The following is a 72,089-nucleotide window of genomic DNA, read 5'->3' on the forward strand; positions in this document are numbered from 1 at the left end:
ATTCCTCTTTCCAACAGCTACATTTTTTTTTCCATTCAATTTCATTTGCCTGACTTTATTATTATTTGCTACCATGCGGCCAACATATACACCTGAATTGTGCAGGGGAATTATGCTTCCTGGTTGTATAATATTGGGCCAAGGAATCCTTTAAACAACTTTTAAACATCATGAAGGACTTTCCATGAGTTCCCAGGAGATTTGCTGCCTGGATGCTCTGATGCTGAGGGCACCTCTCAGGCAAAACATTGTGAATCAGAGCTTGGAGCTTGTCTTCAGAACATGAAGAACAGTCCTTGTACAATGAAACAATTGTTTATCTGTACTGCTGAGAGTCTAAAGGAAGCCCAAACTCACATGGTTCATTGGTCTGGAATCCGAGGCAAATGCCGTTTTAAATAGGCTTCTAACCATTCTCTCCAACAGCCCTCACCATTGTATGAGTAGCTGCAGGATGGACAATCATGATTGAGCCAATTGGGAAGAAGGTGTAGAAGAATAACAACTGCAACGTCCAGGTTCAGAGACAGCTTCTTCCCAACAACCATCAGGCTATTGAACACGAGAACTCCGAACTATAAACTGCCGTCATTGCAGTAGGGGCTTGTGCAACAGGGTGGCAGAAGGCTCCTGGGCTATGCCACGGAACCAGAAGACCAGAGGGCTGAGACCAACCAGTTGGGAAGGCCGCCGAGAACGGAGGGATCCAGTGGGCTGCGGCAACAAGAGTAAAGAGGGACCCGGTAGGGGGCTGCCAAGAACGAAGCGGGATGTGCGGCGGCAGACCAGGTTCGCCGCTACGTGAAGATAACGCTGTACAAAGAACTTTTGAAACTTTATCAGCGGCGGTAACTGGTACAGCATAGATGAAGTCTGCTGTATGATTTTACAGGATTGTATGCAAAAACAAAGAATTTCACTGCACGTGTGACAATAAAGTAGTACTGAATCTTTAAACTACTTTTTATTATTTATTATTGTGTCTACTGAATACTATGTTTACACATGTGTTGTGCTGCTGCAAGTTAGTAATTCATTGTTCTGTTTTGGGATATCTATCTCTATATAACTAAAAGTCTTCATCTTCTTTGTGCCCACGATGTGTCTCTGTCTGTGTCAATCTGCTTAATTCCTATCTTCTTCCAAATGTTAGGCCACAGCCTTACCTATTTCACACATCCTACTTACATTTTTCCTGTGGTGGTGATAAACATCTTCCCATCGCATTTCCACGTATATTTCCGAAGTTATCGATGATTCAAGTTTTAAAAAAAGGAAAAAAACGGTTCTCGCGCACAGCCACATTGCCCTCACCTCTTCCTCCCTCTCCTTTACCCTACCCCCAGTCACTCCCTCCCTCCCTTCCTCCATAACACCTGTCCCCTCACTACCTCCCTCTATTCCCTCTATCCCCCACTCCTCACCTCGCCCTATCCCCCCCACTATTCCTCCTGATCTCCCCACTGCCCTCCTCTCCCCCTATTCCCTCCTCCCTTACCTACCCTCCTCCTCTCCCGCTATTCCCCCTCCTCCCCCACTCTCCTCACCTCCCCCACTTTCCCTCCCTACCCCTTCCTCTCCCTCAATCCCCCACTCTCCCTCCTCATCTCCCCAGGATCTTTTCCCTCTCCTCCCCTCCCCCAATCCCTCCCTCACCTCTCCCTCCCTCTCCTTTCCCCTACCCTACCCTCCCTCCCTCCCTCCCTCCCTCCCTCCCTCCCTCCCTCCCTCCCTCCCTCCATCCATAAAAAGCAGCATCCACAGTTCCTTCCCCCACAGGTCATTCATTGTTAGCTGTGGTGTAGATCCCGTTGACTTGATGATTGGACAAGTTTGCATTGTGTGTGTGTGTGTGTGTGTGTGTGTGTGTGTGGGGGTGTGTGTGTGTGTGTGTGTTACTCAAACTCTGCGCAAACTGTTCGGCCACCCTGCAACCCGACTCTCCCTCCCTCCCTCTGCCCACTCCGGCTCAGCCACTGTTCGGCTCGTCCCTGTTCCTGTCCGACCACCCGCTGCCGCTTGGCCTGTCCCGCACTACCCACCCACCTACCTGCCTGCCTGCTCGCTGCTGCCGTCGGGCTACGGGGGGGGTGGGGTGGGGTCGGTGCTCATCATGGTGGAGACTGACAGTGAAGGAGATGGACCCGGGGGGACGGGTAGACAGGACCGCCATTGCCGCAGATGGCAGGCGGGGGAGAGGGATGAGGGAGAGAGAGACGGGACCCGGACCTCCACTGGGCCTCCACTGAAACCCCTCCACAACCGCCGCCGGTGGTGGGGGAGATGATAGACAACTTACTGTGAGGAGGGGAGAGAGGAGTTTGTGAGTAAGTCGGGACAGGCCACCACTGGTGGGGCAGAAAAGGGCTTCGCCATCCCAGCTGTGGCATTGACTGACAGGAGAAGAGACCAATCTGTGTGGCGCTGACTGAAGGAATCAGCACACGCGCGGTTTTTACGATTTTTAAATCTCAATAACTTTTACAATGTACCACCGATCTGAACAAAACTTGTTGCACTCGCAGCACAGGGGAACGGAGAGTAACCTGGCAAAGAATCGTAGTGCTATCGCGCACCGTTTTTGTGCAAATGGAGAAACCCCGCAAACCGGAAGAGCACAAGATCAGAGATTTAGGTATGTATAGATAGATTTGGATAACAAAGGGGAAGAATCTGCCAGCCGAACCCAGCACAGTAAAGTTTAATGATTAGATTTGGATAACAAAAGATGGCCTTGTCGGTGGCACCTACATCACATTATATCTTAGTGCAATTGCATTTTTTTTTAAAGTTTAAAATGACCTGCACAGTTGGGGCTATGGGTGAGTGGTGGAATATTGCATTGGAGGAATGGGTTGCGTTGGGGGAATGGGTGAGTGGTGGAATCTTACGTTGGGGAATGGGCTGGGGGACCAGGCCTCCTGTGTGACAGGGACCCAATGGGTGAGTGGTGGAATTTTATGTTGGGGAACGGGTTGTGTTGGGGGACCAGGCCTCCCGTGGGGGCTATGGGTGAGTAATGAATTATTACATTGGGGGAACGGATTACGTTGGGGGAATGGGTGAGTGGTAGAAACAGGTTGCGTTGGGGTAACGGGTGGGTGGTGGATTATTGCATTGGGGACGGTGCCCAACAGGACCCACTTAGTATGACAATGAAACACTTGAACCCTGAAACTCAACTTTTATTTTTGCCATCCCCCAATGATTCAATATGTGTGTGGGATTTGTTGTCTGACATCTGGCATGTGGGGCCTTGTGCTAGAGAAATTCACTATCTGATGGGTTTGAATAAACTTCAACCACAGAGTAACTTTAATGCACCTTTTCATGTATTGTAGAATTTGTACAGAGAGTAGAATGACCTATATTCTTTGTGTTTTTGAAGATTGTGGAATGTGTTCCTATTAAAATATGTCGCATTCTTACCTTGATCAAGTGTAGTTGAGATTTGATTTGCCAAGCTGAAGTTTCAGGAACAAGACACCATCGCCTCGGTAGTGGAGTCAGCCATCTAACACTGAAGTGGAAAGACATTTCTTTGTGAATCTACCTTGAAGGGCTGTGGGTTGCAGTGATTGAACGTAACTGAGTGATAGATTTTCAGATAAGAATGCAATTGAGGGTTATGAATGTGTTGAGAAAGGGAAGTTGATGTAGAAGATCAGATAGATCTTGGTCTTATTGAGGGGTGGATGAGACAAATACATGTTTTGTCTTTTTACTTGTTAGCGTGAAAAAATAGCAATGTGAGCCAGTGATATATGAGTACACCCACCTCTTCAATAAAAGCACAGACTCAGAGCCCAGTAACTGCAAGAACAGGAATACATTCATTATGCTGAATTCTGTCATCCATCTTATAAAATGTGATATTGACATACAAGGTTATGCTGTGACATTTCATTACAGTGTATAAACTGTTGATGCTTCAAATGCCCTTGTTCTGCAGTTGTCAGTGAATGGCAGAATGGTGAGAAAGGAAAGAAGGCAAATGACAATCAGTTATAATCAATATATGGCACATGAAATCAGGCGATTTAAATAACTGGAATGTATTACAGTAAATTAAACTGGGCTTTCATTGGCAGACAAGGATCGAGTAAAACAAAGGAAGATTTGGTCAATGAAAACTCCATTGAAATGCACCGTTTGCCCCATGGTGAACTCTGCATAACTTATTCGATCACCTGAAGAAATTGAAAACTACAGGAAAGTCCCCAAGGAGATAGCATACCGTGAAACTTCATTTTAACCTTACAGGCAATTGAGTGAAAACTCTGAGTATCAATTTATCAAAAATTATGTATCCCTAGCTGGTTGCACCTGAATATTATTTTTCACCTTTCTGGATGCAATATGATTTGTCTTTGTCATCAGCAGATAAATCACTTTTCTTGGGACTGTTGGCCCAAAACAGTGATTGAACGTAACTGTTAGCAATGGCAGGAATTTCTGGGCATAATCCAGAAGATGCAGGATCATTGCATTCCAAAGAGGAAATTAGATTCTAAGAGGAGTAAGAGGCAACCATGGCCGACAAGGGAAGTTAGGGATGGAATAAAACTAAAAGGAAAGGTGTACAACATAGCAAAGAGTAGCGGGAAGCAAGAGGATTGGGAAACTTTCAAAGGACAACAGAAGGTAACAAAAAGGGCAATATCGGGTGAAAAGATGCTGTGCGAGGGGAAGCTGGCCAAAAATATAAAGAAGGATAGTAAAAGCTTCTTCAGGTATGTTAAGAGAAAATGATTAGTAAAGATAAATGTGGGTCCCTCGAAGGCAGAAACAGGTGAAATTATTATGGGGAACAAGGAAATGACAGAAGAGTTGAACAGGTTCTGTCTTCACTAAGGAAGACACAAGCAATCTCCCAGATGTACTAGAGGACAGAGGATTGAGGGAGACAGAGGAACTGAAAGAAATTTGCATTGGGCAAGAAATAGCATTGGGTTGACTGATGGGACTGAAGGCTCATAAATGCCCAGCGCCTGATGGTCTGCATCCCAGGGTACTCAAGGAGGTGGCTCTATAAATCGGGGACGCATTGGTGATTATTTTCCAATGTTCTATAGATTGAGGATCAGTTCCTGTGGATTGGAGAGTAGTTAATGCTATCCCACCTTTCAAGAAGGAAGCGAGAGAGAAAACAGGGAATTATAGACCAGTTAGCCTGATATCGGTGGTGGGGAAGATGCTCGAGTAAATTATTAAAGAAGTAATAATGGGAAATTTGGATAGCAGTAAAAGGATTGGTCCAATTCAGCAGGGATTTATAAAGGGGTCATCCTGCTTGACTAATCTTCTGGAATTTTTTGAGGATGTGACAAGTAAAATGGATGAAGGAGAGGCAGTGGATGTAGTGTATCTGGACTTTCAGAAAGCCTTTGATAAGGTCCCACACAGGAGATTAGTGGGAAAAATTAGAGCACATGGAATTAGGGGTAGGGTATTGACATGGATAGAGAATTGGTTGGCAGACAGGAAACAAAGAGTAGGAATAAACGGGTTGCTGTCAGAATGGCAGGCAGTGGCGAGTGGAGTGACGCAAGGCTCGGTGCTGGGGCCACAACTATTTACAATATATATTAATGATTTAGATGATGGGATTAAAAGTAACACTGGCAAATTTGCAGATGACACAAAGCTGGGTGGCAGTGTGAACTGCAAACAAGGTGCTAGGAGGTTGCAAGGTGGCTTGGACAGGTTGAGTGAGTGGGCATATGCATGGCAGATGCAGTATAATGTAGATACATGTGAGCTTATCCTGTTTGGCAGTAAGAACAGGGAGGCAGAAAATTATCTCAATGGTGTCAGATTAGGAAAAAGGGAAGTGCAAACAGACCTGGGTGTCCTTGTACATCAGTCAATGAAAGTAAACATACAGGTACAGCAGGCAGTGAAGAAACCTAATGGCATGTTGGCTTTCATTACAGGAGGATTCGAGAATAGGTGTAAAGAGGTCCTTCTGCGGTTGTACCATGGTGAGACCACATCAGGAGCATTGTTATGCAGTGTTGGTCTCTTAATTTGAGGAATTATATCCTTTCTATTGAGGCAGTGCAGCATAGGTTCACGAGATTAATCCCCAGGATGGCGGGACTGTCATATGAGCAAAGATTACAAAAACTGGACGTACTCACTGGAATTCAGAAGGATGAGAGGGTATGCAGGAAAAATGTTCCCAATGTTGGGCGAGTCCAGACCCAGGGGCCACATTCTAAGAATAAAGGGGAGGCCATTTAAAACTGAGATGGGGAAAAAACCTTTTCACCCAGAGAGTTGTGAATTTGTGGAATTCTCTGCCACGAAGGCAGTAGAGGCCAATTCACTGGATGAATTTAAAAGAGAGTTATGGGCCTGTCCACTTAGGCGATTTTTCAGCAGACTCCCGGCGACTGTTAAGTTGCCGGAAGTCGCCTGAAAAGGCGGCAACTGGAACGGCAACTGTCAGAGTGGAACACACACAAACACATCACTTCCTTCACCAGCTCGTGCAAATTTTTTAGACAGCCCTCCCCCCGCTTGCCGTCTAAAATATTCACATGGTGCAAAGCCAAGGTGATATAGACACACACTGTGATGAGCAGGAAGGTTGGCGCTGTTGTTAAGATGGCCAAAGCACAGTGTATGGTAAGTCCTCTAAAAGAGGGGGGGTGGGGGGAGAAGAGGGAGAAGGGGGGAGAAGGAGTGGAGAAAACTTTTAAGAAGACAGAGAAACACGGCTGTGAAACTCGGCGGACATTTAACGTATCTTTTACTTCTGAAAACTATTGCTTACCTTTTTTTTCCCAATGAGCCAATGAAATTCACTGGTCAGCACCGGCTACAACCTACGAGAACCTCAGAGAACCTTCGACCTCCTGGCAACCCACTAGGACCTCCTGGCGACCCACCTACGGCTCGGGAATTCTCACTAATCTCCATGGCGGCTGCATTCTAGTCACCGCTAATTTTTCAACATGTTGAAAAATTCACCGTGACCATAATGAGGCCGCGACTTGTTCCCAGAATACAGGAACTCCTCACGACCAGGAAGGCAACTCCCCGGCAACCACCCGCGAACATGTGGCGACCATGTGGTGACTGCACAGTCTCCTGCAGATACCTAAAAAGTCGCCCAAGTGGGACAGGCCCATTAGATAGAGCTCCAGGGGCTAGCGGAATCAAGGGATATAGGGAGAAGGCATGCACGGGTTACTGACTGTGGATGATCAGCCATGATCACAATGAATGGTGATGCAAGCTCGAAGGACAAATTGGCCTCCTCCTGCACCTATTTTCTTTGTTTCTATTTTTCTAAACAGGTTCTAAACAGGTTCTAAACATTACTTTCATTAATACTTGGACGATTCTGCATTCTATACTTCCAAGCTCTGAAGGCCAACGTTGGCTGATAATTTGACACATTTTGATTAATCATTAGATTAATCCATAGTACAATTTAGTAATTAAAAAAATCTGCAAAATAGTTTTAATCACCTTGATGAAAACAGTTGCTTTTTTAATCAATTTTTATTTAACCCCGGAGCCCTGATTTAATTAGAAGATGACCCTAATTTAATTATCCAGATTTGAATTAAGCTGATCTTTGGTAGTACACAATGAGCATTAATTTGATGTAGATCTCTTAATACAATGAGTATGAATGCCTAATATAACTTGAAGAATTTCTCTTGCAGTGAAGCCAACTGGTTCAAACTGCCATTGTGACCTGTTTAGGACAGTGCCATTATTTGTCCCCTTACTTAAACAACCAGCTTGGTTCAATATTGTAGATATTTTATATCGGGTAATGAGAATATTATTGAATCCTGCTGTAATATAATAGAATCTACCAAAATATAATATTGGTAACCATGTTAATGTCGAAGCAATGCAAATCTATTTGTAGAACTGATCAAAACTGAAGAAGTATTAATAGTACAAATGCAAATTAATAGTAACAAATACTAACCTGAGGCAGTTATTGACTTAAACATGATTCAGATCTCCTTTTTGGAATTAAATATTAAAATATCTGGATTCAAAAAGTTATTATTAGCACTGGTAAACCTAACGTTACTGGATTGTCGTAAATTTAAATAAGGTTCAACAATGTCCACGAAATCTGATATTATCATCTGGTCCTATCAAACTCAAGTAAACAATATTAACATGCAGGTAATGGAGGGATATGGATCACGTGCAGGTAGAGGAGATTAGTGTACCTTGGCATCATGTTTGGCACAAACATTGTGAGTTGAAGGGCCTGTTCCTGTGCTGTACTATTCTATGTTCTATGACCTGTTCTAGGTACAGAAACTGTTGTTTTTGTTCCGTTTTGCTGGTGCTGGAGAGATGAATGATGACAAATGTGGTATCGTTAATTAAAAATGAAGCTGGGGCAGACTGGTCTATGTCAGTCTAGGTGGACCAGACAATCTGTTCTTGGTAGTGGACAAATTATTGGAAAAACCTCTGAAAAACTGGATAAATCAACATTTAAGAAGACGTGGGTTCATCCAGGATAATCTGTGGAACTTGTTAACAGACAGTTCTGCCTGTCAATTATTTTTTTTGTGTTAAGTCATGAAGAGAGTTGATGTGGGTGGCTCATACTTTACACTGAATATATTTCAGCAAAACATTTGACAATATTGATCAAGAATGTAAAACCTCATGGGATCACTGGGAAAGAATGGCCAAATGGAAGAAAGTAAAGCAGTAAATGGGAACTTTAGTGATGAGAGGACTGTATATCAATGACTTGGACAAATGTTGGGCCACATCTGGTAATGTGGGTGATTGTGAGGTAGCTTGTATATGCTGTTCATTTTTATCATCCAATCCTTCCTGAAATGAGCTACATTAGTGATATAGTTGTAAGGTAAATAACAGTGAGGGCTAATGGATGGGGATGTGGATTGTGTTAATGTGGTGACAGGAAACCACAGACAAGTTCAAGTTCAAGTTCAAGTTTATTGTCATGTGTCCCTGATAGGACAATGAAACTCTTGCTTTGCTTCAGCACACAGAACATAATAGGCATTGACTACAAAACACATGAATAAATCAACTGATAAAGTGCAAAATGACAGATAATGGGTTATTAATGTTCAGAGTTTTATCCGAGCCAGGTTTAATAGCCTGATGGCTGTGGGGAAGTAGCTATTCCTGAACCTGGACGTTGCAGTCTTCAGGCTCCTGTACCTTCTACCTGAAGGTAGCGGGGAGATGAGTGTGTGGCCAGGATGGTGTGGGTCTTTGATGATACTGCCAGCCTTTTTGAGGCAGCGACTTCGATAAATCCCCTCGATGGAAGGGAGGTCAGAGCCGATGATGGACTGGGCAGTGTTTACTACTTTTTGTAGTCTCTTCCTCTCCAGGGCACTCAAGTTGCTGAACCAAATCACGATGCAACCGGTCAGCATGCTCTCTACTGTGCACCTGTAGAAGTTAGAGAGAGTCCTCCTTGACAAACCGACTCTCCGTAATCTTCTCAGGAAGTAGAGGCGCTGATGTGCTTTCTTGATAATTGCATCAGTGTTCTCGGACCAGGAAAGATCTTCAGAGATGGGCACGCCCAGGAATTTGAAGCTCTTGACCCTTTCCACCATCGATCCGTTGATATAAATGGGACTGTGGGTCCCCATCCTACTCCTTCCAAAGTCCACAATCATTTCCTTGGTTTTGCTGGTGTTGAGGGCCAGGTTATTGTTCTGGCACCATATGGACAGTTGCTCAATCTCTCTTCTATACTCGGACTCATCCCCATCAGCCTAACAGGAAGGAATTTCATTGATTATGCATGCACCCATCATTGTATCAGAAATTTGGATCAACTGCTAATGAATTTAGACTTGTGGATAATCATCTCATTTTGTTTGTGACACAATCAAGTCTTTCTGCGTGCCATTCTGTAACTAATGGGCCTGTCCCACTTAGGCCATTTTTCAGCGGACTGCCGGCGACTGTCAAGTTGCTGGCAGTCGCCTGAAAAACCGGGAACTGGAACAGCGACTGTCAGAGTGGAACACGCACGCACGCACACACACCGCAAAGGCGTGAACCGGGGCAAGCGGGGGAGCGCTGTCTGAAATTCACACGGTACAAAGCCAAGATGAAACAAACACACACCGCAATGAACAGGAAGGTTGGCGCTGTAATTAAGACGGCTAGCACAGTGCACGGTAAGTCCTTTAAAATAGGAGAGAATGGGGGGGTGGGGGGAGGGGGTGAGAAGGCGGGGAGAAGGAGTGGAGACAACTTTTAAGAAGTCAGACAGCTTTTAATAAGCCAGAGATACACAGCTGTGAAGTTCGGCGGACATTTAACATTACCGGTCAGTTATCCTTGGTTCTGAAAACTCCTGCTTACGTTTTTTTCCCCCAATGAGCCAATGAAAATGACCGGTCAGCAAAGGCGATTAACTAAAACTACATACGACTACCTCAAATACCATTAACTACATGGCCACTACAATTGTACCTACAACTACAGGATTATCGATTTTCTCCATGGCGACCAATTTTCGGTCGCAGAAAATTTTTCAACATGTTGAAAAATTTGCAGCGACCATACTGAGTCCGAGACTAGTTCCCAGGATGTGGGAACTCCTCGTGACCATGAAGGAGACTCACCAGAGGCCATCAGCGAACATAGAAACATAGAAACATAGAAACATAGAAATTAGGTGCAGGAGTAGGCCATTCGGCCCTTCGAGCCTGCACCGCCATTCAATATGATCATGGCTGATCATCCAACTCAGTATCCCGTACCTGCCTTCTCTCCATACCCTCTGATCCCCTTAGCCACAAGGGCCACATCTTACTCCGTCTTAAATATAGCCAGTGAACTGGCCTCGACTACCCTCTGTGGCAGGGAGTTCCAGAGATTCACCACTCTCTGTGTGAAAAAAGTTATTCTCATCTTGGTTTTAAAGGATTTCCCCCTTATCCTTAAGCTGTGACCCCTTGTCCTGGACTTCCCCAACATCGGGAGCAATCTTCCTGCATCTAGCCTGTCCAACCCCTTAAGAATTTTGTAAGTTTCTATAAGATCCCCTCTCAATCTCCTAAATTCTAGAGAGTATAAACCAAGTCTATCCAGTCTTTCTTCATAAGACAGTCCTGACATCCCAGGAATCAGTCTGGTGAACCTTCTCTGCACTCCCTCTATGGCAATAATGTCCTTCCTCAGATTTGGAGACCAAAACTGTACGCAATACTCCAGGTGTGGTCTCACCAAGACCCTGTACAACTGCAGTAGAACCTCCCTGCTCCTATACTCAAATCCTTTTGCTATGAAAGCTAACATACCATTCGCTTTCTTCACTGCCTGCTGCACCTGCATGCCCACTTTCAATGACTGGTGTACCATGACACCCAGGTCTCGCTGCATCTCCCCTTTTCCTAGTCGGCCACCATTTAGATAATAGTCTGCTTTCCTGTTTTTGCCACCAAAATGGATAACCTCACATTTATCCACATTATACTGCATCTGCCAAACATTTGCCCACTCACCCAGCCTATCCAAGTCACCTTGCAGTCTCCTAGCATCCTCCTCACAGCTAACACTGCCCCCCAGCTTAGTGTCATCCGCAAACTTGGAGATATTGCCTTCAATTCCCTCATCCAGATCATTAATATATATTGTAAATAGCTGGGGTCCCAGCACTGAGCCTTGCGGTACCCCACTAGTCACTGCCCGCCATTGTGAAAAGGACCCGTTTACTCCTACTCTTTGCTTCCTGTTTGCCAGCCAGTTCTCTATCCACATCAATACTGAACCCCCAATGCCATGTGCTTTAAGTTTGTAAACTAATCTCTTATGTGGGACCTTGTCGAAAGCCTTCTGGAAGTCCAGATACACCACATCCACTGGTTCTCCCCTATCCACGCTACAAGTTACATCCTCGAAAAATTCTATAAGATTCGTCAGACATGATTTACCTTTTGTAAATCCATGCTGACTTTGTCCAATGATTTCACCACTTTCCAAATGTGCTGCTATCCCATCTTTAATAACTGACTCTAGCAGTTTCCCCACTACCGATGTTAGACTAACTGGTCTGTAATTCCCCGTTTTCTCTCTCCCTCCCTTCTTAAAAAGTGGGGTTACGTTTGCTACCCGCCAATCCTCAGGAACTACTCCAGAATCTAAAGAGTTTTGAAAGATTATTACTAATGCATCCACTATTTCTGGAGCTACTTCCTTAAGTACTCTGGGATGCAGCCTATCTGGCCCTGGGGATTTATCGGCCTTTAATCCATTTAATTTACCCAACACCACTTCCCGGCTAACCTGGATTTCACTCAATTCCTCCAACTCCTTTGACCCGCGGTCCCCTGCTATTTCCGGCAGATTATTTATGTCTTCCTTAGTGAAGACGGAACCAAAGTAGTTATTCAATTGGTCCGCCATATCCTTGTTCCCCATGATCAACTCACCTGTTTCTGACTGCAAGGGACCTACATGTGGCGACCATGTGGCGAGCGCAGTCTCCTGCACTCGCCTAAAACGTTACCTAAGTGGGACAGGCCCATAAGACTTCATTTATCTTCGTAATCAAGTCTCTGTGCAAAACCTCGTCATCTGAGAATATAAAAACTGTACCAAAGTCACACTTGACAGCTCAGCTTTGACTGGCCTCCTGATGCACAAGCACCAGTTTAATAAATCACCCATTACTTCAAACACCAACTCCACATGCCCTTTCCATTCTGCTCCTACAGATATCAAAAGTAAGATGATTAACTATGTTGAGGGAAGTGCATGGAAACTGCTGTCCTTTCTGGAAAGAATGCATGCAGCTCAGTGCAGTGTTGGTGATGCACCAGCCATGAATGCGTGGAACCTGTAGAGTGGTAACATGAAGTTAGAATAAATCAGGACATGATTCAAAGACAGAACTGTCCCTCCAGAGAACCATGAAAGCGGACAAGAAGTGTCCCTTGTCCTATAATTTGTGGAACCACGCTCCAGCCAACAGAAGTGGCGGATGGCAATCCATTTAATGTGGAGTTTATTGGAATGCACAGATAAAGGTAGATTCAAAGTGCTGAGTGCACAAGGATTGGAAATAGTTTGGAAAGATTAGGCTTTGCCAGCTGTGGTTAAGAGGGAATTTCAAATAAGGCTTTTCACGTCATAATTGACTTTCTAAATGTTTTCCTGGAAGCCTTAAGTTCTTCCATCCTAAGTATACAAGCATATTCAAAACTTTTGCAGTTTCAACTCATAAATTTATTACCAAACTCACTCGCCTAGTTTTCTGCCCCTCAAGAAAGGGCTCCTAACAGCTAAAAAACAACACAATTAAATATGTGTGAAGAGGAATGTGTAGCTTGGTTTAGTTTAGCCTAACAGCATAGAAACAGTCCCTCAGGCCCAGTGCGTCCACACCGACCATTGATCACTTGCTCTATGTTATCCCACTTTCTCATCCACTCCTTACACATTCGGGGCAACTTTACACAAGCCAATTAACCTAAAAAACCCACATGGCTTTGGGATGTGGGAAGAAATAAGAGCGGCAGGAGGCAGCCACAGGGAGAATGTACACACTCCACACAGACAGCACCCGAGGTCAGGATTGAACCTAGGTCTCTGGTGCTGTGAGGCAGCAGTTCAACCAGCTGTGCCACTGTGCCACTGTGCCGCCCCAATGAGGTGGAATTTAAGACGACAAACAACTGAGTGGAAGGCAGATCCTCTCTTGGATGTGCTTCTGGGTATTATTAGTATTCAGTGCACCATTCAGCATTCTTCGGATCGTACAGAATTAGATGACAGCCCGCTAAATTTAACTTGAGGTATCATTTTTTTCATTATTCAATGTCAGGCATGCAACATATTTCCACCTGAAATCTTTAAACTGATGGGAAGAGCTGTTTGGGAGGGATATGTAATGAAACAATTTAATATGAAATGCTTGCACGGTTATAGAAATCTCCTTTTGATTTCACAGAATGAATGAACCAGTGATACTTTACTATCACATGTGACATGTCACAGTGAGATTCTTTGTTTTGCATAGACAAGTATGCAAAGTGTCGCTACACATAGGGCACCGACAAAGTTACAAAGTATTCCTTTTAATCTCCAATGGTTCCTGTTTGTTTTCAGTGTCCCCTCCAAGCTGGGTCCCCTTTGTTTTTGGCGGCCCCCCCTACACGGGTCCCCCTTGGTTCTTGCCGCAACCCTCTCCCCCCCCCCCTCCCCATGCTAGGTCTCTTTTATCTCAGCGTCCCCACACAGGGTCCCTCTGTTCTCGGGCGCTTGTCTTCGTCTGAACTCACCCACCCACCGCGGGCCCATCCTTAACCGCCGCCGGTCCTCTCTTGACAGCTCCGTGGCGATCACCGAGAGCTTCCCACTCCAAGTTTATCATAATGCTTAAATAGAGAAGCAAAGGCTACTCTGACAAATGATTGAATGTTGATTCTTTATTAGCTCATTTAACTGTATATGAAAGCTGGGTAAAGCATTACACATGCCACTAACATGCATCACCGCACCCCGTATCCTTCATCAGATTAACACATCATGCGTTATTTTAGGCCTGTTCCGAAAAATTATAGAGAATATATCTTATCAATCTTATGACACTATGTATAACAACTTCAAAGCAGCCAAAAATCCTATTAACAATGAGAATATATAACCTAAGCCCACTAAAGCAATTGTGACTTACATAAATGTTTTATAATTTGAAATAAATAATCAAAGTCAGTACTATATTAAAATTCACAAGTAATGCAAAATGATTACCTGGTCTTGGAGCTAAGAGCTGTTTCATTATATTACCTGCAATTATATTAATTCTTTGTTACTTTCCCAGGTGTCTAATGATTCATTTTCAAATGCAGCTTCTGAATTCTTCAGCATTTTGCCCTTGACAATACGTATACATTGCCCAGTGACAGACCAGCATGCTAAATGAATATCTTTGTACCCCAGTTGTTACTTTGAGGTTTGGTTCATTGGGATTTTATTTTACTCAACAGAAACAGATATAATGATATGCAATAATTTGTCTGACCTATTAAGCAGTATCTACATAATAACAGAGGACAGCATGTGGTGCATTCAAATTAAAATATGCAACTCTATGTGGGGCATGAACCTGCATTGTCCCTTTGGGAGGAGATGTACCTGTAATATTGCAGTAATGTGTTCGGCTCTTACCGTTTTTAATTAATAATTGCAGATATTCCTAAATGCTGTTGCCTAATGGTTCAGTGCACACATTGCAGCAGGCCTGTTGCCTCATGAGAGCAGTACTGGCTGCAAGATCTTCCTTGGGCCTCTAAACAATCCATTTTACTGTAGCAGCTCCCACACAGGGAAGGTTAATGATGCTCAGAGATAACAAGTTTTGCTAAACTGGCCCATTCCCCAAGGTATCCTGAAAGTTCTCTAAAGATACAAAACCTTCAGAAGCAAATTATAAAAAATGGCATGAAGTGGTTAGGCACAAAGGTCTCTGAGGCATGTAAAAGCCAATATATGAAATCCCATTTATACTAAATCTGTATTAGTCATTGACTTTTGTCATGTACTGTAGTTTTATTCAGAGAATAAATAGATGAGGAAGGGGTGAATGTGTTCTTCTGGAGTCTGAATGCATCAGATATTTTCATTGATTTTTGTATTAATTCACAATTTATTAGTTTTCAAAAATAAAAGCGGAGAACACTAAAAAAATTCAAGTGTTACAAGAGGCACATAAATTTTTTCTGTGCATATTTACGTGTGATCTATGCATATGAAGGCTTAAACCTCTATTCCTAATCTTGTATGGAAACAATAATGAGACGCTAATGGTAGTCAGAGAATAGTTCATCAATGTTGAATTATAAAGCAACAGACCCGTACAAATTATAATTTGTCACAAATAAACATTTGTTTATAAATTCTGCCTGCATTAAAATTAAGTTTGTTCCAATTTCCAGTATTGATGTAAAATGAACAATATTTACTGGATCATCTTAGGTATATTAGTGCAACAATTTCTAGCTTATTGCTATCTTTCTGTATGCCACTGCAGGGGAATGATTGATCCCAAGGTGAGAATTACAGAAGACAATCTCTCTTACAGTCTTTTTCATAAATTGCTTTTTTTTTTTAAACTTGTGCTGTTACAAGACACATGATTTTAAGGCTTCTTTTTTTAATTAAGAACATCTTTAATCTGGGAGTAATTGCTGCTGCTATGCTATGCAAACTATTGTATTGACCAGCAAGATGCAGTTAATTGTTAGTGGTTCATTCCAAAGGGTATCCCTGACTATCAACAGTTCAAGACATGTACGGATAGCCAGGAGGCAGTGCATCTGAACTTTATGCACTCCCGGACTCACCATCGAGTCCAGTGAAGGAGTTGTGAAGTATTGAGGAGAAGACCAGAAGTAAACAAATGAGATGAGGAGGAATTTCTTTAGTCAGAGGGTGGTGAGTCTGTGGAATTCATTGCTGTGGAGGCCAAGTCAATGGTGTAGCGGCAGATTTTTATGTTGTTCAAGACATTACTCCCTCTAGCCGCTAAATGGACTACATGGTTAAGGGGAATGTCTCCGTACGTATGCGAGCTCTCCGTCAGAGACCTTCAGAGCTTATTCCCAGATAAACCTTCAAAACACAGTCTTTTGATTGATAAATTCTTTATTGTTGATGAAAAACAATAAGGCACATCCAAACGTTTTCTGACGTACACTATAATCTTCATCGAACTCCAGCTTATCGCTTTAAAGGTTAGAAAACTCCTCGTGTCTCCATTACGCTTTGCATGGTCGAAGGGTAAACCTTCTTCATGCTGGTCCCAAACTAAACTAAAAACGAAGCTTCTGCACAAGAAAGTTAGCCCCCGAAATGCCCAAAATACGTCATAAATCCCACTCACAATATAACGGGCAGTCTAAAATTTAAAGACACATGCCATCCTTAATGACATGCAAAACAAGCCAAATGGCCACTACATACCGGCCCCTAATTGTTCCAAGTATATAACAAGGCAATTATTAATAAACATCAAAAAAGTAGCCATGAAGGCTTAACATATATCAAAAGCAAAAAGTCAGGAAATTGAACCTTGGTCTCCGCATGACAGGTGGGGATACTAACCAGTATACTAACGAGGATAGTAAAATTGATATTTTTAACGTGGATAATGACAGATTCTTGATTCTTAATTCTGCTCCTGGAACTTATGAATGTATGGACTTTTGAAAGTACATCCAGTCCCTCAATTTTATACCAGGAAGGTTAGGTTTATAGTCAGCAACCCCATTGAATTGAATGGAATTAGTGGCCTTGTGGAAAATACAGATTTGTGCCTGAGATTAGATTTTACTTCATTTATTTTTATAAATCATTTTTTATTATATAATTTTTTAAATTATAGTAATTATCTATTTTATAAAAAGTGTTTTGCTGATTCAACTTAAATGAAATTATTTAAATCTAATTGAATGGTTTGTGAGTGTTTTTTGCATGGAGGCAGCATCTGTCATGGGGTAGGTGTCGGTGTACTATGCTCAGCTGTATGTGCACAGGATTACACGTATTACAATGATGTAAATGGCTGAAACGTGGCCATTCTGGACCTGTCAGCAAGATTTGTCCCTGGTTTTCAATGAAGTTCATGGGTGGGCTGGGGAAACAATCAAGAAAATAAGTCAAGTGTAAAAGACTCCTCTCTGTAAAGGTTGCAGTGGGATAATTAGGAACAACCACTAACGATAGTTCCTAAAACTTCTGGGGAAAAATTGCAAGATCCACAGGATTTGAAATGATGCTTAAACAGAAAGTACTTCAACCTGTATCCTTGCTGTCTGTTCCCTCAGGCTTAGTCAGTGGACTGATAGAAGTAGATTGCCGACTATGCTAGTCCGTGGAACAATGTACAGTTAACATTCATCACTGACTAAATAGAGCAGGTTTGATGGACCTAATCGTCCTTCCTTGCCCTTTTCATATATTTGTGCAACCTAAAGCTAATGGAAATTGTGACCATTGGACCGAATTGCACCCATGATTTCATCTTTTATTCAATGGTATCTGCTGATATTTTTTAAACAAATAGGTCTGGGTTTAGTAGGCATTTATTTGCATAGTTGCCACCAAGTACAGAAACACAGGTGTGCACAACATGCAAATCCTCAACTTCCTGCTGAGTCTTTGCCAGGTTTCACCAAATTTACTATGACATTGGATGTCTTCTGGAGCCCAGCAATTTCCCAGCTCATGATTCAGGATGTACCCAACAAACCCACACAAGTTTGGACCTGGTGCAGGAATATATTACCATTTATGTCTACATGGAGAAACGTTCAGGAGAGACCAAGATAAAGTACAATGGAGCAGCAGTAGAGTTGCTGCCCTACAACACTTGCAGCGCCGGAAACCCGGGTTCAATCCCGACTATGGGTGCTGTCTGTACGGAGTGTGTACGTTCTCCCCGTAACCGCGTTGGTTTTCTTTGAGATCTTCGGTTTCCTTCCACACTCCAAAGACATATAGGTATGTAGGTTAATTGGCTTATGTGTATGTGTATGTGTAGGTGTTTGTGTAAATTGTCCCTTCTGTGTGTAGGATAGTGTTAATGTGCGGGGATCGCTGGTGGGCTCAGCGGGCCGAAGGGCCTGTTTCTGTGCTGTATCTCCAAACTAAAAACTAAATTAAATATTAGACTATTCATATTTTTAATGAATTTAATTTTGATCATTTAAGTACTTTTAACTATGCCTTTTATACTTTAATCACATAAATATGTCAATGTTTTTATTGATCTTTAATGCAAAATTCTGAAATTAATTATTGTTAGCTTTGCCGACTGACTAAGCGAAGCAATTTGATGACACAAGCTGATTTTAGTTTAGAGATCCAGCATGGAAAAAGGTTCTTCGATCCACTGTGTATTCGGACCCTCGATCACCCGTCCACCCTAGTAATATCTCATCCAACTTTCACATCCACTCTCTACACTTCGGTGGCAATTTACAGGTGCTTTTGTCAAATCTTTCATTCATTTGTTCAATGTACCTTCTATATCTCTCGTTTCCCTCTCCCCTGACTCTCAGTCTGAAGAAGGATCTCAAACCGAAGCCTATTCCTTTTTTCCAGAGATGCTGCCTGATGTGCTGAGTTGCTCCAGCTTTTTGTGTCTATCTTCAGTGTAAACCAGCATCTGCAGTTCCTCCCTACACATGCACACAATGATTTCTCCTGCTCTGCACCTGTGCCACCAGCAACCTTCGTGCAGCACAAGTGGTCGGGGTTGAAATGAACTTCCATTAATTTCCCAGCTGTAAACCAGGACATCTGCCCAGAGCATCATTAGCAAGTCTGACAGAGAACAAAAAGCACATCTATTAACATGAATTGGAGACTTTGGCTGTCAAAAATCATGGTATGTATATTTTTAAATTCACTATTCAAATTATCTTTTAATGTTTTTAATTGTTTTTTATTGTTTATTTATTTTCAAAACATTAAGGGTAAAAATATTGTTTAAAGCAAATATTTTATTTCTTTCAGATCCCTAAGTTCTACAAAATACTTCTCAATCTATATATAAGTTACATCTACTGCATAATCTTTCCACTGTTAGTTATAATTCAGAGAATTCAATAAAGCTGGTCTTACAAAGACTTTCCTTTTTGAAATTTATGTTGCCAATTCATTTTTATGTTTCCAGATTTTCAAAATAACACATTGATTGCCAAGATTGTAAAAAAAAAATCAATTTTTATTCTCTTTTCAGTAATTTTCTTTAAAAAAATACTCACCTTTCCAGAACAAGTCAAATATCTGAGAATATGCTCTTAGCCGTTTTCCTGGCTTGAAGCCTTGACCTTTCATTATTGTGGAATCCAATCCAATAGTTTGTTTTAGAGATACAGCACGGAACAGGCCCATTTGCCCACCTCGTCCACGGCGAATGGCGATCTCCGCACACGAACGCTAGTTCTATAAACACGAGGGACAAATTACAATTATGTCAAGCCAATTAACCTGCAAACCTGTATGTCTTTGGAGTGTGAGAGGAAAACGGAGATACCAGAGAAAACCCACACAGGTCACGAGGAAAACGTACAAACTCCGTACAGACCTGCACCTATAGTGAGGATCAAACCCTGGTCTCTAGCAACAACTCTACCACAGCACCACCGTACTGTCCCAGTACTTTAAGATTATTAAGAGACAGGAGCATCATGCAAATATATGACACCTTGAGTGGTCCCTAATGCACCTGACCTCAAATTCCAGAACGTACTTTCTCTTCCATCAAAATAATGCTTTTGATAACCTTTAGCTTCATTTATCTCATGCTGGGGCTTCTCTTGACCACTTCATTCACTTCTGATCAAAACTTTCAACACAATTTCTGCTAAGATCAAGCCAAATCCATATATAACCCTATTATTGCTGCCCTGTTTTGTATTGAATGACCGAGACAATACAATCTGCGGGAGTATTTGTTGTTGATGTGGCCTCCTGACACTAAATTTGATGATGATCCGATTTATCTAGTTATCCAATAAAGAGAGTTAAGGGATCACAAGGTCACCTCCTGTGCACAGAAGAAGAATGATGCAGTACTTAACGTTTTCATTCTTCCTTGTAGGTCGATATGAATGAAATAACTGAAAGTATCACTAACATAGATAATTCTGACAAAAAGAGATGTTATGAATAATTCCCTCTATTTGATGTCACAGCTGCGAAGATAGAAAGGTTCACAATTTGCTCTGGAGCAGTATTTTCCCAATGTTGATTCACACAATATGATGGATTCAATAAGTAGCATTTTGAAACCTGGGGCTGAGATTTGTCATCTAAATGGGAAGTTTTTGCCTGCGGCAGAACTCAGTTTGAACTGGTAAAAAAAATCAATTTCGGTTAAATTCGCTGCTGAGGATATATTACTCAGAGATTAAGAACTGCTACATTGCTCCCCAACATGTAATAAATTGCCACAAAATGGCACGGCTACATTTTTTGAGTTCTTTTCTTTCAACAAAATGCCAAACAACATCTGTTACTGAGCACCAAAAGGATAGTATATGCTTCTTATAACCCCTCAGTCCGGATGCCCAGGAGAATGTGATGAGTTACTCCACTATAAATGGTACAACATATAATAAACTGCAAAACACTTGATCTGTAATTTTCTCTTCCAAATAAATGTCACTTTGTAAAATGATGTGCATCGAGAAAGTTTTAATTCACATTTGCATATGCATTATCTTATTTCCAAAATGTATTTCAGATCTTACCAATTTTACTCATTACAATGTAAATTGGTTTTGGGAATCAGCTGCTAACTGCCTTTGACATACTTCATTTAGAGTCTATAAATGCAATTAATAGGGCTTTATTCACAATAAAGTTAATTGACTGTAGCAAATCTGGATACATTATCATTGTTTAGATACTTCTAAAACTTGCTCAACAATGAATAGTTACAATAACTACAGTAGGTGGGCTTTAAAGATAATATAATACAGAATTATTTCTCCTGCATTTGCAAAATACTAAATCAACTAATTAAGGAGCTTTAGAATGTCGTGCAGAGTGGGCAATGGATACCTTACTGTTCTATTGATGTGGTTAGTCTTTAGCACACACTTAGTCCCAGCACTCCAAACCTTTCATAAACATGCTTTTCAAATTAGAGGCAATTCTAATTTAGATGTTCATACATTTATAAGTGATAGGAGCATAATTAGGCTATTTGGCCCATCAAGTGTACTCTGCCATTTAATTATAGCTCTTTCCCTCTTAACCTCACTCTTCTGGTTTCTCCCCATAACTCCTGACATCTCTACTAATCAAGAATCTGTCAATCGCTGCCTTAAAAATACCCAAAGACTTGGCCTCCAAAGCCTTCAGTGGCAATGAATTCCACAGATTTACTACCTTCTGGATAAAGAAATTCCTCTTCACCTCCTTCCTAAAGTAATGATTACCAATTTATTACATTGACAATATTCCATGCAAACGCTAAATTAACCTGAAATTTAACTCAGAACATGTTCTTTTGAATGCATACGTAGACATGGAGTTATATTAAGTATTGCGAATTCCAATTTTAGATGCAATGGGAACGTAGTTGAGGAATGTAGTTGAGGCAGCGGACAGAACATTAGAGAATGGGAGATTAACACAAAAAGCTGGAGTAACTCAATGGATCAGATATGCTGTGGAGAAAAGGAATATGTGACCTTTCTTCAGACCAGATTCATAATGGGAGGGCTTGCTGCACTGGTTGATGCATCCATCTGGTTATGGTAATTAGGTAAGTGGATTGTTTTCTTCAATAACATAAACCGAATACCAGATCCATCCTAAATCAACCTTATCTGCATTGAAAATCTACCAAAGGTAGACACAAACTGTGACTCAGCGGGTCAGGCAGCATCACTGGAGAAAAGGAATAGGTGAGGTTTTCGGTCGGGACCCTTCCTCAGACTCAAAATCTGCCAAACAGTTCACAGGTTACAACACAGTTCCCATCCTGATAACAGTTGATAAACCCTAATTGTATGTCAAAATCAACAGAAGCGTTCTGTGGGAGAGGGTCACAGAGGCAGCTGTGACAGAGGAGTGAGCAGCCATGGGAAGAATGGCTGCCATATGCTTTTAATTGTTGTTGACAACCTCAGAACAAACTGTGAGGATGAACCTTGTGATCTCTTGTGGCATTGCTCATTTCAAAAATAAAAGAAGTGTCTCACTTTTTGCCCACAATTACAGTAATTTTCTTTATTACCCCTTCGTTTTCTGTTCAACTTGGGTAATTTGCTGATCACACAGATTTTATCAATGTCCCACTGATGACCTGGAATGGTAGCTAACCCTTTCCATCTCTCATTTTGTGGGAATGTTTAGCTTGGCTTTTTTTGTTAAGTGCATGAAAACAATGGCCCTGAAGTGATACCCTAAAAACAAGCAAAGTGAATGCTTCTCACTGTGTTTGATAAGTTTACGATATGTCTTGTTTCTTTGTCAATCCTGGTCATTCTCGATGAGGTCCGATGCTCTGATTCACTGCCAAAGATGCCCACCTGCCTGTACTTGCTGCTCTGGGATGTGCAGCCACACAGGCTCATTGATCTTGGCGTGAAACTGGTTTATTCTTCAAGTTCAATTACATCATTATTTATGAGGAGGTTCATCTAAACTTGTGGGGAAGAAGGTAGTCAGGAGACTGATACTATTTTTCTGACCATACCTTGCAGCTCTGCAGAAAATGATTCCTGCAAAAGTGATTGTGTGTGAGGTGTAGGACTGATCATTCAAAAACAGTATCTAGCACTGAGCTTGCCCTTCTGAAAGCACCTATCAGTAATTACAACCCTACCCTCCCCTGTATTTTCTCAATCAAATAAAACGAGTGCCGAACAAGTGAAGCTGTGCACTAAGGGTGGATATTCTGAAATTGTTTCAATTATGTCTATTGAGGTCTCTGCATTGTTTAGATGTGGTGTTGTATTGGAGTTGCTTTTGGTGACTAATTGCAGTCAAATTTAAATTAGGAACAAATATTTCAGAACAGGGAAGAATCGAGACACTGAGGAACCAAACAGTGAGGTCTCGAGCTCCGTTAAGTGATTTATAATGTTGAGCTTTTTGAGTGAAGAAATTTGATATGGCTGATGGAGAGAATGGTTTGATATATTTTTCATTTATCAAATGCATTTTTTGTCATTTTCTCTTCTGCCAGTGTTCAGCGTGAGTGGAACAAAATCTGGAGGAGTGCGAGGCAGAAATAAGTAATCTTTGGTTTCAATAATATTCAATCCATTGTCCAGTGCATTGCTTAACGTAAGCACTGTGCCTTTTCGCAGACACATTGCTACCGCTCTGACCCTCTCATTCTCAATCATAGTCTTTTGTCTCAAACCGCCTTCAGCCCACCGGGGAATCTACATATTTTCCATCCCTCCACCCCACCTCACAGCGAAAGTCCTAGGTTTCAAGTGTGCCAAAACCCGCTCCTGTACTTTGCTAACAACAGCAATTCCTTACCTATAATCAGACAAGGAACTTGCTGCCTGCAGAGCTGAGTCCACTCCCAAAGCAAAGAAGCAGTCTCAGTGGGGAACCAGGGCAAACTGCGAGATTATCTTTGTAATTTCTCTGGCCAGCCACTCGAGATGGCCATTGCTTCAGGGCAACCATTTTTCTCATTTAAAGGCTAAACAAATGTACGCAAAATACCTTGCCCAACCATGAAGGGCATCACAGTTGAACTCATTTTTTTTTCATCACCATTTAGCCAAGTTTAAATTTAGTCAGTGATTATCAATCAGCACAGGGGCGTCTGTTCACCTTCTCAGCGCAGCGATTCAGAGGTCCAATGCCAAATATCATCTCCACTGAATTTTATGATTAAACCATGCAGACTGACATTAAAACCCATGAGCATCCATAACAAAAATTGTAACATTAAACATAGGGACATTGAACATTGGACAATGTAGCATAGGAGCAGGCTCTTCAGCACATAATTTAACATGGATAAAAGTGGGAATTTATACTCTGAAGGTGGATGGAGCTGAGGTACTTTGCATCTACATTCACCAAGGAGAAGAACATGAAGGACAGTGAGATCATTGTGGGGTATACTAATATGTTACAGCAGTTTTAGATCAAGAAGGAGGTGGCGTGGGTCTTTTGAAAAGCACTAATGTAGATAAATACTGCTGGCTTGATGGGATATATTACAGGTTGTTGAGAGAGGTGGCCAGAGAGGAGATTGCAAAGGACTTCACAGAGATCTTTATATCCTCTCTCGCCTCAGACATGGTAATGGAGGACTGGAAAGTAACCGGTGATAGGGAAGTTAATCGAGAGGAATCTTTGGGATAGTGTTTATTCACATTTGGAAAATAATGGGTTAATTAGAGACTGTCGGTAAGGCTTTGCCCAAGGCAGGTCATGTATTGCAAAGTTGATTGAGATTTTTGAGGAGATGATGAACGTGATTGATAGGGGTTCCTTATGGTATGCTAATCTTGAAGATTAAGAAGCATGGGATCCATAGTGACTTGTTAGTTTGGATTATCCATGTCCTATCCATAGAAGACAGAGGATAGTGGTGGAAGAATGTTATTTTGGCTGGACATCTGTGACCAATGGTGTTCAGCAGGGATCTGTGCATGGACCTCTGTAGTTTTTGATATATATTATTTACTTGGACGTAAATGTAGATGAGTTGGTTAGTAGATTTGCATACTTAACTAAAATTGGTAGAGTTGCGAACTGTGAGGAAGTCTGTCAAAGGATGCAGTGGGATATAGAGCAGCTAAGATATGGATAGAGAAATGCAGATGGAATGTAATCAGAGAAAGAGTGAGGTGCTGTACCTTGGGAGACTGAATGTGTTGGGAAAGTATTCAGTTAATGGCCAGATCTTTAACAGCATTGATGCACAGAGGGATCTTGGGGTCCATATATATAGCTCCCTGAAAGTTGCAACACATAGATAGAGTCGTAAAGAAGGCCTGTGGTATGTTTGCTTTCATCGGTTGGGGCATTGAGTATATGTCAGGTAGTCATGCTGCAGCCTTATAAAACAATGATTTGGCCCTATTTGAAGTACTATGTGCATATTTGATCACCACTTTATAGGCAGGATATGAAGGCTTTGGAGAGGGTGCAGAAGAGATTTACCAGAATGTGGCTTGGATTGGTGGGTATCAGCTACAAGGAGAGGTTGGGCAAACTTGGATTGTTTTCTTTGGAGCAACAGAGTATAGTTTAGAGATACAGCGTAGAAACAGTCCTTTTGGCCCACTGAGACCATGCTGACTAACCATCATCCATATACTAGTTCTATCCTACACATTAGGGACAATTTATAGAAGGCAATTAACACAAAAATCTGCACATCTTTAGAAAGTAAATGGGGACCGGAGCACACGGAGAAAACCCACGTGGTCACAGGGAGAGCTTACAAACTCCATACAGACAGCACTCGTAGTCATGAACAAACTCAGGTCTCCGATGCTTTAAGGCAGCGACAGACGCTAGGGGAAGAACTGATAAATAGATGGACTGATTGGTTGATTGAAAGATACAGCATGGATACAGGTTCTTCAGCCTATCGAGTCCATGCCGACAATCGATCACTTGTTCATACTTAGTTCTATGCTATCACATTTTCACGTCCACTTCCTAAACACCTGGAGCAATTTACAGAGGCCAAATGACCTACAAACCCATGTGTCGTTTGTAAGAAGAAACCAGTGCGCCCAAAAGAAACCCATGCGGTCACAGGGCAAGTTCTACACAGACAGCACCTGAGGTCAGGATCAAACCCAGGTCTCTGGCACAATCCCCATTGGGAATGTCGCAAGGTCTCTGCATCTTACTGCAACATAGATCCAACCTGCAACAAACTTTTCCTCCACCATCATATTCATCTGCCGGCTCAACTTGTTCTCACCCTGAACAACTTATTTTTTGACTCCTCTCATTTCTTGCAAATCGAAGGTAGAGTCATGGGCACTCACAGGGCTCCAGCCCTGCTTGGTCATTTTGTTGGCTACATGGACCAGTCCGTGTTCCAAACCTTCCCTGGTAAAATTCCCGAACTTTCCTTCTCCATTACATCCACAATTGCATTGGTGTTGCTTCCTGTCTCCATGCAAACTGGTCAATTTTATCACCTTTCCGACTAACTTCGAGCTCACCCTCAAATTCACTCTGACCATTTCTGCAACTTCTCTCCATTTTCTGGGCCTCTCTGCATTTATCTCATAAGACAAAGTATCCACTGACACTTACTATAAACCCACTAATTCCCACAGCCTCACCTCTTCCTACCTGGTCTCTTATAAGGATGTCAACCCTTTCTCCTAGTTTCTCTGCTGCATTTGCTCTCATGTAAGGCTTTCCAATCCAGGATATCTGGATAATCTTCCTTTTTCAGGAAACAGGGCTTCCCTTTAACTGTTTTATGGAACCATCTCTCAAATTTCCCTCATTTCTTGGATTTTTGCTGTCACCCCCGTCCTCTCTGTTCCCCACCAATAAGAACAATGACAGAGTTCACGTTCATGCAGCTGGATTCCACTGCAAGCCCCTTCTTCTCCACCAAATCCCCATTCTGCCTTCCACAGGGACCACTCTCTCCAGGACTTTCTGCTCCACACGCAATCACCCTTGATCCATGGCACATTCCCCTGCAATTACAGGAGAAGCCACACTTGTTCTTGCACCTCCTCCATCACCACCGTCCAGAGAACTAAACAGCTCTTCCAGGTGAGAAAAGATTCATGGGCATCTCGTCCAGCCTCGTCTACAGCTATCGGTGTTCCCGGTGTGGCCGTCCCAACATTGGCAATACCAAGCATAGACTAGGTGGCAGATATGCTGAGCATCTGTGCTCTATCTGCAATGGCCATTCCAAGCTCCCATTACATGCGGGATACTGAGTTGGATGATCAGCCATGATCATATTGAATGGCGGTGCAGGCTCGAAGGGCCGAATGGCCTACTCCTGTACCTAATTTCTATGTTTCTATGTTTCTATGCCATTGCCATTCCCATTCCCACTCCTATCTGAGGCTCAATGCAAACTATAGCAACAGCACCGCATAGTCCACTAGAGGTCTGCAAGATATGAATACTGAATATTCCAATTTTAGGTAACCCGTACCTCAGGTGTTCCCCTGTCTCTCTTTCTCTTTTCTTCCATCTGATCCACCCTAGATCTCCCCCAATTGTTTCCTTTCCCATACCCACTCTCCCCCTCAGTGATGCTGCTGTACTTCTATCTCATTACATTATTCCATTATCGTACTCCAACAATGTTTGCACTACTTTAGATTGCGCTGCAATCTTGTGCTACTCTGCTGTTTCACACTCATTGTACTGTATATTGTTTAATCTGTGAGCTTCATGTGAATAAGGAATTTTGTTGCACCCTGGTGTATATGACACTAAACTAATCTGAATCTAACATCTCTCTATGCAACCTGACGTTATGTTTTGTTTGATAATGGTTTAGTGAGGAGCCTTGTCATGAGTTTTGTTACAATGAAGGTGGTGCCTAAATGCATAGGAAAGCACTGCAGATTCTGGTTTACACCGAAGATAGACACAAAATGCTGGAGTAACTCAGCGGGGCTGGCAGCATCTCTGGAGAGAAGGAATGGGTGACATTTCTGAAGAGGGGTCTCGACCCGAAATATCACCAATTCCTTCTATCCAGATATGCTGTCTATCCCGCTGAGTTACTCCAGCATTTTGTGTCTATCTTTGTACCTAAATGCAAGCTGTTGCTGTTCATGTAGTGATGGCAAATTGCACAGTGCCCTTCACAGTGGTTGAAAACAGGACCATTAAAATGCAAGGTAACATTAGAATGATCAGATTCCTCTTGAGGCTGCACCGCTTGCAAATGTATGATAAATTATTCAGATGACTACTATTAGCGGTGATATTACTCCTGATGGCTTTTTCAATGTTATAATGCAAACGAGTTCATCTGGAAATATTGATACAGACACAATGATCATATTCAATTGTTCTGGCTTTAAGGGATAACAAAATTTGATCATTGAGTTTGGAGTTCCACTGGGCCCTTTAAAACAAACAATAAATATAAAAATTGAATTTCCTTGAGACATCCATGAAAATTGGTTCTTTATCTTTAGATTTTTAAGTCATTGAAAGATGATTAGAATATGACCAGTATAAAGCGAATACATAAAAAATTATTACCTACATTGACAGGAACAAAATAAAGAAATATAAAGCTATAAATGTTTGAAATCAAAAATAAGGACAGGAATTAATGAGAATAATATAAATTGATATTAACACTTTTAAATAAGAATGACAGTTGAATATTTAAGCAGACATCTTTGTTCTTTACAGATAGACTTTTTCTGTTGTAAATGTTCAATTGACGTTACTTTTGATAACTCACGTGGATTTAATAATTTTTCATCATTGCCCGTGCAAAGAGTGTGTAATTCCCCAGGATTTGATAGTGTGCCTGGACTTATGAAAACATCTTTGAAGTTTGCGACCTGATTGCAAAATATGGTATTCTCAAAGGAAAGCTCGAGTTCAATAGGAAGCTGGCAAAAAGAAAGGATGCCATGCAGGTTGGATAAGTGAGGTTGGACTGGGAAGCTGTACTGAGTGGAGTGCTCCAATGCAATGAGAAATTTCCACATGGATACATTTTAGGTCAGATATTAGAGTATGGCATAGAACATCAGATTTAGCTCATTTAGTTTAGACACCGGGTTCCATATTTACCTGTGATGTAGCATTCCTGGAGGTTAATGAGCCAAGGATTTTAAGCTTCCAACATCATCAGAGAATGTTGATTTAGCCCCAGGTTACATTGAACCCAAGTGGAGAGAATCCCGCCTCTCTAGGAGGAGTTTCAGGAGTGATTACTTCACATCAGCCAGAATTTGTTTGGATTACAGCAAACCTGCTTAGGCCCAATCCTGCATAATTCACCAGAGGTTTTACTGACTCCAAAGATGTACAGGTGTGTAGGTTAATTGGCTTGGTAAAATTGTAAATTGTCCTGAGTGTGTGTAGGATAGTGTTAGTGGGTGATTCTTCTGTAACTGTCTACTTTGGTGTCCCGCTACTTTGATGCTGTGCAGTGATCGCTGGTTGGCATGGACTCGGTGGGCTGAAGAGCCTGTTTCCGTGCTGTATCTTTAAACTAAAAACTAAGTTTACTATGACTTTCTTTCACCAGAAGAAAAGCCACCAATGGGTTGTTAGATAACTAACAAGAAACCTTGTAACCCTTTTGGATAAATATCAACCCTTAAATATATATTATTCCCTGTAATAAAAAAATATACAAAGTGCTGGAGTAATTCAGCAGGTCAGGCACCTTGGAGAACATGGATAAATGATGTTTCGGGTCAGGGCCCTTCTTCAGAACCTTCTACTGAAGAAAGGTCCCGAACCGAAATATTGCCTATTCATGATCTCTCGGGATGCTGCCTGACTCACTGAGTAACTCCAGCATTTTGCCTCTTTTAAATTATAAACCAGCATCTGCAGTTACTTGTTTATTCATTTCCTGGATTTAGTTGTAATAATGTACTATTGTTTTTAACATTGAGAATTTCTGTGCAAAACACAGATGCTCTCAGTTGTATTCCCAGGCCAGAGGTGACTAGGATAGAGGCAAAGTGGCACAGCGTAGGACTGTTGCGTCACAGTTTCAGCGACTCTGGATCAATCCTGACTGTAGATTGGCTTTTGCATGTTAGCCAATCAGAATGCATAGTAATTATAACTCTGCCTAATTATAACATTCATAGTGTAAGAACTCTTTACAGATTGAGCTCTTTACACTGACCTTGGATGTTGCCTGAGTAGAATTTGTACTTTCTTCCTGTATCCACAAGGGCTTCCAACCACATCCCAAAGACATGCTGGCCAGTAGAACAATTGGCCAATGTAGGTGTCCTGAGTTTGTGAGTATGGAACACTGGGAGAATAAATGGGATTAATGTAAGTTTCATGTAAACGGGTAGTTGAAGGTCGGTGATGCTGACTGATGCATGAACAAAGAGACAAAACAAATTAGACATAAACCAAGTAGTGGAAAATATCAAATGACTGGGTGATTGGTGGCTGCTGGACAAGAAACAGGAAGTTTAAATAGCCTAAGGAATAAACAAATGAACAATTAATCTACAAAAAATTGAATATCATCAACGTTCGTTTTTCATTTTCTGCAGTCACCAGCTTGGCTTTCCCACAAGTCAGTGAGGATGTTATATTTTTCAAAGGAGGCATTGTCAGTAACGTTCAGGTTTCTCTGAGTTTTTCCAGTCGTAGCAACACTCCTGAATGACCATCTATTCTGCAGCATATGACAGTTTCAAGGGGGATATCAAGTACAAGTACACAACAGAAAATGATATTAAGATGTAAAGTGGAGAAATGTTCAGTGAACTAATCAAAATCAGAAAGGATAAAATCTTTGGTCTGGATGAATTGCATCTGCCAATGTGAAATGAACTCAATTAAGTGATAACTGAAGCATGGGTACACGTTTGATAATTCCTTATCAAATGGAGAGTCATAGGATTGGCAAATAGCTAATGGTACATCTGTAACTCAAATGGGAACTAAACCAACCTAGAAATGTGTTAGTGCTCTAGTCCCGCCCCCCGGCAACATGATGTTCGTTATTTTACTTTTCTGTTGAGCGGTATTCGGTTCGTTGACTTGTAGGCGACACCGCCTTTCGGGTAGGTGGCGTTTCGGCAGAGCGGCCATTCGGTGAGTTTGCTTTTAGGCGATGCAGCGTATTAGTTAGTTGGCTTTTAGGCGTCCCTCCCTTTCAGTTAGTTTGCATTTAGGCGTCCCACGGTTAATTGGCGTTTCAGCTTTGATTCCATTCGGTTATTTGGCTTCCACTTCTTTGCTTCGGCTTCTCGTCCGTCGGTGCCACATCTGAGTACCCTTCTTCAGATCCTCCCTCTGTACCAAAACGTCACCTATGTATATTCTGCAGAGATGTTGCCTGACCCACAGACATACTCCAGCACTTTGAGTCAATGCTCTGGTTTCAATCAAGGATCAGATCAGAGCCTCAGTTGAGGGTCAAGATAAGGGTTGGATCAGGGTCAAAGTTAGTGAAGTAGTGGAGAATTGATAGTTGCAAAGGAGATCAGGGTGTTTAAAAAGGAACTACAGATGCTGGAAAATCGAAGGTAGACAAAAAAGCTGGAGAAACTCAGCGGGTGAGGCAGCATCTACGGAGACAAAAAAGCCAGAGAAACTCAGCGGGTGAAGCAGCATATATGGAGACATAGTCTGAAGAAGGGTTTCGACCCGAAATGTTGCCTATTTCCTTTGCTCCGTAGATGCTGTCTCACCCGCTGAGTATCTCCAGCTTTTTTGTCTACCTAAGGAGATCAGGGTGTTCAGGATGGATGGTGAATTTGATAGATGCAGGTGTCTGTTCCACTGGGGAGTGGGCTCAACGAAGAGGTGGATTAGGAAACTGACCTGAGTAGAATTCCCAGTTCTGGGCTGTGGCCTGCGGAGGAAACAGGTACAATTAGGTACTATTGAAACAATTGATTCCTTTTCTCCAATGGTGGTGTCTGACCCACTGAGTTACTCCAGCATTTTGTGTCTACCTTCAGTATAAACCAGCATCTGCAGGTCATTCCTACTATTAGAGCAGATTTGTTCTGGGAATCCCGCTGCCAGGTGTAGTTCAGAGCAATGTGAAAGAATTTTGCAGGAGAAGTTACATAATTCCATGCCCGCCAGGTACAGGGATGAAACCATCTGCATGATTTGCAACGGGGAGTACTCTGACCAATTTATGTGAAATGATGAAATTTAACTCAAGAAACCATTGATTTTCATATGTGTAATACTTAATAAATAAAAGCACTCTAATAATTTCTAGGCCAACCATGAAGGCTGAGGGACAACAGTCAATATTCTGGGTTGAAGTACCTTGGATCAATGAATTTAACGTCAGTTGCAGGGAGTCCAGTGGAATTGTTAGTAAAGGAGAAAATCAAAAAAATATCAGGAATCCAGAAATATAATAACACTTGTCAGCACGCAATGTACAAGTCTTGCTTGAACAGTTTCATTGACTTATTTGAAGGTAACAGGGTGATGCAGTAAATATATATTGTCTGGGTATCTAAAAGGATTTCAGTAAGGTCTTCCATTATAAGTCAATGCACAGGGAGAAATAATAGGATGGTTAGCAATTGATTTTAAGGCAGAAAGCAGTGGATAGAAGACAAGAATGTCATTGGTGAAAAGGTGGGCTCCAAAAGGAACACAATTTATACTATTAATAATATAAATAGTATAATAGACCAACTGACCAAATGGTGCCAACACAATAACCTGGTTCTCAACACCAGCAAAACCAAGGAACTGAATGTGGACTTTGGAAGGGGTAGGATGGGGACCCACAGTCCCATTTATATCAACAGGTCGATGGTGGAAAGGGTCATATTTCCGAAGATCTCTCCTGGTCCCAGAACACTGATGCAATCATAAAGAAAGCACATCGACGCCTCTACTTCCTGAGAAGATTACGGAGAGTCGGTATGTCAACGAGGACTCTCTCGAACTTCAACAGGTGCACAGTAGAGAGCATGTTGACCGGTTGCATCGTGGCTTGGTTCGGAAACTTGTGCGCCCAGGAGCGGAAAAGACAGCAAAAAGTTGTAAACACTGCCCAGTCCATCATCGGCTCTGACCTCCCTACCATCGAGGGGATCTACCACAGTCGCTGCCTCAAAAAGGCTGGCAGTATCATCAAGGACCCACACCATCCTGGCCACACACTCATCTCTCTGCTGGCCACACACTAATCTCTCTGCTGACTTCAGGTAGAAGGTACAGGAGCTGGAAATCTGCAACAACCAGGTTCAGGAATAGCTGCTTCCCTACAGCCATCAGACTATTAAACTCAACTCTAACAAAATCTGAACTTTAATTAGCCTACTGCACTTTATATGTTTATTTATGTGTGTGTATATATATATATATATATATATATATATATATATATATATATATATATGTTCAATGGTATATGGACACACTAATCTGTTCTGTATTATTTATGCCTGCAATTTTCTGTTTTGCTGAAAGCAAAGCACAAATTCTGGGACACATGACCCTTCTGGGACACATGACAATGAACTCTCTTGAATCTTGAATCTTGAATGAAACAAAAGCACAAATTCTAAATTTGAGGTTGACACTGATGCTGAAAAGGATTACAACAAATAAGATGATATTAATACATTTACAGCATGAGTGTACAATTGTCAGATGAATTCCAACACCACTAAATGTGCAATGATGCATTTCATTAAAGAACATGGAATTATGTTCCCGTTTCCTCCCACATCAAAAGACGCGCGGATTTGTAGGTCAGGCAGCATCTCTGGAGAAAAGGGATAGGCGACTAATAGGTCGAGACCCTGCATCAGACAGGGTTTGTAGGTTAATTGCCATCTGTAAATTGCCCCTCATTTGCAGGGAGAGGATGAGAAAGTGGGATAACATAGAACTAGCACGGATGAGTGATCGATGGTCACATGGACTTGGTGGGCCAAAGGGCCAGTTTCCATGCTGTATCTCTGCTTTTAACTGTCTTACTTAAAATAGGTATCCCAATGGATGAGGGAGCAAGTGAATCTAACCTATAAAACTCAAAGTTCTAATAGTAATACAAGTTATGAGACCTAGCAGTGGTATGTCATGCCCTGGATTACGTTTTAAGAAAAATGGATAAAAATTATAAGTTGTGCTAATCATTTTGAATATTGGTTCGACTACACCAAGAACCAACTTGGCTGCATTAGCAATAAGATTTAGAAGCACTACCAAGAATGATACCAGAAAAGTGAGATTATACCTGTCAAGGGGGATTAAATTGGCTTGGAGTCATTTTGTTAAAAAAGGAAAGGGCTGAGAATAATTTAATTAAAACATTGAATTATTTGTTTTTTTTAGCAACAGATAGAGTTTTAAATTAGACCATATGACTATAAAAGATAGAAGCAGAATTAGGCCATTCAGCCCATCAAGTCTACTCTGCCATTCAATCATGGCTGATGTAATTTTCCCTCTCAACCCCATTCTCCTGCCTTCCATTTAGGGAGGTGCAAAACAAGATGCGATTAGCATGAGAATTACACAAAAAAGCTGATAGTGAATTCACACAAAGCCCTTTGCTATGACTAGTGAGAATGTAGAATTTGACTATGTTAAATATTTTCTTAAAAGAAGGCTTTTTGACCATAGGGAGAGAAGAGAATAGGGTGCAATGCTGATAAAATTGGGTATGAAGGATGAAAAGAGCCCTGTGGGTGACATTAATGCTCTTTTGAACTGATTGGGTGACATTTTTGTGTTCTTTGTATGAGAAAGTAAAATACTAGGTCATAGAAGAACAAATTATACAATGCAATTGTAATACATTTAAAACCTATAGGGTCTCGCAGATCACTGGTGCAGACTACAAAACATACTAATTAGATTTCTCCTGAATTGGAAACTGTTGTATTTATCATTGGCTTTCGAAGGGAATGGGGAGAGGGGTGGTGTAACACAGCCAAGAAAGCAATGGGATGAAACAGGTAAGATTATATTGGACGTTATAATTATGTTTCAAAGAGAAAGCACAGAGTGATTGCTCTCTGCAGTGAAGAGCAAACCAGAGATCTTAAAGTGAATTACCATCAAATGATGAAGGGAATTCTGATTAAACTTATTTGCTGGGAAAATGGTAAAACTGAGAAACATTCCACCCACATTCTCCACCCTCCTTCAGACCTTTCTGCCCAGAACAAAACCTTCCTATTCTTTGCCCTACTGACCAGGTTTTAGTTATCCAACTATCTGCACTCAGTTTCCAAAAATAACAAAAAATACCCTTATTTTGAAACACTCCGCGTCACTCATGATTTTTCCTGATTTGTATTCTCCTTTCCCAGGAATGTTTTAAAACGCCATGTCAGCATAGTTTCATCCTTCCAACTTGTGTTCATCCAACAGACCCTCCATAACGCTATTGGAATGAGAATCTGATCCCAGAACCACATCCTCGGACTATCTACCGCACCACCCTTTCCCTTTCTATCTCTCCAGTATTTCTCCTTGTGAATTCGCTTTGACAAATCTGCCACTCACCTCTTCTGTTGCTTCTGCCGGATGCCTGTTTTCTGAGCGCTAACATACAAAGTGCTTTGGGACTTAGTTTTGTTTTAAAGGAGATTTATCAATGGCAAATAATTATGTAAATTAAAGAAGCTAAATGATGATTTCTTTCAACCCAGAACTATTGCCTTGCAGTAGACTGTCACTTAATAGTTACGTTCAAAGAGCATAGGATCTGGGCTTAATCCTAGTAGAGTAGTGGGTCTAGAGATTTGGGAAATTATTAATGAGGAATTTCATACTCGTTTCTCAGAAGCTGTAAGGTGGCTTATGTTCACGCCGCAACTTTTACACTTGAAAGGTAAGATTTTTTTTGTCAGCATAATTGTCATTTTATGTCTGCTGCAGTTGAAATTGGAGGGGCAGACCTGGAGAATTGTTTTGGGGAAAGATCATGATAAAAGAAAATTCCTTTCTTTGATTCCCAGCAGATTTTCTACAAGAGGCTGGGTGCCTGTCAATGTGGAGAAATAGGAACTGATTAAAACTGCAGGAACTGTCTGGGGCATGGCAGTAGTGTTAATGCTTAACTGGACCCGCAATCCTCAGTCCCAGGACAAATGGTCCAGAGATGAAACTCAAATCAAAACACAACCAACTAAGGGGTTCAGTTAATTAATTAAATACATTTAGATTAAAGATCAAATGCTGAGTGTGAAATGCATCCAGTTCACTACTTCCATCCCTTTTTGAGAAATAAACCCAGTCTGATCTCTCCACGACTCCGGATCCATAAAAATGTGGTTAGCCTAAATGCCTTTTGAAGCTATCAACAAAATGATTCACGTTTCAAATTGCTGCGAAAAGCATTGAATTTTACAACAAAAATGGATAAACCAAGCACCGGCACTTGTGGGAGGATTTAACTGAACTGATTAAAATGATAAAAAAAATGATATTTGGAGGCTATTTTCAGTGGTGAATGAACGGAGAACAAACACGATCTTAAAATCGGAGCCAGGCAATTTAATATTGGAATCGAGAAATACTATTTATTCAGAAGATAGTTGGAAACTGAAATTCTCCCTGGTGTCTACTGGGTCATTCATGATGTTCAGAACTGATAACAGAGTGTATTTTTAGTCAGTGAAGATTGGCAAGGAATATAAATCAAAGGTCATTACCTTGAATTAAGATACAGATAATGCTTGATTTAATTAAATGGAAGAAGAGGCTTGAGAGGCTTAATGGGTTACACGGTTTCATTGCTTCGCAGGTTGTACATCCATTTGGACCATTCTGAACTGCAGTCCTAATTGGTGCAGCAGGCCTGTCAGTGAGATCAAGCAGACAGCAGCCTTTTCAAAGCAGGCGTATCACCATTAAAGGGGAATAAATACCGCCACCTCATCATTGACACAGTCCCTGAAACATTTTGTTATGTCAGGGTTAATGCTGAATGGACCTTTTTTTTTCAGGGCAAGAGAACCAGATTTATGAAGTATGACTTGACAGGAGGAAATGCAGGTGCTTCCCTAAGATTCATTAAGTCGTGACACTAACAAAAAGTGATGAACAATAATTGCATCTGAATTAAGTCAAATGGCTCATTAGGTTTGTGAGCCTTGGTCAGCACCACAGTATTACATATAAGTGACCGAGTGATAGATAGATCTGCAAGGACAAGGGTGGCAATTTTCATGTTCATAAGTTATAGGAGCAGAATTAGGCCATTTGACCCATCATGTCTACTCCATCATTCAATCATGGCCGATCTATCTTTCCCTCTCAACCCTATTCTCCTGCCTTCTCCCCATAACCTGGCTGACACCCATACTAATCAAGAATCTATCAATCTCAGCCTTAAAAATATCTATTGACTTGGCCTCCACAGCCTTCTGTGGTAATTAATTTCAGATTCACCACCCTCTGACTAATGATGTTTATGACAACTTTTATGTAGTTGTGTGTCTTGTTGCTTATTTTTCCGGATGACTAGATGGTAATTTGCGTGACAATAAAAGACCTTTGAAACCTTTGAAAAGACCAAGCATGAGTCTTTGGTTTCATCTTTGGTTAAAAGTGATTGTGTGGAAGTTGATGAGAGTGAAGAAAATAGTTCATGAACTATTCATGATACAAACAGGCAAAATAAAAACCAGGTGGAACATGATTTTAAACTACAGGTTTTAACCAACAACAAACACATTGAAAAGAAGATTGGCGTAGCTGTAGAACTGTTGCAGTATATGCAAATATATTTACTTACAGAATTTCAGCACTATATCTTAAGGGAAAGCAGAGTCCAATTGACGATGTATTTAGGACAAATTTCCAGAAGGTGGAGCAGCCAGTGCAACCATCCATTGTTGTATCAAAGTTTAGTTGTAGGTTGACCTTTGTGGTAACAGTTGAATTTGTCAGCTGAAAATGAATTGGTGAAATTGTGTTAAGCTTGGGATGGCAAATTTGTGTCAGGTGTGGAGACATTTTTACAGAGATTCATATGATGGTATTAAGAACCGGAAGATGAATATTTCCATGAATCCAGGCTTGAAGAATATGAACTAGCCCTCCTCAAGTTGAATAGGAATTGGACAAATAGGAAAATAATGTATTGGTGAAGGAGGCTCAAAGTGATTGGACTCTGCTGAAAAATTAAATGGTAAGGCTCTAGGGCAATTGCATGGTCACACTGAGCTAAAGATGATGAGCAATATCTACAACCAGCATCACAAGACCGTATACAGAACCAGCTGAAGGGAAGGTCAACAAACCAGATCTGTCTTAGGCATATATGCATCTTAACCTTGACCATCATTGTGCACTAGAGACTATTCTTAGACTGCACTACTTTATGGTGTTTAGTTATTTCCAACATCTCCATGTCACTACAAACATAAAGCTACACATAAATGAGATATGAATCTTCAAATTCTAGCAGGACTATGTAGAAGAGAAATATACTGAAATTAAATTTGACCTTAATACAATATGAGATAGTTTGTCAGAGCCCAAAAGCTGAGAGCATGATCTGAATTCATGTTGCAGCTCTATAAACTTCAGTTAGGCTTCATCTTGTGTGCAGTTCTGATCACCCCATTACTGAGAGGTTATGAAGGCTTTGGAGAGGAGGTTCACCAGGATGTTGCCTAGATTAGATAATATTGGCTACAAGGAGAGGTTGTTTTCTTCTGAAGGGTCAGAGGCAGAGGGGAGATCTGATAAAAATGTATAAAATGATGAGAGGCAATAGAATGGGTAGATAGTAACAGTTTTCTCCCAGGGAAGAAATTACAAATACTAGAGGCCATAGCTTTAAGGTGGGAAAGGGAAAAATTCAAGAAGATGTACAGGGGAAGTTCTTTTACACAGAGTCTGGTGGGTGCTAGGCGGAGTGATGGAATGCGCTGCTAGGCGAAGTGGTGGATGCAGGAATGATGATGACATTTAGGAGGCATTAGACAGCGTATGAATATGAAGAGAAAGGAGGTCAGACAGATGGTGATATGGTGGTCAGCACAAACATCTTGGGCTGAAGGGCTGCACTGTTCTATATTCCATGAACTAAGATCATTCTTGGGAAGGATTTAACTGTATTATTCATTGATAAAATATGTGCTGTGGATGGAGGGGGGAGAGCAACAATGTGTACGATATTTAAGAGGCACAGACAGGGAGTGAAGCTCTTTGAATCAAATATAGCAGTTCCCTTAAATTGAAGCTGGTGTGTGATGTCTCTGGTGAAGGAGATGGGCCATCGCTGTCACATGGGGATGATGGGCAAGTGTAATATATTGCTTGTGCAATGCTTACCCTGATACAAAAAATATGAGCAATGTTATGCCTGAACAGAAGAGGATGCTCCCTTTTTGGTGTCAAGATATTCCACCAATTCCTGCATAGAAGGTAGTTTACGTTGGCAAATAATCACAAACTATTATTACGTGAATTTTAATACAAAGTAAGCAGCAACATGTGTGAAAAAATTTGCAATTGCAAACATTTGCTTCGGAGTTGGTCAGAATCCAAAACTTCTACAGGCTTTCAACAAAATGATTTAGCAATCACAGCAGTTTAAAATGCAGCATGTAATTCTAAAAGTATAATTATTAGCAGAGCTAAATATATAAAGCACAGGAATAGTGAAAGAGAAGGTAATTGCATACAGTTTTATGAACTAGCCATGATCTACAGCAACTGGCTAATCAATGTATCCTCTGTCCGCAATAGATCAACACCTGTGAAAATACAATTGCGGATATGGACTTGGCGAAAAGAATGGGTGCACATAGATTTCTGTGAAAAGGATTATGGCCATTTTTTTAATTGGTTAATTGGTTCCTTTATTATCTTTTTTTTTAATTGTATTTTTATTAGAAGTACAATAAGTTACAGTAATACACACCACATATATCTTATTACATTTGTTGTACCCCTTCATTTTTTGAGCTTTAAGAAAGATAGAAATAAAAGAAGTAAGGAAAGTGAGAAAGAGTCGTGATAGTGCAGGAAAGTGTTGGGAAAAGAAAGCCCATTAGAAAGAGAGTTAGAGAAGAAAGTTAAGAAATAGACCCTAGAAAAGAAAGAAAGAAAGAGAAACAATCGCTCTATTATAAAAATTTCCGCAAAAAGGGATATACCAACCATATTTTTCACCCCCCGTTACCAGATCCTGGCACCATTTATTTTTTAAATTACTGTTGCACCTTATGCTTGTAGTAAGTCCATAAATGCAGACCACGTCTTTTGGAAGTGGTCTGCTTTGCCTGCGAGGAGGAGTCTCATGTCTTCCAGGTGTAATGTTTCGAACATGTTTGAAATCCACATTTTTATCGTTGGTACAGCAGCGTTTTTCCAGAATTTGAGTATAAACTTTTTTCCCCGTTATTAGCCCATAATTAAATAAATTCTTTTGAAACACATTTAGTTCAGGGCTACCTTACATTATTCCAAAGATAATCCATTCTGCTTTGGGTATCAGTTTTATTTTAAATAGTTTTGTGAAGATTTCAAATATTTAGTTCCAGAATTTTTGGATTTTTATACAAAAAACAAAAGAGTGTGCTATGGTAGCTTCTTGAGACTGACATTTATCACAAATGGGTGAGACGTTAGGGAAAAGTTTATTTATTTTGGTTTTTGAATAGTATAGTCTATGTAATGTTTTGAATTGAACTAGAGTGTGTCTTACATTGATCGAGCATTTATGCACATATAGTAAATGCTTATCGCAGCTCTCTTTTGAAATTTTTATAGCTAGTTCTTGTTCCCAGTCTCTTCTAATACCGTCAGTTGTAGGTATTTCTATATTTAAAATAGTGTTATATAAGTATGATATTAGATTTGCTGAATCGGCCTTTATCTTCATTGCTTCGTCCAGTAAGTCTGGAGGCATATTATGATAGTCTTTTGTGTATTTTTTCAGATAGTCACACATTTGAAGATATTTAAAATATTGATTATTTCTCAAATTATATTTCAGTTGTAATTGTTGAAATGATAGTAATTTTCCAAATTCATACAAGTCTCCGAGCGTTTTGATTCCTATTCTTTCCCATTGTGTAAATGATTTATCTATAGTAGAGGGTTTAAACGACGAATTATTGACTATTGGTGATAAAAGAGATAGATTATGACCATTTTCTCCTCTTTTGATGATCATTCCAAGTGCTTGGAAGTTAAGCACATGAGTATATATTAGCTGAGCTAAGGTATATTTCTGAGGTTGTAGTACATGGTCAGAGAACGTACACTGATGAGATATTGGGAAGGATTCCACAGGCAGATTGTTACATCTATTTAACCATAGCTGTTTTATCATTCCACTAGAGCCTGTAATTATTTTTTATTCTGGGATGATGGCAGGTCACTTTGAAATGTTGAAGTTATTATTTTTAACTCAATCACAGAATGTGACATTTGAGGATAAGCTCACATTCAGTATAATTGCCCTGAGACGCATGGTCAAATGTTTCCTTGGAGCACTGCATTCTCCATGATAAAAGTACTCTCACAGTACTTCAAACAAGGAACTTTAACCCAGGGTTTACAGCTGATGATTAAGTAAAGGCAGTTATTCAATAAGTCAAAGTAGTGCATGAATTCAATGGTTTCATCCACATGCGTCTCCTAATCTTGCCCTTCTGGGTGCTAAAAGTCCTGTTGGAGAAACCTATGAGGTGTTGTTACAATGCAACCTGAATCTATTGCAAGGTGCAAAAATGATTCAGGGAGTTTATCTAAAAGTCTCATCTTGACCACTTCCTGTCTGTGCTGTATAATGATTTTAGAAAAAACGCTACCCTATATCGCTATGATTTTTGGCCATCTTACACAGTCCTCCTCTGCTAAGGCAGCCATCGAGGATTTATCCGATCGATTAAAAATAAAAAAAGTTATGAGTGTTTAAAAATCTGCAGATCAGCTCATTGGCCCTCTCGCCTGACAATCACCATGATGAAGGTAACGCGCCTTCCGGGGAGGGGGGGCAGGACTATAAAATTCCGGATGCATGGACGTGAGTCAGTCACTCTGGAAGATCGTGAGGGAGAGGCCACAACTGTGATTCTTTTTTTTCACTTTAGTCTTCATTGCTTTTATGCATATACAAATAAAACACAAATATAACAAAGAAACATACAACAATGCAGTGAAACGTACAACAGTGCAGTGGGGGGCTCAGTTTATAATTAATGATGCAGTATACAGAACTATTTTCTTATTAAAACATTTTCCAATAACTTATATACAATGTGATTGTCTTTATTTCTATACCTGATCCATTTTTTTTACCATTTTCTGTTAAACGAGTCTTCTTTCACTCTTAGAGAATATGTCATTTACTCCATCACAAATATTTCCTGTACTATGTCTAACCATTGTCTAAGTCTGGGTTTGTCCGTTTCAAGCCAGTTTCTTGTAATGGCCTTTCTGCCAGCTGTGAGTAGGATTTTAACCAAGTAATGATCTTCCTTTAGCACCACTGTATTTATATTACCCAGGTATAAAATGGAACACTTCTTGGAGACTATATATCCTAATACCTCCTTCAATACTGAATTCTCTCTGTCCCAAAATGGCTCTATTTTTGGGGCAACTCCAGAAGATATACGCATGATTTGCGTCTGTTTGGCCACATTGCCTCCATCATTTTTGCTGCCTTAGAATTTGCTTGCTTTTTATGTTAGACATAATGAAGAAACAAATCAAAATTTTCCAATTAAATTCTCTCAATTTTTGTGACTTAGTGGATGTCTGAAGTGTTACACACATATGATGCCATTCTTCTTCTGAGATTGTGATGTTCAATTCCTTTCCCCACTTAAATTTTACATAAAATGTAGTTTTAGCGTGACATTCCATTAAACTATGATAAAGCTTAGAAATAATCATTGATGTTTTTTGATGATACGCATTAACTATCACTTCTACCACTGGATTATTTTCTTCTAGTGCCTCCCTTTTTACTTTTTTATTGTAATAATCTCTCAGTTGGAGGTATCTAAACAAGTCTTGGTTCCGAAGTGCAAATCTATCCTTCAAATCTATGTGATTCTAAGCTGTGAATCAACTGAACTGTGAGTCTGCAATGTATTTGCAATAAATGATTTGTTAAAACTTAATGAAAATGCAATGAGCTGTTTGGCCTGCCCAGTGCTTGAAACTGCAATGGAAATGGAAATGAAATGAAAATGCAATGAGCTATTTGGCCTGCCATGTGCTTGAAAGTGCAATGGAAATGGAAATGAAATGAAAATGTAATGAGCTGTTTGACCTATTGGAATTGGTGGATAGGTGGAATATTGCATTGGGGGACCAACCCTCTCGTGTGAACATGGGACCAAATAGGTCCCACTTAGTCTAGTATCTAATAGAGTAGACAGGGTTGCAAATAAGCCCGCTGAATATCCTGAATATCATTGAGTTGTTAACTGTTGTTGGAACTGTTCTTCTCAAGGCAAATGGAGAAAACCTCATCACACTATTGCACCCGAACAGACACGTTAAGTTTCTTATCAATGATGATTGCTACCCTGTTTCCCACCCCCTCCTCCACCCACTCCCACACCAAAGGGTCAGGCCAGTGAAGAGGTTTACCATTGTAATCTCATCCATCTTTTTGATGCCACATTACCCTGCAATCAAGCACAATCACTTTCACCACCACTGTGAAATTCAGCTCCTTATTTCATTAACTTGTCTGTCATTAAATTGTCTGTCATTAACTTTTGGTTATACTAAGGCTGCAGAGGTTGAATCTGAGCTACTGGCATGATCTGCCTGTTGCACGCTGCATTTTGAATTTAAAAAAATGTGATACATAAAAGTATGTGAACTGCTTACCAATCTTTTAAAACATGAAGCTAAAGTCAAATCATTCAAAATAAACAACCCTCCATTCTACAAGAAAGAAGATGAGAGGATTCTTCAGGATCGGATTTACTCCCATTTGGAAGAGAATATGTTAATTAGTGACAGCCAGCATGGCTTTGTATGTGGCAGGTCATGTCTGACTAACTTGACTTAGATTTTTTAGGAGTCAACAAAGGTGATTGATGAGAGGAGAGTGGTGGATGTTGTCTGCATGGATTTTAGGAAAGCATTAGATCAAGTCCCCAGAAGATTAAAAAGCAAGGGATTAACAATAACTTGGTTGTACAGAATCAGAACTGACTTATTGAAAGAAGATGGAAGGTAGTGGTGCACGGACAATACTCAGGCATCCTGTGACTAGTGGAGTTCTGCAGGGACCTGTTTGAGACTTCTGCTGTTTGCGATATATATTAATGACTTAGACGGTGGGTTAGTAAGTTTGCAGATGACACCAAGTTTGCTGGGGTCACAGATTGTGAGGAACACTGCCAAAATATACAGCAGCGTATGGATCACCTGCAGAAATGGGTGGAGAAATGCCAGATGGAATTTAATCCAAGCAAGTGTGAGGTGTTGCACTTTGCGGGGGACGAATGTAAAGGTAAAATATACAATTAAATGCATGACCCTTAACAGTATTGATGTCCACATCCATAACTCTCTAAAAGCGGATAAAGTAGTAAAGAAGGCAAATTATATGCTTGTTTCCATGGTTAGGGCATTGAGTATAAGAGTCAGGAGATCATGATGCTGCTTTTTTAAACTTTGGTTAGATCGCGTTTTGAGTATTGCGTGCAGTTCTGTTCACTCAATTACAGGAAGGATGTGAAGTCTTTGGAAAGGGTTCAGAGGAGGTTTACCAGAATGAAGCTTGGATTAGGGCACAGTAGCTACAGTGAGAGGATGGACAGACTTGGACTGATTTCTCTGGAGCACTGGAGTTTGCGGAGAAGATCTGATAGAAATATACAGTATATAACTCTGAGAGGCTTAGATAGGGTAGACAGTCAGAACCTTTATCCGAGGAAAAATCAAATACTAGAAAGCATACCTATTAGGTGAGAAGGGGCAAAGTTTAAAGGAGATGTGCGGGGCAACTCATTTTACGCAGAGGGTGGCGAGTGCCTGGACTGCACTGCGAGGGGCAGTGATTGAGGCAGATATGATAGTGGCATTTAAGAGACTTTTGGATTGGCATTTAAGAGACTTTTGAATAGGCATTTGGATATGCAGGGATATGGATTATGTGCAGGCAGATAAAAGATGGTCTTGGCATCATATCTGGCACAGACATTGTGGGCCGAAGGGCCTGTTCCTCTGCTGTACTGTTTTATGTTTTATCCTATTTGAATTTGCACTTAAAAGTATGTCATTTTTAATTTAAAAAAAGGTAATTCATTAAAATACATGAACTGCTTACTAATCTTTTAAAACATTAAACTGAAGTAAAATTGATTAAAATAAAAACAACTGCAAGAAAGAAGAGGAGAGGTAGAGCTTATTCCACATCCCAGAACAGGATTGGAGAAGTATTTTCCAGCCATAAAACTGGGGAATTGCAATTAAACTGGATTCTGGTATTGGGCTCCATGTGCAGTTCAGGCACAGTGAGTAGTGACAGATGGTGCAATATCTGTCCCTGACTAAATCCTGGCTTTGGCGAGGCCCCTGTAACTCCGGAAAACTGTCACGTGAGAATGGCTGCATATCATTAGTTCTGATTGGAATCTCTGGCCATGGCCAGCAACATTTGGCTCATTGGCTTTTGTTGATTTCTATATCTGAACATCTTAAACCATTCGCTTCTACACAGTTCCTGCTATCTCACATTTATTACGTTTTTTATTTTGGGAAGTGGCGTCAACTATTCCACTGTGAATGCTAAGAGCAGTGGGTCTTCTTCACCAATGTTTTGGTAAAGCAATCAAGTGTTTTTGTGACCAATGCATAGCTTGTCACTGAGTTCATGGTCACAGATTATTATTAAAGTTACAAAAACTACTCAGCTTGCTTGCATGTACTTCTAAATAATAAAATAAGATAATCAATAATCAGGCTGTCTGCGCATAAACACAGTTATGCATTGAGGAAGTAGGAATAGAGAAGCAAGAAGCTAGATTGTAGCAAATTGGAAATTGTCCCTGGAAGCAGGGACATCACAGTGGCGCAGCGGTGGCCCAGATGGCATCTCGGGGCGAGTACTTAAATCGCGTGCTACGCAGCTAGCTTCGGTGCTCATTACAATATTCAACCTCTCCCTGTCCAAGTCCGTGGTCCCTGCCTGCTTCAAAAGATCCATCATTGTACCTGTACCTAAAAATGCCCCCCCAGCTTGTCTGAATGATTACCATCCTGTGGCCCTCACCTCGGTAGTCATGAAATGCTTTGAGAGGCTGGTCAAGAAACACATCTGTGCCTTCCTCCCTCGCAACATGGACCCGCTACAATTCGCATACCGTCCGAACAGATCCATGGACAATGTGGTCTCCCAGGTTCTGCACACTGCTCTCTCTCACATTGACAGCCAGAAGGGGGGCTATGTGAGGATGCTGTTCATAGACTACAGTTCAGCCTACTATCTCACCAGGAACTAACTTTACTGTACCAATTTACTGTTGTGTGATGTCTTTTTAAAATTGCTGGTTTTTCTTTTTTTCCTCCCACAAATATGTAATATGTGAATATGTGATTTTACTTTGGAGTCACGTGAGTGACTACGTGAAGAAGGGCCATCCGTCTGCGTGCGCGTCATTACGTCTGAAAGCTGTAATATGTAATATGTGAATATGTGATTCTGTTCCATTCTGTTTTGTAGTTTTTTGCGCAAATCTGCAAGCATTGCCACTTTTCATTTCGCTGCACATCTCGTATGTGTATGTGACGAATAAACTTGACATGACTTGACGGTAGAGCTACTGTCTTCCAGGGCCAGAGACCCGAGTTCAATCCTGACTATGGGTGCTGTCTGTAGAGAGTTTGTACATTCTACCCGTGACCTGCATGGGTTTTCACCGGTTGCTCCGGTTTCCTCCCACATTCCAAAGACGTTCAGGTTTGTAGGTTAATTGGCTCTGGTAAAATTGCGAATTATCCCGAGTGAGTGGAATAATGTTAATGTACTGGACAATCGCTGGTCGACGTGAACTCGGTGGGCCGAATAGCCTGTATCTGTGCTGTATCAGACTGACTCCCCCCTCTACACCCCCACCCCCTCCCCAATTTTTGCACATCCCCAATCCTTTCCACTCGTCACTTTAATTTAATGTTTCATGTATCTTGTGTTTTATGACTGTTGGCAGACCAATGAACAGTTGGTAGTTTAATTGTATCGTATCGTATTTGTCCTAGATGTCCAGCGAGCTGAAAGGTTGATGCTCCAGCCACTTCAATTTAGTCCTTGCTCCGCTGCCAGATTTTCTGTCTGTGATCTCATTATGGTTCTTGTTGTAATTAATGTCATAGAGTCATACAGCATGGAAACAGGTGCTTCATCCCAACTTGCCCAGGCTGTCCAAGATGCCCTATCTACACTAGTCTCACCTGCCCATATCCCTCCAAACCTTTCCTATCCGTGTACCTGTCCAAATGTCTTTAAAATGGTGTTATAATTGCGATGAATATATTGGGATCATAAACCAGTCAACTAAATCCAAGCTTCTATCCAAGATTTCAGAGGGAATACTGTGAAAGCTTTGTGTAGGAAGGAACTACACATGATGGTTTAAACCGAAGATCGACACAAAAAGCTGGAGTAATTCAACGGGTCAGGCAGCATCTCTGGAGAGATGACGTTTTGGGTCTAGATCCTTCTTCAGGCTTGCTTTATCTAATTGATGAATATACAAAGGAAAGATGATCATAAAGATAAAAACAGAGAGTTTACCTGAGGACTTTCTAAGTGTTCTACATCCAATTAGATATTTTCTGGAATAGCGACTGGATTTTAAGGTGACTATCAATTTATACACCACAAACTTAATGAAATCTGTCTTTGGCAGCTTGAGTTAAACATACAAAAATACTCCCTGCTGCACACGGTATTCCATTGCTGAAATTTGATTTATTTGAAGTTTCATGTGCATGCATTTACAGCAAGCTGCAGAGGATGGTATTGTTGTCAGTTAAATATTGTCCAGGCCCCTGGGCGAGATCTCCTGTTCTGCTTAACAATGCCTTGGAATCTTTTACATCCACCCTCAGAGGCCAGAACCATCAGATTAATATTTGATCTGACAAAGTTGGCAATTCCAAAGGTCCCATCCGGAATGTATAGTACTTATATGTTTGGGTGAACCCACAATCTTCTGATTCAGACAGAAACAAATCTTATTATCCAGTCATATGCATTCATGTGCCAGGTGTGTTTATACTGTATATATATTGATTTGACAGATTAAAATAAAGCAAATGTTGACAGTAAACCTCATTCTGAATGCTATTCTGACACAAATGTATGTGCAGAGATGTTGGAATAAGAATGTATTTATTTTTAAATAGTTGTCACAGAATATTTGCATTATGTAATACAGAGAAAAAACAATGCACAGTTTGGAACTTGCTGAGTGGACAATAATGTCTGTGTGTGCTGGTCTCACAGAAATGAGCCCGTTGAAGTTAATAACACAATGGGATCTCTGACAAACCTTAAACAAAGGATGATTACCTGCTTCAGTGTTGAGACAGCACAAAGTCCTCCTGCTGAGGGAGGTACGCACCATCTGGTAGATTCTAAATTCCAGCTACCTTCTTCTAATTTGACAGCAGCCAACATTAACAGCCCAGCGCTCTGACAGTGAACACCATTTTCCATATCATTACTTTCTTAAGAGCACATTCTGCTCTCTTTACAGATGGTAGTGTAGGAATCAGTGATGCACTAGAGCAGGAAAATACACCAGAGCCCCCAGCATTGTCACTTGCTCTTAGAGCCAACATTTATGATTTGAAAAGTGTGCCTGGGTGCCAGTCTATCTTGTGACTTACACAAGTAATTTTCCAGGAGCATCGATCGTGGTGCAGTCATCGTAAAAGGTGATGGATGTTGGAGGAAGTGGGACTTATTAGAGAGCAGTTGGGAGGCAAGCCATAGGCTGCCTCTGCTCAAACTGGAGTCCCTGGTACTCCTCCATGCTCAGATCATATGGGCCAAATAGGAAAGCCACTTGACCCCATTCTTCAGGTGAAGGGAATGATAAGTGATCTTGCAAAGATTCTTCCAATGGTACAGTGAGGCATGGTGGCGCAGAGGCAGAGGCAGAGTTGCTGCCTTACAGCACCAGAGACCCAAATTCAATCCTGTCTATGGGTGGTGTCTGTGCGGAGTTTGTATGTTCTCCCAGTGACCGTGGGTTTTCTCTTGGTGCTCCAGTTTCCTTCCACATTCCAAAGATGTGCAGGTTTTTTAGGTTCATTGGCTTCTGTAGGTGGTCCCTTGTGTGTATATGTGAAAGTGAGATAACAAAGAACTGGTGTGAGGGTGATCGATGGTCAGCATGGACTCGGTGAACCAAAGGGCCTGTGTCCACACTGCATTACTAAACTAAACTAAACTAAACTAAATATTGGGGCAACAGGATTATTTGAATTTGGAAAAATTCCAACAATTCCAGTGTTACATTTCAGAGTTCAGTGCATATCACACAGAACACAGAACAGTGCAGAACAGGAACAGGCCCCCCTGCCCACATTGTTTGTATCAAACATGATGCAATGACTAACTCTTGTCTGCATGCACATAACCCATATCCCTCCATTCCCTGCATATCTATATGCCAATTCAAAAGCCTCTTAAATGCCACTGTCATATCAGCTTCTACCATCATCTCCAGCAGCATGTTCCAGGCACTCATCACCCGCTGTGTAAAACCTTGCCCAACACATCTCCTTCAAACTTTACCCCTCTATCTTAAAGCTATGCCTTTTGGTATTATCCTCATCCGCACATATCTAAAATTGACACAAAGTTCTGGGGTAACTGTAAAAAAGAGCCATATGGGGAGATAACCAGCATCTACAGTTCCTTCTTGCTTATCCACCTGCTTAACACTTATTGTGCAAAAAGAGCCCTATGGGGGGATATAAATGGATGGGGATAATAAGAGGTTGGGATCTGTTCCTGATAATTTTTCTTTCATAACCAAATATGCAAATATCAATGAAATTTCAACCATGATGACCATTTCCTCCTTTTGTCCTCCGTGGAAGTCAAATTTTCCCTACTAGTAGAAATTCAGGAACCTTCACTCCCATCTCTTGCAGGAAACAATCTTTGATGGCATTCTGGATAAATATATATTTTTTGCTGCTACAGACAGGTGTGTTTTTCCAGTTGAGAATGATCCACATTGATCCAAATGCTTGAGTGCTTGATCACATATTTAATTAAACAACCAAACTATATCTTCACACAGTCCATTAGTAAATTCTGTACTAGCATTAGAAGAAAATAAATCATGGGTTGCCAGCTACTTTGATAGACATTTGTGTTGATATTACAGTGAGGTATATCAATTGACACCTATGCACTTCAGTACGCAATGACTACAGTATATCGAAATCAAAACAATAAACCAGAAGATGCTTTGACCTGTCACAAAAGAATACGACAAACAGAGAATAGGGAAATAAACAATAATTTAAATTAATAACATAATTCCCTTTGGATCATAATTGTTTGTGCACTGTCTACCAATCTTTGTATCATTGAATACATAGAGATACGAGGCGTCTCCTTCAATTTTATGGACGTAAAATTGAGGAAAAAGTTTGATTTTGATTTTGCAAAGCCTTCATTGATATTGCTAGATCATGCAACCAGGCAAAGCCTATTTTATGTTCAGACTCTGGAACAGAAGCAATAACATGGCACAAAACAGCCTGCAATATGTAAAAGCCAAAGCAGACGATCAGGATAGTTGGATGTGCAATGATCTGCTTGCCAGAGGATTTTTATTGGTGACAAAATAATACTGACATCCTTATCGTCAAAACAGAATGCTGTAACAAAAACAGAAAATAATTCAAATTATTCAACAGGTCAGTTTTGTCACTTTTGCCACATGTTCCTTCCAGTTGCTAAATTCTCCATATCATGGTTAGAATCGGTATCATTCGTAATGGATCTATGTCCACAAACAAGACCAAATAATGACATGCTATTGGTTACTCTTCAACAATCAATGGCCGCATTTCAATCTGCAGTCTTCCTGATGAATTTATATACTTATCCATTTGCTGCTCCAGGAATCATACAGAATATAAGTCATGCTAACGTTCTGGGTGTTCAAGTCATGGCAACTATGCCAACCTTCTCAGGTTCTGTTTGCAGGTTCACAGCATTTTGCTGATCTCAAGGAACCTATTCCATTTCCTACATTTTCCACGTTGAGGGTTAGCTTTGAATGAATGAATGAATGAATAAGTTTATTGGCCAAGTATTCATAAGTGACAACATTACATACAGTGACAGTTAGGAATGACACATAAAACATTTGCTCACACCTTTAGAAGGATTGCTTTCTCTTCCATGTTATCAGCCTCAAGTTGTCTTTAAATTTAGCGTGTGTGTGTTTTACATGGTTCAATCCTGCCATGGTTGTTTATTAAAGGATATTCCTTCCTGGACAGAGTTTCCAATTTGTCATTGACTGATAGGGTAATGATGCTATTCATATTCAGTTATAAATGAAAATAATTAGGGAAAAATATTTAAGAACCAGCATATCATTCTGAAAGGTCGACAATTTCTAATTTAATATAATTTCATATAATTTAAGAATCTAAAACAAAGAGCTACAGATGCTGGTTTATACCAACGATAGACACAAAGTGCTGGAGTAACTCAGTGGGTCAGGCAGCATCTTTAGAGAAAAAGGAGGTTTGATGTTTCGGGTTGAAGAGTCCCAATCCTAAACGTCACCTATCCTTGTTCTCCAAGGATGCTGTCTGACCCACTGAGTTACTCCAACACTTTGTGTCTAACTTGGTTCTACTGCTTTGAATGGCAAATAATCTATCCTGAAGATGTGGAATGTGTCAGTTATAAGATAATGCTACATATTAGGATAGCTCAAGGATTGAGGATGTGGGCACAGAACATCTCCACTTTTACATAAGACAATTTACACGTGTATAGTAGTATTGTACTCTTGGCAGTCCAACTTACGTAAAATCTGACTTTCGTAAGGGTTTACGGAGAGTAACCCTTTCATACATTGCGGAAAGACATAAAATACTTTATGACAATTGACTCCACGCTTTATTCATTCATTAATATGAACATCATCATCAAGGCCAGCATTTATTGTCAATATCTAATTGCCTCTGGTCTGAATGAGCCATTTCAGAAGGCATTTGGTTAACCATGTTATTGTGGGTCTTTTATGTGTCAAATATGTGCACCAGACTGCATAGGAACAGAAGATTTCCTTCCTTGCAGACATGAGTGAACCAGATGGGCCTTTACAACAACCCTGCAATTTCATGGTCATTACTGATATTAGCTTTTTAATTCCAGGTTTATTTAAGTAATTGAATTTAAATTCTCCAGCTGCTGTGCTGGGATTTGGACACATGTCTGTAGAACGTTGCTCCCGGCCTCTGGATTACTCATCATCAACCTAATCACTGTTTTACCATGTACCACGCAGAGGAAATATAGGCTCTGCAATTCCGTAAGTGTTCCCCGTCTATCTCTCGGCCTGAAGCTCCATCAGTGTGAACCTCCAGCAGCCAACTGAGCCTCGCTGACAACAAGTCCACGAAACTTCCTGGGCTTTACTCCAGGCAAATTATTTTCAAATGGTTGTCACATTGCCATACTACTACCGACAAGATAAATAACCCAGTTAATCTGCTCATAGGTGCTGGCCAAAAGATGATAGCTTGGACTGGAGAATTTCTACCTTCCTTTAGTTCATTTCTGGCTGACACTTGATGATGCTGAGCAAATTGTTCTTGAAAGATCTTCATGAAATTTACTGCTGATAGATCTGTTCTTGTTTTACACAACATTAAATTAAATGAAAGCAAACTGAATTGCTCACCACTTGTCAATGCCAGCCTTTTTGAACAGAGGTAGCGTAATAGCCTATTTCCACCGATACCTCAGCTTGTCCAGGAATCTTGCAAACCCTCAACTTTCAGATTCCAAATTCTAACTCCAGATTCAAGGATAGCTTCTTCTGAGCTGTTATCAGGCAACTGAATCATCCTATCAACTACTAGTGAGCGGGCCTGAGTTATGATCCACCTCACTGGAGACCCTCTGACTATCTTTAATCATACTTTACTGGACTTTATTTTGCACGAAACCTTATTCCCTTTATCATGTATCTGTACACTTTGGGTGGCTCGATTGTAATCATGTATAGTCTTTCCACTGACCGGTTAGCACGCAACAAAAGCTTTTCACAGTACCTCAGTACACGTGACAATAAAATAAACTAAATAAATAAATATAAATAAACTTTAGCTCAGCACAATTGTTTCCATGCCATGCACCCCTTACCATTTTAAATCCACCTTCATCTTTCTGTAGTTCCCAGCATTTTTATAACAGTAGCCAACAGCAGCTAAATCACAATGATACCTTTGCCCCACTAGACATAAGGAGCTGTAGCTGGTGGCAAAAACCATGTATGAAAGCAAAGGTCAAGTTGGAAATATCAGTGTGAGAAACTACTATTGACCCCATTGAAAGTTAGCATGTGGACTGAAAACAAATCTGAGCAGGAATTTAAAGTAACCCTTCAACGTTTGGTGACTGATGAGGCTGCAGATGCTGAAATCAGGAACACAAACAGACTGCTGGAAGAACTCAGCGCACCGAGCAGCATCTGGGGAGGCAAAGGGATAGTCGACATTAGACCCTGTATCAGGACTGAGAGTGTGGAGGGAAGGTATCAAAGATTTAAAAAATTAAAATACATTTTTTTTAAAAAAGTGTTCGGCACGGACTTGTAGGGCCGAGATGGCCTGTTTCCGTGCTGTAATTGTTATATGGTTATATGGTTATAAAGAGGAGAGGGAGAGGAGTGAGGCAGGGACTGCTCGGTGATCGGTGGGACCAGATAAGGTGGTGGACAATCAGCTGTTGGAGCCAGGTGGGGGACGGGTAGTTAGGAGACAGGATGATGGTTGACAGGTGGAAGCAGGTAAGAAATAAAAGAGGCATTGGGCAAATTTCAAGTAACCCACGCTCTCTGTGTTCCTTTCCTATTCCTACAGGTTCACTCCCCCTTTGTTCCCATTTCTCATTTCCATACACCCATCACCCACATCTCTATTCACCTGAGATTTCTCTTCCCTGGTCCACTCTCCGGAACCTTTCCCTATCCGGTTCCATCTGCCACCATCCCTCCCATATTTGGTTCTACTCGCTACATACGCTACTCCCCCCCCCCCCCTCACCTCTCACCTAGCTCAAACTACCCATTGCAATGTTTTCTGCTTTCACCTATGGCCCACCAGCCTCTATCCCTTAACTCCTGCTTCCCCACCTGACTGCATCTGTCCAACTTTCCCCACCTCACCTGGTTCCACCCATCACCCACCGGTCCCCGTCTCTCCCCTCCCCCTCAACTTTTCATACTGACCATCTCCCTTCCACAATCTCAGTTACAAGTTCACATTCACAAGTTATAGGAGTAGAATTGGGCCAGTCGGCCCATCAAGTCCACTCCACCATTCAATCATGGCTGATCTCTGCCTCCTAATCCCATTTTCCTGCCTTCTCACCATAACCCTTGACACCCGTTCGAATCAAGAATGTATCTATTTCTGACTTAAAAATATCCACTGACTTGGTCTCCACAGCCCTCTGTGGCAATGGGTTACACAGATTAACTACTCTCTGACTAAAGAAGTTCCTCCTCACCTCCTTTCTAAAAGAGTGCCCTTTAATTCTGAGGCTATGACCTCTGGTTCTAGACTCTCCCACCAGTGGAAACACCCTTTCCACATCTACTCTATCTATGCCTTTCATTATTATGTAAGTTTCAATGAGGTCCCCCCTCAACATTCTAAACTCCAGTGAGTAGAGACCCAGTGCTGTCAAACACTCATCATATGCTAACCCACTCATTCCGGGAATAATTCTTGTAAACCTCCTCTGGACCTTCTCTAGAGCAAGCATATCCTTCCTCAGATATGGGACCCAAATTTACTTACAGTACTCCAAATGCAGCCTGACCAGCGCCTTATAGTGCCTCGGCACTGTTTTTTGGATTCCAGTCCTCTTGATATAAATGCTAGCATTGAATTTGCCTTTCTTCTAACTGATTCGACTTGCAAATTAACTTTTTGGGAGTCCGGCACCAGCACTCCCAAATCTCTTTGCACCACCGTTTTCTGGATTCTCTCTCCATTTAGAAAATAATTTATGCCTTTATTCTTATTACCAAAATGCATGACTCTGCACTTTGCTATACTGAATTTCATCTGCCACTTTTCTGCCCACTCCTAATCTGTCCAAGTCCTGCAGAGTCCTTGCTTCCATTACACTGCCTGCCCCTCCACCTATCTCAGAATCATCTGCAAACTTGGCCACAAAGCATTCAATCCCTTCATCATAGTCCTGATTCATCACCTGAAAGGTTGACCATCCCTTTGTCTCTGGGGCTGAAGCTCGATCAAGCCAGAAGAACACCTGCTTTACAGTTGAAACTGCAGGTCTGCTGGAAACTCCACCAAGGTTCTAGTAAAAATAGAACACCCAAGTAGAAACATATTTATTGCAGCAATATTGCAACGGGTCTTAAAAAAATCTCTTCATTATCCTTTTGAAATTTGCATATTAAAATTTTATAAATGGGAGGAAGTCACCTTTTAGGTGATAACACATTTGGGAGGGAATTAATAAAATGAACATATTTTCTCGGCAGCTTATGTGGCTGCACCTTTTTTTGTCGTGGTGAACACCACAGGGAAAATATAGGCCAGTGTCACAATGAAGTGATAAATTATACAGCAGTACAGTCATACGGACCCATATTACACTATCAATCAGTCCCTCGGTCGCTCAGTCAACCAGTCCAATGGCCACATATTCACAAAATCCACAATCACAGTCACACAATTACTCATCTTGCAGTTAGACATGCAAATACATGGAAGCAGTTAACCAGTCTCACAGTGGGGCATACCGCCTCTATGCTTTTAATTACGTCGCATGCAGCTCTCACAGAATGAAGGACGCCTGGAAATTTAGAGACACAACAGAAACATATTAACAAAATATTATCAAGATTAGCAAAGTGATTGAAATATGTAAAACATTTTTATCCTCCAGTTCCAGAAATGAATGCATTCTACATTATATTAATTTTTATTTGTAGGTTCTAGCTCTGGAATATAAAAGTGCCGTACGGTATTTTGGTATATGATATAATTCTGTAACTTTAAAACTCTTTGCTAGATTTCCCTTGCAATGCTGGCCTGAGGTATTCTGTTCAGCAACACAGGGGTCCACAGCACTGATGATGAGTTTCAATGATGAGTATTTATTGCTCAGAATGGGTTTGGTAATATTTTCTCTGATTCCTGTTGATTTTATGTTTTTGTAAATAATAATATCTCATAATTTAAGACCAACATCCAGGTTAATATGAAGAGGCTAATAATTCACCAGTGACCCCATTTGTTAATAAGAGCTTAAGCAGTCACTTTAACATTGGATCATTCATTTGATATATGACCTTGCAGAAAAACAGCAATATTTTACAGATCTGAGTGATGACAGATTGTAAAAAGGCATCCATAACTGACAGTAGTTCACACCGCTGAAAGAGTGAGAGAGAAGGAGAGTTGAGATAAAAAGAAACAGATTTGCTGCGGGCATTTGACACCAAAAAATCATATTGGATGGATTTTCCTTTGCAAAAGGAGCTTCTGAAATCACATTCTTCTGAAATCACCGAACAAAATACTTATTTCTGGTGCTGTTCTCACTGGCATTGCATCTCCCAGCAGAGCAAACTGAAACCAAACTTGACTTGCACCAGTTAGTGGGAAGGCCGATCACTGGAGAATCTTTGATGTGCTCACTCATTCTGTCTGAAATGACAAAACAAAATTATTCAATGTCATCTTCCTTTTCCCTCCATCTTCCTGGTCGTTTTCATTCTTTTACTCCTGGCATTGTTTTGAATTATTTAGGTATATTGAGGTTTTTCTGCTCTTAGCTGCCTAAGTCTCTATTTTTATTCTCTCTTTGGTTTAAATTTTTTTTTAAATGGGAATCATTTTAGAAAAAAAATTCTTCCATTCTCATAGTGGTATTCTCTCATTTATTTCTATATTCTTGACGTTTGGTTGTATTTCATTGCATGCTTCTTTATTTGTTTGCTGCCTCTGTCCTTTTCTCTCATAGCTCAGTCCTCCTGATCGATAGGTTTGGGCCACCTCACCAATCAAACATGCACTTGTTGTGGTTGTAATTGTTCACATTATGCTGGCTGCTACTGTTTCCACTGAGCAACTGGAGTAAGGAATTGGATCCATAAAGGTTTCTTTTTGTAATGGGCTGCCTATAAATACCTCTCAAGGTATGTTCCATCTTTTCTTCTTCAGAATGATTATTAACCTTGATCTACAAATATTTTGCACGTCAAAGTAAGAAGTAAATGAGACAATGTTAACTTTACACTGGCAGACTAACTCTCTGAAGATAGTCAAAAAAAAGCTGTAGTAACTCAGCGGGACAGTGAGCATTTCTGAAGAGAAGGAATGGATGACATTCTGGGTCGAGACACTCCTTCAGAACTCGACCTAGACTGCATTGTTATGGAGAGTGAAGCGCTGATTTAAAGTCTTCCCAGCTGGAGAAGAGCAAGCAGCTAAAAGATCCATAAACTTTATCCCACTGTCTTCTTGCATACTTGAAATGAAGGGCCGACCCTGTTTGAAGCACGGGAGCCCTTCTCTGATTGTGATGCCATTGTCTGGCTTGTTATAATTGAGACCTGCAGAGGAAGCTGACTGTAGACACAAAAAGCTGGAATAACTCAGCGGGCCAGGCAGCATTGCTAGAGAAAAGGAATAGGTCTGATTTCAGGTTGAGACAGTTCTTCAGACTGAAAAGTCTGGGGAAATGGAAACAAGAGATTGCTGAGTGGATGCTCTGTCAAGCTAACCAAAGAGGAACAGGAGCTGAGCCCAAAACATCCCATTGAATGTGCTTTTCAAAAATATTTATAAAACTGGATCCAGCTTCTCCCAACCTCTCTTCCTTAACTAAGAGGCCCAGAATAATCCCTTCCCATTCCCTTCAATGCTGTGTGGCACCTCCGTCAGAACACAGGTACGTTGCACTGGATGATATCCTGGTCTAGTCTGGGACAGCTTCACACTGGGTTTTTGCAGGGGACTGAGTTAAAATCCACACACGCTCTACCCTTCAAGATGTCCAAATGATTTTTCAATTGATTACCCTTCCCCCCACACCCCCACTCACCCCTCTCACCAATATGAATTGACCCCTGGAAAGACAGCAGGTCTCCAAACTGTCAAGACCACCTAATTAAATCCTGCCTTCACTAAACATTCGCACAGTTCTATCCAGGAGGTGAGACTAAATTTTTACTCATTAACTGAGGGCATTGTAGCCATTTGTATCACACCCAGCTAAGCGTGGTTAGTTTAGCACAGAGGTGGATTCGAACTGATACCTTTCTGCTTCTCCCTGAATAATACACCATGGAATCCTTGACCCCTTTCACTTAAAGCAAAATACTGCAACCAGAGGAAATTGAACGTAAAGCCAAGTCAGCATGATGCAGATATGGTAACATTCGGGAAGGTAGGGTTAATATTTTGTGTTCATGGTTCTTCATCTGAAGCTGAGGGAAACTTTCTGTTGCTCAGCAGTATGAAGGCTGGGTTCCAGCAAACAACGATTGACCTGAAACATTAACCTTCCACTCTCCACAGACGCTCGTTCAGTCATTTCCTTTTGACTCCACTGCAATACCTTTTAATAATATAACCTCATGCAATTAACCAAGCAGGTAAAAATGAAATAGGGATTACAGTACATAACATTGTACTCTAGTGTCATTGGCCATGGATGTGGTCATTTCTGGGCCCAAGGCCGGCAAGTAGCTTCTCCTCTGGGAATTTCCATTCTGTGGCTGGAAATAGGATTTAATCGAAAGAGCATGGCTTGGAGGGTTGTCCATGATAGATATTTCCAGCAGTTTCACTGATGTAGCAGCGGCTGTCCTGGTGGAGTGAATGAAAGTCTGGTGAAGGGTGATCATTCAGGCACTGCGGAATGCAGATGCCAAGTCCATCAGGCCCAGACATCAGTGTAGTGCTGGCTGAAGTTTAATTACCTGATCCAGGCAGCAAAGGTGACAATGATACATTTCAATCTCTTCTTCCCTGGATAAGACCGTGCTGCAGCATTCCTTGAATAACACCTCAGTAATCATGTGTTTAATTCACCCACTCAACATATTACTCCTTCTTTCACAATGGAAACTGTGTTAACCTTTCAACTTACTCAAATCATGTTCTCCTCTCCAAAGCAGACAAAACCACTTTCTGTAATGACTAAAAATCCAGTTGCATTTCACACTGTATAACTATCTTGCTTATGGATGGCTCCTGTTTCTGCTCATGCTGCCCACTTCTCCCTCTAAAATGGATGCAACAAATGTTTGTGCAATCCAATGAAAGAACCATTCAAGAACTCACTCAACACCTCTAGTCGGACAAAGTTGGATTAAAACAACCAAAAAGAAGGCTCGATCCAGGGTGAATGCCAATCTTCCAACCCTTCAAGATGTGTCTCCCTTCAAGGGGAAGAAGGCACAGGAGTTTGAAAATTGTAATGTCCAGATTCAGGAGCAGCTTCCCAATGACCATCGGGCTATTGAACATTTGAAGGGAGTAGCACTGATCTCTGAGACGGAAGGTCATTCCCATTTCAGAGACATGAGTAAAAGACAGACTGAGACCACGGTAGATTACTGGAGGGATTTGGTAGGGAGGCGAGAGAATAGGGGGATGGGAGCTACGTTGTAGAGAAGTTGTGTTTTCAATAAATTAATAATTGAGCCAGATTGCACAGCATCTGATCAGTATGTTGCGTTCACCTCTGTCCCACATGAGCCCCACAATTGTGTTGGGCAGCTCTTGGCAACTTTGCAAAGCAGAGCTCTCCACAAACGTCAACAAGGCCGCAGGTGATGAAAACCACCTTATTGCCTTCAGACTCCACCATACTGATGGACCTTCTGATGACTTGAGCAGCCATGAGCTATTCCACTGCTTCCAAACTATCTACAATATTTAAAGTTTAAAACATTGCATTACTGTAAGATTACATATTAATAAATAATAATTTCATTTGAAAGCACATTGGGTTATAGAATTTCCTGAAGCATTTTTAATTTAAGAAAATATAGAAAGCAGAGCACTTGCCTTCAGCAAAGAGTCAGTAATGGGTGGGAAGTTTCACAGTGGTAGATAAGTTCATAAGGTTATACATTACAGGAGCAGAATTAGGCCATTTGGCCCATCAGGTCTACTCCACCATTCAATCATGGCTGATCTATCTTTCCCTCTCAAACCCATTCTCTTGCCTTTTCCTCTAACCCCTGACAGCCGTCTGTGGCAATAAATTCCACAGATAAATGAAACTTGTTGCACTATGGCACCTCTTCCTCTTCCTGTGGCCATTATTTGACAGAATATGGAAGCATAGCGGCTACATTACTGGATCAGTAATCCAAGGACTAAGTTATTGGTTGATAAACATGTTATTATTTTATCCCATCAGCTGGGGGATTTAAATTCAAGCAATCGAATTAACCTGGATTAAAATATATGAATCACTTGGACATGGAAACTGCCAGATTTTTGTAAAATTCCATCTACTTTATTCTTAAGGTCATAAATCATAAGTAATAGGAGCAGAATTAGGCCATTCGCCCCATCAAGTCTACTCTGCCATTCAATCATGGCAGATCTATCTCTCCCTCCTAACCCCATTCTCATGCCTTCTCCCCATCACTCCTGATACCCGTACAAATAAGTTTATTATACCTCAAGAAATGAAATCTGCCTCAGTTTGTCCTACCTCAGACTCCAGACCCACTAAGGTCTCTGAACTAACGTTTAAAATAACTTCTGCTCAGAGGGAGTTAGATATTAACAACAATTGCCAGCCTTGTCAGTAACGTCTGCATACCATGGACTAACTATGCAACACTTCCATTTTACATTTGTACAGTTTAGCCTTTGATTGAAATTGTTATATGCATGGGTCTGCATTGATACTCAAACACATCCCACAGTGGGGTAGCCCTAATCTTCCTCACTCAAACATTGGGTGAAGAATTCAACCCGTGATTTTAATGTGGGTGAAAATTAAAGGATCGAATTCAAAGGCCATTTGGTCCATCAGGTCTACTCCACCATTCAATCATGGCTGATCTATCTTTCCCTCCTGAATTCAAAATCTTTATGTCTATCACCTAATAAATTAAGACACAACTTTCAAATTTGTCATTATTGATAGTATGCGTTCAACAAAGCTATACTTCAAGCTTTTAACACTTAAGGGTGTCACACCTCAGGGCATTGCACTTAAATATTTTGCTAAAGAAAGTTACTCACACACATTTTTAGATTTCACTGAGCTCTATATTCATACTACCACTGGTGTGAAGAGTTGGGTTTACTAATTTCCATGTTATTTCTTTTTGAAATTGTCTTATTTGTTTACTCTCTTTGTTACTGTTTGTAACTTAACTGCTGTTATTAATCTATGATTTTAATGGCATCTATCAAGTCATTCTTTTACCAACAACTCTCATTTATAAAATTCCTCAAGCTTCTCTTCACATGTCAACCCTGGAAAATGCCTAATGAGTGCGTACTGCACGTTTTCCAGCAGTGTAATCGGTTCATTATGAGCATTTCTCGTGAACTTTCCCCTTAACTTTGTGTCTGCTCAACAAGACATTTTTCCTCCCAAATATGTATTCATTCTTCTGGATATTGTTTTTTTTTTTAATTGACATCTTCAATTTATGCTGCTATCTTTGTTGAACATATCAACATAACTATGTCCTAAATTTTATTTACAATTTTACCATTTGAAATATATATTGTTTGCTTTCCCCCGTTTCCAATTTCAACGAACTGTAGCTGCAACCTTTCTGTCGATCTTTCTAACCTTTCTATAATTCCCCCCTTGCATGCAGTCTCATTATTTTCAATGTCTTCTCTTTGACATACTTTTTTTAATGGATAGACCACTTTTATGTACAGTAAAGGAAGATGTGTCCAACACAGGCTCCTGTATTTTGTCTCATGCATCCTTGAAGTATGTTTCTATTATTTCCTTCCTTTTCCTGGACTATTTCTCCATTCATTATCGCTTATAGCTCATAGACTTTATTTATCTTTTGTGGAACCTCACCTAATACATTTGAGAATCCAATCAAGGCCCCTGAAATAATTCCTACATTGAATTCAATAATGATCATATAAGATATTTCCTTTAAAAAGAATAATGTTAAAACTGACAGTGCTTCTCCGGGTGCTTGGTATTTTCATTCTGTTCTCAACTCTCGAATACTCTATCATTAACTCGAGAAAGACTAATCTGACCATAACTCTTGACTTCTGTCTCCTTTCTTGCAGAAGGTGTCACATCTGTTATCCCCCCTGTCTTCTGATACATACTAATGTGTTCATTTGCTGTTTGTTCTCCAATTGACTACTGCATTTGTCTGCTAAATTAAGACAAATGTCGTCTGCAATATCTGGCTCTGGGCTCTTCCATGCTAACCTCATTTATTTCATCACTGTCATCCACAAAACAGGACATATGGAATTCCCAGCCTGAAAATTAACATAGTATTTTCTCCAAAAGGAAGGTAAAGCTTCATGACAGGTGATAACTACCAAACAACCAATATTGATTTCCTGGTTGCATTTCAAAAAGGTTCAGATACTTCATCCCTCCATGTTGTGAGAGCCTTGGGGATAAAACTGTTGTTAGTCATGCAATGTTTTATCTTTTTCCAAATCCATCGAATTGTCTTTTAAGCCTATTCATTCTATCCATTTCAATGGTCTTCTGCTGTAGCTATTCCAGAAATCAATTACCTTCAGCATACTGAATTGTTCTCTTTATTCCCAACATGCTGCATGATGTGTTTTTCTTGCTGCTGAGCCCTTCACTGTACTGGATCAAACTTGATCATTCACTGTTAGAAACGATATTTGGAGTTCTCTCTGCTTGCAATGACTGGTGTCCTCTTGTAAATATTCATTGACTATTAAGCATGATTGGAAGCTGTGATAGGGAACATTGCAAATCATCTGCAGCCATTCTCTGATTTTCTGATAGATCATTCCAATAAGTGTGGTTAAACTGTTAGTAAGCCAGATATCAACCCCAGAATGTTACAAATGCAACACTTGGTAGGCAGCATCTGTGCGGAATGAAACAGAATTAATGGTTCGGGAAGATCATGCCTGCATGTCCCCTACATTGGTTAATTAACTTGAATAACCAATTGACCTGATTCTTTAAGGTCTTTCTACTCATTATTAACCAAGTTAAACGGAAAACTTCCACCCAACTACCAAGAATATTGAGGGCCAAAAAATGATGCAAAGCCTAACACTTATGTATTTTATCTAAGCAAAATAAACTTAACAACTGAAGACACCAAGTGCTGGAGTATCTCATTGGAATAGGCAGCATCTCTGGAGGACATAGATAGGTGAAGACCCATTATGTTACTCCAGCACTTTGTGTGTTTTTTGTAAAAATACATCTGCAGTTCCTTGTGTCTTCAAACGTAATACCTGTAACTGCATTTTACATTGATCATTTCCCTGGACAGCTATCAAACTTTTCACTGTGTTTTTCTTCAGTTCCTGTTTCATGGAACACCCAGGACTTGGGTGGAGGCATGTTTGTGGCCCCTGAGATTCCCGGTCCATGATGACTCATCAAAGTCAGTGTCATCTCCTCCAGCGTGGAGGTAGTTCTACAGGGTGATGGTGCACAAGATGGTATGTGATCTGTGAAACACGCCAGCATCCAGAGCCCGCAGTGCCAGATTCAAGGTATGCATGAGCTCATTTAACCTTCCTATCCTGTCCATATAAGTACATATAATCACAGTGCTCTGCAACATCACCCTGCTGCTTGAAGCAGGTGCTTCTGTTTTCTGGCCACAGTACTTAGAGGGCCAGTCAATGTATCACACTTCCACTGCTGCAACTAATGGAAGCCTATTAGTTTATAGAGTTTAGCACCTCTTTTCATCAGAATGGGGCTTGAGGAAGGCTGTGCCTTTGTCACAGACCTTGCATTGCCATCCCTGCAGCCAACATCTGCTCTTGCTTGTTTGTAAAGGACTTGGCAAAAACCCAGTTGCCTGGTTCCAATGAAGCATAGGTTTTTGTTGTTTAGTTCATGTGCATCAAAAAAACTAGTTGAGGTGCATGATAAGCATTTGTGTGCAGTGCATTCCTGTGTTCTCAGAGTAACATGCTATTGATTATAGCAGAATAAATATAAAATGCACGTATCTCTGAGAGGTGCTGGCATCATACTCAAAATTTATAGGTTAACTGTTAATAAATTGAGAAAATATTTTTTTTCATATTTCCAGCATTTTCAGTAACTTGCTTTGTTTTAGTGTCACTCTGCCAGGTTTGAGCACATATAATTTTTATTTATTTTGCATTAAACTACTTCCCTCTTAAAACATGACCAGTGAAGGTCTAAATGTGCTTTGCTGATTGTAGATCAGTGCATGCTCCTTTAACATAGTGACCTCACCACTACTAACCACTCCCCATTATCTTCAGTATAACTGTAGCCTCCCCACGTCTCTCTCGCTCTCTAGCTCCAGTGACAGACCACGGACAGCTAGGGCACAGTGTGTGTTTTATACCAGTATCTATAATAAAACATGTAGTGAAGACATCACGAGTTTGGAGTCTTTACATGGTGTCAGAAGTGGGATCACTCACTTCCTTGAATATGCCCGTGGCCACCATGTGGCGCAGAGTCGACTCCACCCTGTCCTTCATGGCAAAGGAGAGGCGGTGAGCCGGGCTGATTAACGGATCGACCTCCGGGTCCACAGCGATCTGGTAGTTGCAGGGTAACTTCCCCAATACATCATCAAAACGATCGGGGTACTCGATCATGGGGTCCATGGGGGCCAGGTGGATACCGCGGTGGAAGGATACCAAACCGAGGTCCTGGCATGCACGAGCGCCCAACAGAGTAACATTCTCAGAGTCTAGCAGGAGGAAAGTGAGGGGCCGAGAGGTCTCCAGAACTGTGCAGATCAGGGTTGTTTTCCCGACTGGTGTGAGCACTCCTCCCCCATAGGCATGAAGACGGGAGTCGTCGGGAGTAACCTTCTCACCGGATCTTATCTGCTCCAAGAGGCTCCTTGACATAACATTTGCGAAAGCTCCCGTGTCGATCTTCGCAGTAAAGGTCGACCCATTCACGGTAACACGTACAGAGGGATCCTTTATCAAAGCAGGTGCACCCAAGAGCGAAAAAATAGACGATTCATCATGGGAGGAGACGTTATCTGAATCAGGGAGTTCGTCTGAATGGTGCTGGGAACCAAGAGAGCTATCAGTCTCAGCAAGGTTGTTTAGGCTCCTCCCTGGAGCAGGGACCGGCCTGCCAATGGAACGACAAGCTGCAGAAAAGTGATTGAGCTTTCGGCAGAAATTGCAAGTTTTCCCCAGCGCTGGACAAACATTAAACTGATGACTAGCGAAGTTGCAGTTGGGGCAACGACGCGGGCCGTACCTCGCTGATGCGGGAGCGCTACGCTGGCGTAACGGGCCATCGTTCCGCCTGCGCCCAGCAGCACTGGCATAGTGAATGTCCTGAGCAGCAGGTGTAGATACAGAGGCAACAGCAGCAGCCATGCGAGAGGAATGCCAAGCCACGTTTAAAGTCAGGTCTGGCTTCCTTAAGAGCTCAGCCCGTAGCTTCTCGTCCTGTAGACCGTGAACCAGGACATCCTTGATCAACTGGTCGGAGGTCACCGTGTCAAGGCGGCAACGCCGAGCCAGGTGACGCAACGAGGGCAATGAAAGAGTCGATGTGCTCCCCGGGGTTTTGACGTCTGGTGAAAAACTTGAACCGCTCAATTATGCAATTAGTAGGAATGTCACAGAGCGCGGTGAATTTAGACAAAAGACATATCGGGTCCTGAGCATCCTCACCAACGCCGTACTCGAACGATTCCGAACGTTCCATGGCCTCCGGTCCAGCCAGGTTGAGTAGCAGATGTGCCCGCACCTCCGGGGTGGCATTGGCATGGGCGATCGCGATGTAATGCTCGAAATCGCGTTTGAAGACCGCCCAATGGTGCACGACGTCTGAGTCAAACACCAGCATGTCAGGTTTACGACACGAGTTAGCCATGGCAAATAAAAGGGAAATTGGAACTGGGGGAAAGCAAACAAAAAAAACCCGATAGACAGGAGGCGCGAAGTACGACTTGAAGCGCCCCATCATCCTCACCTGCGATGCCTCGAAGTTCGGCCTCGGTGCCGCCTGCCTGCAGCTCTACGACAGGCTGCAGCTGCCTGTCTCCTACGCTTCCCGCACCATGACCCCTGCTGAGCAGCGTTACGCTCAGATCGAGAAGGAGCTCCTTGCCGTGGTGTTTGCCTGCTCGAAGTTCAAGGACTACATCCTGGGCAACACCTTCACTATTGAGACCGACCACCAGCCGCTGGTCACGATCCTGAATAAGCCGATACACGTTGCCTCATCCCGCCTGCAGCGTATGATGCTGCAGCTCCAGCGCTTCACCTTTCGAATTGTGTACCGCAAGGGCAAGGACATGTTTGTGGCCGACACGCTGTCCCACGCACCGCTGACGTCCACTGCCCAACACCCGTACGAGTCGTCTGACCTGATAGTATTAAACGTTAACATTGTGCCTTCCCAGCAGATGCAGTCCCTGATCCATCACACTGCCAAGGATCCTGCCCTGCAGCAGCTTGCGGATGTCATCCGCCGTGGCTGGCCCGATCGTCGCTCATCTCTGCCTGATGATGCTGCGCCATACTTCCTCGTCCGGGATGAACTTGTACTGCACGACGGCGTGGTGGTGAAGGGCCACAAGGTCGTGGTGCCTGCTGCGCTGCGGGACCACTACTTCCAGTCTGCCCACAGCGGCCATCCCGGGGCCGAAGCCACTCTGTCCCAGGCCCAAAGTCAGTTTTATTGGCCCGGCATGGCGCAAGACATCCGGGACAGGGTCTCTGCCTGCGAGTTTGGAAGTCTTTACACTGATTACCCTGTTTTAATGGTGAGGGGATGATGAAGCTGTTTTATTTTTGGCACACATTAATAAGGTGACCAAAAACCCAATTTTCTCAAAATTCATCCCCTTTCCTGAGAACCAAATGTCATAATTCAGCCAGTTGCTGACTTCTCCCTCCTTAATTCTTTCCGTTGGCCTCTGATTCAAGAGCTAGCGATCACTTCCTCCATAGCAACTCAGTTCATTCTTCAATCTCTACAAGCACGAACTACACATTTCAGGAAATTCTAACCCTAACCCAATAACAACACTATTACTTCTTCCTTTCCCAACCTTCAGAGATTCAAACACACATTGAATGTGAAGCAGTGATTCACTTATACCTCTTCCAATTTTGGGTTCTGGTTACTATGTCATAATCTGACCATGTATACAGTGGAGAAGCGAAATACAGATTAGATTACTGCAGAACACCCACTTTCAGTCTGTAAGAATGATCCTGAGGTTCCAGTTTCCTGTCGTTTTAATTCTCCATCCCACTCCCAGTCCTACTCCCAATCTGACCTCTTTGTCATTAGGCTCATTAGTTTAGTTTAGTTTTTTTAGTTTAGAGATACAACACAGAAACAGGCTCTTTGGCCCACCGAGTCCGCTCCGACCAGCGATCCCCGCACATTATTAACACTACCCTACATACACTAGGGACAATTTTACACATACACCAAGCCAATTAGCCTACAAACCTGTACGTCTTTGGAGTGTGGGAGGAAACCGAAGATCTCGGAGAAAACCCATGGGGTCATGGGGAGAACGTACAAACTCCGTACTACAGCACCCATAGTCGGGATTGAACCCGGGTCTCCGGCACTGCAAGCGCTGTAAGGCAGCAACTCTACCACTGTGCCACATTGTTCCAAAAACCCCCCAAAAAGATCAAGGAGCTGCAGTAGCTTTTTTTCTTCAAAAAATAGCAAGTGCTGGGGTGCATGAATAATATTAGGTATGACAAAATTTAAAACAACCCTGTTAAAAATGTTGAGGTTATTTCTTCTTTCTAAATTACCAATATTTCTGAAATGGCAGCAATAGTGATTTTGGATGTGTTTTATGTGGGTTTTACTGAAGAAACCTAAACCTACATTCCACATCTTCTGCTGATAGTGAGATATCTGACATGCATGTAGTAAAAAAAACACTCCACATTTGAAGTGTAGTTCAGGAAACATTTAACCTCTGAAATCTCCCAAGAATCTATTATCTGCCAAATGGATCCTGTCCATATTGAAGATAGCTCTTTCAGATCGATAGTCAAATACTCTATCATTCAGAAAGTAAAGAAACTCTATTGACAGATGTATCCTTTCATATCCCAATTCAGAAACATGGATATTCTTTTAAATTATTTGATGTATTGTGCAGGTTATGCCACTCTGGCTTCTGTTAAAATTGTACCGTCATTTCCAACCAGGTGCAATGCCTCTTAAGATACTTGTAGGAGATTTACCACACAAAGTGTTCTATGTACAAGGAACGAGCTGCCGGAGAGAGTGGTTGGAACAGATACAAAAACAAAATTTAAAATATATTTGGGCAGAAACATCGATAGGAAATGTTGAGAAGGATATGGGTGAAATGCACATAAGTGAGACTAACTTCGACGGGCATCCTGGTCAGCATTGATGAGTTGGGCCAAAGGGTTGTTGTCCTTGCTGCAGGAGTCAATAATTCTGTGACAATCATGTACATGAATGCGAGTAATTTTCTTTGCCAGCAACATGTGCAGTTTCAAGACTGAATCCCTTTGAATCCCTTTCTAAAGAATCAGTGTTCAATCATTTGATTTAGGACTTTTTAAAATTCCTATTACACTTCACCACATTTAAATCAATTGAAATTCAGAACAGAAATTGGGAACGTTGGATTTACAGAAAAGTCAGACAGCATCTATGCAGTGAAAAATAGTTAACATTTCAGCTCGATGATCTTTTACCATTACTGAGAAAAGCTAAAGATCAGATATAATTTGAGGTGCAGAGAAGGGGGAGGGATGGGGAGAATAAAGGGATTGCCTATGAAAGGTTGAGACCAATAGAGAATGAATGAGACAAATTGTGACAATGTCAGCTGAGAGAGGGTAGCAAAGGCATGTTCATTGCAAGCGATCTCTCTAATTGACTGCAGGGCAGAGAGGACAACAAATGCTGAGACTGTGACCTATAAATCTTTACATTTACTTAAATGCTGACAAACGTTAAGGAGGTTTGTTATTTAGTTTCGGGACGGCAAGCCCTGCACTAAGAGCCCATCCCTACATGCCCCAGAGAAGGTGGTGGAATACTGGTGAAGGTATTCCCGCAACGCTCCCAATCCAGACATCAATCCAGTGATGACGCGGGACCAATGATACATTTCAAAATCAAGTTGGTGAGCGACTGAACTCATTTCTTCTCTCTCTACATTCCTATAAATTCCCCCCAGAGTCATTCATTCACCCGCACACTTGTGGGTAATTTAGAGTTTCCATTTAATCTACCAATCTGCATGTTTTAGGGATCTCGGAGTAAATCAGAGCACCTAAAGGAAAAAAAATAGCAAGCCCATGGTGCACCTGCAAGCTCCACACAGCCTGTACCCATGTTCAGGATTGAAGCTGGCCTGCTGAAGCTGTGCTACACTTTGTCTCCATCTCAGTTACCTCTGGCATGGGATGACAACTGAGGGTATCTGTGTTTCCATGGTAAGTCACAGCTTTGATAGCAATACTATATTAATTTGCTCTCTAGTTTCAAGCCCATCTTTGCACCCTACAATAGACTATTTGAAACATATGGGCAGATGGAGCATGTTTCAACTCCTCACAGGCAGCATCAATGGAGCTGTGAGGCAATTAATCCACCGGCTCTAAGAACTGAAGTGTAATCATCAGGGAACACCCTTCTCTGATCTTATGATGCAAGGAAGGTAATTGATGAAGTAACTGATGCTGGTTGGACTAAGGACACTGCCTGAGGAAAAGCTGTAGTGATATCCTGGGTTAGGATCTCTGATTACCAGACACAACCATCTTCCTTTCTGCATGGTATATCTTGCTCAACTGACCTCATGTTTACCAGCACACCTTGATATTCAATTTCACAAAATAATGGATGAAAATATTATGTAAGCACTCCCAAATTCTAACCGTGCCTGCATTCTGGCCTTCTGTGAATCATGCACTTGGGCAAAAGATCCCCATGCATCTGAAAAGTCTAGTCATTCACCATTCAAGTAATATGTTTCTCTTTTCATATATTCCGAGCAAAACCTAAGTATCCATTTTTCCATATTATATGCTGTTTGTCAGTTCTTTATCCAAATATTTAACTGTCTGAAATACAAGAGGAGAAATTCTCATCAGATCTGGCAACATCTGTGAAGAGAGAAAGACAGAGTTAATGTTTTAGCTTGATGAGATTTCAGTAGAACTGAACCTTCAGTTGGTTTTGTGATGCACTGGAAGGGTTGGTTATCGGAAGTTGTCGATTTTGATTGAGTCCTGAGTGCTATAATGTGCCAGGTTAGAATCTGAGATGCTGTTCCTAGAGTGTGCGCTGAGCTTCATTGGAAATGTGAGAGGGAAACATTATTTGTTTAACAAATATTAAAACAGGATATTTGTGCGTTTTTAATTGTCCAAACTCATTGCCAGTAAAGCCATTTGCAAACCATGGAAACCACACAATCACCAAAAAATAGTTTTTCCCAGTTGTTTCATTAAAACTGCAAGATATGGAACATTAATCTGCTATGCATGGATAAAGGAAACTATCGACTTAGTGACATTGAAATCAAGCCCTGGTGACTAACTCACAAGTTAGAGCTTAGTTGAAACACCGGGGTACTTACTTGTAAAGTTAGTAATGCAAATATTATTCTTAACTGCTAGCCATTCCTAAAGGTGATAAAATGTGTAGGAAAGAACTGCAGGTGCTGGTTTAAATAGAAGATAGACACAAAATGGTGGAGTAACTCAGCGGGCCAGGCAGCATCTCTGGAGAGAAGGAATGGGTGATGTTTCGGGTCGAGCCCCTCCTTCAGACTCCGACCTAAAGGTGATAATCCTGGCTTCAGCTGAACTGGCTGTGAAAGGTTTTCTAACCTTGTTATGAAATCAAACTAGTTGACCGAGGAAACAGAATAAAATAATTGGTTATGGTACTTGTTAACTCTGCAATTTATCCAGCTGGGTGGGGAGCCTACTGGGCTTTTTGAAAGTGAAATGGGTGGAGAGAATGGTTTTTAAATAGGAGAATAATTTTAAAAAAAATATTGGAAGAGCTTTAGCTAGACTAATTATCCTGTTGCAATGGACATTGGAATGAAAAAAAGTGACAAGATGCCAAAAACTGGGTGGATATTCTTGTTATTGGTGGTCAAAGAAGCTTTCAGCCAAAACAAGTGAAGGCTCACTTTAATATGAAATCAAATGGAAGTTAGTCAGGCCTGATACCTCAATTAAAATGTAGAGAATACATTGCGCATTCAGATTGCACATCATTAGAAACTGTTAAATAATATTCAATGCCTGTGTACTCTTCCAGGTTTATTTCTATTTTAAATATCAGCATAAGTATATAATTGCTGGAGAAAGTTAAGCCCATTGAACAGACTAAATTCAGAAATTAGTAATAATAGGCTCCATTTTGAACATCACTGAAACTCAATGAAAGAACCTGTACACTAACAAAGGAAGACAGTGAAAGTAAATGACGTCACATAATTAATTACACAGCTCAC

Source organism: Amblyraja radiata, chromosome 21 (assembly GCF_010909765.2).
Source record: "Amblyraja radiata isolate CabotCenter1 chromosome 21, sAmbRad1.1.pri, whole genome shotgun sequence".
NCBI lineage: Eukaryota > Metazoa > Chordata > Chondrichthyes > Rajiformes > Rajidae > Amblyraja > Amblyraja radiata.